Source organism: Ornithorhynchus anatinus, chromosome 8, assembly GCF_004115215.2.
Source record: "Ornithorhynchus anatinus isolate Pmale09 chromosome 8, mOrnAna1.pri.v4, whole genome shotgun sequence".
Taxonomy (NCBI): Eukaryota; Metazoa; Chordata; class Mammalia; order Monotremata; family Ornithorhynchidae; genus Ornithorhynchus; species Ornithorhynchus anatinus.
Genome location: NC_041735.1, coordinates 6,908,155 through 6,980,243, shown reverse-complemented (window position 1 = coordinate 6,980,243; position 72,089 = coordinate 6,908,155). Strand labels below are relative to the sequence as shown.

The window sequence follows — 72,089 nt, the reverse complement described above, 5'->3', positions numbered from 1 at the left end:
GTCAACCCGTCAGGAGGGAAAATAAGCTAAAAGTCACAGTGGAATAACACAGTGGTGAAATAAAAATATAGTACGGGACTGAGGCTTGTCTACCGTTCTTGGGGCAAGGCACCATTGTCATCATCATCCTCCTCATTAGAGAAGCAGCGTGGCCTAGTGGAAAGCACCAGACCTGGGAGTCAGAGGGCCTGGGTTCTGATCCCACCTCCGCCACGTACCCGCTGGGTGACCTTGGGTCAGCGACTTAACTTCTCTGTGCCGCTGCTTCATCTTCAGAATGGAAACTCAATCCCTGTTCGCCTTCCTATTTCGACTGTGAGTCCTGTGTGGGACCTAATTATCCTGTAATTACCCCAGCACTTAGTACAGTGCTTGGCACACAATAAGAGCTTAGCAAATACCACAATTATGATTATATTGGTATTACTATTTTCACCGTCATTACTAGTGGTAGGACTAGGATCATCATCACTGTAATCTTCATCACCATTCTTCCGTCCCTGAGCTTTTCATCAAGTCATTCTTTTTGGCTTCTTTTACGTGTTCACATTCGTTCATTCAATCGTATTTACTGAGTGCTCGCTGTTGCAAAGCACTGTACTAAGCGCTTAGGAGAGGGCAGTACAACAACAAACAGACACATTCCCTTCCCACAGTGTTGGAGGTGAACTCTGACCCAGGTCATGGCTGCCTTCTACCCCCTTCCACCTCCCCCAAAGGTTAACTTCCAACCCTCACCTCCAGGCGGGTTTTTTTTAATGTATTTCTTAAGTGCTTACTATGTGTTAATAATGTTGGTATTTGTTAAGCGCTTACTAGGTGCAGAGCACTGTTCTAAGCGCTAGGTGAGATACAGGATAATCAGGTGGTCCCACGTGAGGCTCACAGGCTTCATCCCCATTTTACTGATGAGGGAACTGAGGCCCAGAGAAGTGAAGCGACTTGCCCACAGTCACACAGCTGACAAGTGGCAGAGGCGGGATTCGAACTCGTGACCTCTGACTCCCAAGCCCGGGCTCTTTCCCCTGAGCCACGCTGCTTCTCTAAACACTGTTAAACGCTGTTCTAAACACTGAGGTAGATTCGAGTGAATTCCGTTGGATGCAGAGCAGGTAGAGAAGCAGCGTGGCCTAGTGGATAGGACAGGGGCCTGGGAGCCAGAAGGATTTGGGTTCCAATCCTTGCTCCACGACTTGTCTGCTGTGTGACCTTGGGTAAGTCACTTCACTTCTCTGTACCTCAGTTGCCTCATCTGTAAAATGGGGATTAAGACTGTGAGCCCCACGTGCTATAGGACTGTATTCCACCCGATTTTCTCGTATCCACCCCAGCAAATAGAACAGTGTCTGGCATATAGGAAGTGCTTAACAAATGCCACAGATCACTATTATTATTAAGCCCTAAACAGCCCTCAGAAAGCTAGGAATCCTGAGACCTTTCTCACAGAAGATCGTTTGCTTGGAACAACGAGCAACTGAAGAATTATCTTTGGCAGGTCTTGTTTAACTTACATGTTTTACTGTTGCTTTCTCTGATAGCTGAATTTTAGTCCGATTTTCTTGTTTGGATTGGATTCTCTTTCACTACGGGTCTGCCCCTGGGGGGCCGGAAATGGTGTCTTAATTGATTTCTGTGTAATTACTCCAGTGCTTTGCACACTGTAAGCATTTAAAATGATTCGAGTTACCACTGCATTTTTATGGGCTCAGCGTCGCTAGTCTTGACTCAGGAAAGGTGGCAGAGTGATCGGTCACTGTTCTCTTCAGGCTTCAGTCCCATGGTTGGCAGCAGCCGGAAAAGGCAAACAAATGCTGGCCATCATCAGAAAGAGAGAAGTCGAGGGCAATTTTGCCACTATAAACGTAGTTTCCCGATATCATTCATTCAGTCATATTTATTGAACACTTACTGCGTGCGGGGCACTGTACTAAGTGCTTGGGAGAGTACAATACAACAGACACATTCCCAGCTCGCAACAAATTTACAGTCTAGGGGGATAATAATAATTGTGATACTTGTTAAGTGTTTTGTGCTAGGGTAGATGCAAGCTAATCAGATAGGACACAGTCCCTGCCCCACATAGGTCTCACAGCCTTAATCCCCATTTTAAAGATGAGATAAATGAGGCCCAGAGCAGTTAAGTGACTTGCCCAAGGTCACACAGCAGACAAGATGTGGAGCCGTGTTTAGAATCCAGGTCCTCTCACTCCCTAATCCTTGCACTTTCCACTGGGCCATGCTGAATCTCAATATTGGATCATGTCTGCTATTTCTGTTGTACTGTATGCTCCCAAGTGCTTAGTACAGTGCTCAGCATATGATAAGCACTTAATAAATACCATCGATAGATTGACAGAGAACCTCTTGCCAGACTTTTGCAGTAGCAGCAGCATGAATGACCATACCCTTTATTTTAATGATATCTATTAAGAACTTACTTTGTAACAGGCACTGTACTTAATGCTGGAGTGGATACAGGCTAATAATAATGTTGGTATTTGTTAAGCGCTTACTATGTGCAGAGCACTGTTCTAAGCGCTGGGGTAGACACAGGGGAATCAGGTTGCCCCACGTGGGGCTCACAGTCTCAATCCCCATTTTACAGATGAGGTAACTGAGGCACAGAGAAGTGAAGTGACTTGCCCACAGTCACACAGCTGACAAATGGCAGAGCCGGGATTCGAACCCACGACAGGCTAATCACAGACCGTGTCCCATGTGGGGCTCACAGTCTTAATCCCCATTTTACAGATGAGGTTAATGAGGCACCGAGAAGTGAAGTGACTTGCCCAAGGCCATACAGCAGACAAGTGGTTGAGTTAGGATTAGAACCCAGGTCCTTTGAATCCCAGGCCTGTGCTCTATCCACTAAGCCATGCTGTTTCTCCCTTACACAGGCTATCAAGGATCCCTCATAGTTTACCCTTGTTTACTGGTGCTGATGATTGAAATGAGAGGGCTTTACTGTACTCTGCACTTGGGAAAGTATCGTAGGGTAAATAGATACAATCCCTGCTCTCGAGGAGTTGTTTGCAATCTATTTGGGGAGAAAAGACATTGAATTAAAGTTTGCTCCTGGGTGGACCCTCACAGGAGAAGGTTAGGATTCAGTATGGATTTAGTTTCTAGATTGCAAGCTCCTTGAAACCAGCACGGTCTAGTGGAAAGAACATGGGCCGGGGAGTCAGAGGACTTGGGTTCATTCATTCATTCACTTGTATTTACTGAGCACTCACTGTGCGCAGAGCATTGCACTAAGTGCTTGGAAGAGTACAACAAAACAATAAACAGACACATTTCCTGCCCACAAGTTACAGATGGGGAGACAGACATCAATACAAATAAATAAATTACAGATACGTACGAACAGAAGTGCTGTCTGGCTGGAGGAGGGAAGAGCAAAGGGAGCAAGTCAGGGCGACGCAGAAAGGAGTGGGAGATGAGGAAAAGGGAGCTTAGTCTGGGAAGGCCTCTTGGAGGAGATGTGGCTTCAATAAGGCTTAGAAGGGAGGGAGAGTAATCGCGTGTCGGGTTTGAGGAGGAAGGGCCTTCCAGGCCAGAGGCGGAACCCGGGTGAAGAGTTGCCATTGAGCTAGATGAGACTGAGGCCCAGTGAGAAGGTTAGTACTAGAGGAGCCAAGTGTGGGCTGCGTTGTAGAAGGAGAGTAGCCAGGTGAGGTAAGGGGGGGCAAGGTGGTAAAGTGCTTTAAAGCCAATGTGAGGAGTTTTTGTTTGAAGCGGAGGTGGATGAGCAGCCCCTGGAGTTTTTTTGAGGGGTGGAGTGACATGTCCTGAATGTTCTTGTAGAAGAATGATCTGAGCAGCAGAGTGAAATATGGAATGGAGTGGGGAGAGACAGGAGGCTGGGAGGTGAACAAGGAGGCTGATGCAGTAATCCAGTCAGGGTAGGAGGAGTGATTACCTTAACCTGGCAGCAGTTTGTAAGGAGAGGAAAGGGTGGGTTCTAACTATGGTATGAAGGTGGGACTGACAGGATTTAGTGATGGATTGAATATGTGGGTTGAATGAGAGAGAGATGAGTCAAGGATAGCCACGAAGTTATGGGCTTTTGAGACAGGAGGGATGGTGGTGCGGTCTACAGTGATGTGAAAGTCAGGGGGAGGACAGGGTTTGGTTGGGAAGATAAGGAGGTCTCTTTTAATAATAATAATAATGTCGGTATTTGTTAAGCGCTTACTATGTGCCGAACACTGTTCTAAGCGCTGGGGTAGACACAGGGGAATCAGGATGTCCCACGTGGGGCTCACGGTCTTAATCCCCATTTTACAGATGAGGTAACTGAGGCACAGAGAAGCTAAGTGACTTGCCCACAGTCACACAGCTGGCGAGTGGCAGAGCTGGGATTCGAACTCACGACCTCTGACTCCAAAGCCCGGGCTCTTTCCACTGAGCCACGCTGCTTCTCAAAAGCTTGAGCCGATGGGAGGACGTGACAGTAGAGACGTCTTGAAGGCAGGAGGAAATGCAAGACTGGAGGGAGGGAGAGAGCTCAGGGCTGGAGACGTAGATTCGGGTATCATCTGGATAGAGGAGGAAGTTGAAGCCATGGGAGCAGATGAGTTCTCCAAGGGAGTGGGAACAGATGAATAGAAGGGGACCTAGAACTGAGCCTTGGGGGACCCCCACAGATAAGGGGGTGGGAGGCAGAGGAGGATCTTGTGAAGGACAGTGAGAATGAATGGCCAGAGATGAAGAGGAGAACCGGTAGAGGATGGAGTCAGTGAAGCCAAGGTCGGGTTCTAATCACAGCTCTGTCAGGTGCTTGCTGCCTGACCTTGGTTAAGTCACTTTTCTTCTCTGTGCCTCAGTTCTCCTGTTCTCTCTCCTATTTAGACTGTGAGCTTCACGCAGGACCGAGACAGTGTCCAGCCTAATTAACTTTTATCTACCCCAGCACTGAGAACAGTGTTTGGCATACAGTAAGTGCTTAACAAATACCATTTTTAAAAAAGCCAGGGATCGTGTTAGCTATCTCTATTGCATTATACTCATTCAAGTGCTTAGTACAGTGCTCTTCACACAGTAAGTACTTAATAAATACCATTGATTATAGATCACATTTAGAAGGATTCTGTGGGAGAGAGCCACGTGAATCACTTGAGCTGAACTTCAATCAATCAATTAATCGTATTTATTGAGTCCTTACTATGTGCAGAGCACTGTACTAAGGGCTTGGGAGAGTACAGTGCAACAGAATTAGCAGACATGCCCCCTCCCCGTAACAAACTTACAATCTAGAGGGGGAGAAAGCCATTAATATAATACAAGAGCATACAAGAATATCCCTCTAAATACCAAACTATACCTGCAATTCATAAATGCTACAAGTAATTTATCTTTCAGTTCGTAAACAAATTACAAATTGCACAATTAAAAGTTTGGGCATAAGAGACTATACGTATCCCTAATTCTTTTTGAACTCTCCAGAACGACTCTCGTTCACTTGAGGAGTTCTCCTAATTTTCTCTTCCGAATACTGAATTTACTTCCCAGATAATTCAGTTATTAAGAGCAGGTGAACATGATGCAAATGGAGCTTCACAACAGCATCTTCAAACTGTTCTTAAAATTTTGGGATTGGGCATGTTGGCAATACACCGTCTGTTAATCCCCATCCTTTTAATTTTTTTTTATGGCATTTGTTAAGCGCTTACTACATGCCGAGCACTGTTGTAAGCACTGGGGTAGATGCATCCTAATCAGTTGGGACACACTGGGGCTCACAGTCTTAATCCATTTTACAGTTTAGGGTTTTCAGTCCAGTATCCTCTGGCTGCTCCAGAGACAACACCAGATGTCTCTCCGTCTGGATTTTTTATTTCTGGGGGCCTAGCCTCCTCCACCTTAACTCCTGCTTCCAGGTTTTTTGGCTTGGCAGCATTGGCTGGACTTCCAGAAGCCTGGGAGGAGAATGCAAAGACTCTAGAACCTGCTGGAGGGTGGTGGGATTCACGAGTCAGTCAATCGAATTTATTGAGTGCTTACTGTGTGCATAGCACTGTACTAAACGCTTGGGAGAGCACAATATCACAGACACATTCCCTGCCCACAGCGAGCGTTCAGTCTAGAATCTACACTCTATTGTCTAGAGTCCCCCAGCGCTTGAGAGGGGTCTGCCCTCATCTATATGATGTCATGCGCATCTGTGGGCCCAGTATCTGTCAGCGGCCAGGCGAGGTCAAATAATAATGTTGGTATTTGTTAAGCGCTTACTATGTGCAGAGCACTGTTCTAAGCGCTGGGGTAGACACAGGGGAAGCAGGTTGTCCCACATGGGACAGAATTTACATTTTACAGATGAGGTAACTGAAGCACAGAGAAGTGAAGTGACTTGCCCACAGTCACACAGCTGACAAGTGGCAGAGCCGGGATTCGAACTCATGACCTCTGACTCCAAAGCCCGTGCTCTTTCCACTGAGCCACGCTGTCAAATGGGAGGCTGTGCTGCCTAATGGGAAGCGCACGGGGCTAAGAGCCAAAGGACCCGGCTTCCAATCTTGATTCCTCCACTTGTCTATCGTGTTATCATTTAAGCTTTCTGGGCCTCAGGTTCTACATCAAGAAAATGGGGTTAAAATACCTTTTCTCCCTCCCTCTTAGGCCACGAGTCCACGACGGACAGGGACTATGCTTTCAATCTGATTATATTGTAACTACCCCAACACTTAGCAGAGTGCTTAACTATAATAATAATTTTTAAAAGCCCATTTATGGATGGCTTCAATTATGAATCCCTCAAGGACCCTAAGTATGAAGCCCAAGAATATTACAAGAAGTATTTCTTAGGACAAAGAGAAATAAGAAAGCCTAAGACGTTCATATCTTCCCGTTCAGGGGTTTTCATGGGCCAAAGATTACGAAAACCAGGATTGCAACATTCCAGTGGGAGACAGATATTATAGAACAGGGCCTTGGCAAGAGATGGTAAAATAACTACTTAATTGATGCTGGAATTTTGCTTATAGTGAATAATACCAGTCACTGTTTTGTGTAACTGCATATGAGTATTTAAAATAACAGTCAGATCAGTCTGCCTCAGTTTTAATTGTTTCTGGTCTGGGAAAAAGAAGAGAAAGGGAAACAAATGAACTTTGCCAAAACAGCCTGTTATTTGTGAAGGATTTTTTTTTTGAGTTTGTTAGGATCGAGTCTAAAGACAAGTTTAATGTTTTTGAACAGTAAAAGGAGAATGCTACTAAGGTTACTTCTGATAGTATAAGGCATTCTTCCTTAACACAATAGTCTACCAGCTCTGTTGTAATGCCCTCTCCCAAGCACTTAATACAGTGTTCTGCAAACAGTAAGCACTCAATAAATACTATTGATTATTATTATGGTATTTGTTAACCGCTTACTATGTGTCAGTCATTGTTCTAAGTGGTGAGGTTGATAAAAAAATTAATCGGGTCAGATACAGTCCTTGCTCCACATAGGACTCACAGTCTGAGGGAGAACAGGTTTTGAATCTCCATTTTACAGGTTTGGAAAGTGAGGCACAGAGAAGTTAAGTTAGTTGTCCAAGGTTGCTCAGGAAGCAAGTGGCAGCACAGGGATTAGAACCCTGGCCCTCTGACTCTCAGGTTCGGGTTCTTACCACTAGGCCCTGCTGCTATTTTCTGGAGGGGCGGTCGACTTGACCTAGTGGAGAGAGCAAAATAACTGAGGGTCAGATGACCTGGGTTCAAATACTAGATCTGCAGCAGGCTTGCTTGGTGACATCAGACAAGTCATTTAACCTCTCTGGGTCCCAGTTGCTTCACCTGTAAAATGAGGATAAAATATCTCCTTTCCCTTAGTTTTAAACTGTAAATCCCACGTGGGACACCATAATCTGGTAGCTACCACAGTGCATAGCACACAGTAAGCACTTAGTACATGCCACGGTCTTATTCAGGAATTAAATACTGTGGGGTTACAAAGATATCAAGAAACACAAGATATGACCCAGTATAGCGAGGCCCGGCAGAGTTTGGGAATTACAGCAGCAAGACATTACCATCAATAGCAGAACATCTGATGTTGATCAAATCTATCTGTTCCATTTTGTGGGCTGGGTGGGTTTTACCAGAACAAACCCTTGTTTGGAGGAAAACATTCCTTAAATCTCCCATAAGGTGCTATCCAGTGTAATAAAAACATTTTTTTAACTGGTATTCTGTTAAGTGTAAATCGGTTTGAGCAGTCCCTGTCCCACTTGGGGCTCACATTCTTCATCCCCATTTTACAGATGGGGTAACTGAGGCCAGAGAAGTGAGGTGAATTGCCCAAGGTCACTCACTAGACAAGTAGCAGAGCCAGGATTAGAACCCAGGCCCTTCTGATCCTCTCACCCACGATCTGTCCGCTAGGCCACGCTGCTTCTCCTAAAGTGATGCGATGTGCCGTGATGTGCTGACCTAAATGGCACAGATGCTATAGGAACTTGCAGGAAGCGTGAGAGTCTTGGGAAAGTTTTGCAGAAAAAGTGAGCTCTAGAGGAATCTGAAGGAGGCCTTACTGAACTAACAATGGGAAACTGGAGTAATGAGAATGCTCAGAAACAGAGTAAGGGCAATAGAGAGAATTTCAGGGAAGTTCTGAGAAGGATCACCGAAGGAGGCCCTGACTTTCAGCCACAGGGCTCTGATCTTGGACTTAGAAAGAAAACAAAACTCCAAAATGTTAAGGGCAAAGAGGTTTCCTGACTCACCGGTAAGTGCCCTCCTTTCCTTCCTGACCGTGTTCCAAGAGACAAAAAACGAACTCAGAAACAGTGATAATCAGCCACAATGAGCAGAAAACAGGCTCAGCGATAGTTTGAGAAAGGAACAGCCTGTGTAACCCAACCTTTTCCTGATTAGTTCAGTCTGAAATCTTGATGCTTTCTGGTTGAATTTATTGCCCAGTTTATAGCTTGGATCAGAGAGAAGACCGGGCCTGAGAAAGTTACGCTTTTCAAATCCAAACGGCAATACTGAAATATTCCATTTAAGAGTCATCGAACCGTACTTCATCTCGAAGCTTAATGGGTCAAGAAGGACTGTGACAAGCGGAATGATCTTTGAAAGATTGCATAATCCCTCCCAACTTTCCACTATAAATCTCGGGAATTCCATTCTAACAACCACTTCACCACATTTTAGACCTCTAGATTGTAAACTCGTTTTGGCCGTTGAACGTGTCTGCTAATTCTGTTGTCGTGCACTCTCCCAAGCGCTTAGTACATTGCTCTGCAAATAGTAAGTGCCCAATAAATACCAGTGATTGATTGATTGATGTGGGATGGAGTCCCAGATTCATCACTGGTCTGCTGTGTGACCTCAGTCAAGTTACTAAACCTCTCTGGGCCTCAGTGTTCCCATTGTAAAATGGTGTAAAATAGGTTGTGAATCCTAGGTGGGCCAGGGACTGTGTGGGGTCTGACAACTATCATTCATTCAATCATATTTACTGAACTCTCACTATGTGCAAAGCACTGTACTAAGAACTTGGGAGAGTACAATATAACAACAGACACGTTCCTGCCCACGACGAGCTCACAGTCTAGAGACTATCTATATACCTCATATCTTAACAAAGAGTAAGTGCTCAGTAAATGCTCTAACCGGGAAAATTAACACTTTTTCTAGAAGTCTCTTGGCTCTCTTGGTTTGCTCACTTTCTCCATTTTAGGGAGGGCTAAAGTCTTATTTTTAGGGTATCTGTGGGACAGGGATTGTGTCCAACCCAATTTCCCTGTACCCACTCCGGTGCTTAGCACAGTGCCTAGCGCATAGTAAGCTTTTAATAAATAACATTATCATTAGTATTATTATTATGTGCCAGGCACTGTACTAAGCCCTTAGGGTCAATACAACATAGGCTGCGAAGATGGTGGAAACATCTTGGCCTAATGGATAGAACACACGTCTGGGAGTCAGAAGGACCTGGGCTTCTATTCCCAGCTCTGCAACTTGGGCAAGTCACTTCACTTCTCTGTGCCTCAGTTACCTCATTTATAAAATGGGAATTTAAAACTGTGAGCTCCATGTGGGACAGGGACGGTGTCCAACCCGATTAACTTGTATCTACCCCAGCGCTTAGTACAGTGCCTGGTACATAGTGAGCACTTAAGAAAATACCATTTAAAAAACGACAACTTCTATCTACCCCTGCTCTCAAAACGGTGTTTGGCCCATAGAAACGCTTAACAAATGAAACAGAGAAGCAGCTTGGCCTAGTGGCAAGAGCACGGGCTTGGGTTCTAATCCCAGCTCTGCCACTTGTCTGCTGTGTGACGTTGAACAAGTCACTTAACTTCCCTGTGCCTCAGTTACCTCATCTGTAACATGGGAATTAAGTCTGTGAGCCCCACGTGGGATAACCTGATTACCTTGTAACTACCCCAGTGCGTAGAACGGTGCTTGGCATGTAGTAAGTGCTTAACACATACCGTAATTATTAAATACCACAAAAAAGCTCTCTACAGTAATTAATGCTTAAGCAATAGGGTATGTAAGCTATGAACTTGAGCGCTATGGGAGTTGGCCGATATAAAAGCGCTCAGATGGCATGGAAGTGTCGTAGTGGCAGTTGGGAAGATGAGAGGTTACTAGGAGACGGCCTCCTGAGGGAGATTTGATTTCAGGGGTCTTTGAAGATGCGAAGAGCTGTAATCTATAGGACTTGAAGGGGGAGGGGACTCCAGGCAGAGGCAGGCAGATCTGAGGGCTTGTTGGGGAAGTGGGAGGGGTACGGGAGCAAGGGAGGCTGTACTATCTGCAAGGCCCATTTACCAGCCTACTTGTTTCTAGGCAATCTCCTCCCCCACGGATGGCCAGTTGCCCCTGAGATGTCCTGAAAAGGAACTGGGAGGAATCTGGGCCCAACCTGTTATGCCCCATCCATCTTCGGAAGGGAGAGGCGGATCGCAGATTGGTGCCTCTTCTTGTCCTTTTTTAGGATTTGCTCCGCCACAAAACAGCTCAGTTGAGGCCACAGACCCATTTCCCGTGAACAATGAATGGCCATCGGATGACTTATTATTGAGCCGCTTGACCTCCAGTGGAGGAGATAATGAAGGAATGCGGTCTTGCTTGGTCTCCCTCCCCCTCACATCCTCACTCCAAGCCAACCAAAGTCCCCGTCCTCTGCTTTATTTATTTATTTTTTTTAATGGACATCTTACCCTGTGCAGCTGAGATAATATGGCAACATTTCAAGAGAAGTGGGCAGAAATGAATCCGATATCAATCCAAGCATATTCACAGCACTGTTTCCATCTTCTGTTACAAACTAATTTTAGTCATATGACTCTCCTACCGTGCCAGCGAAAAGCTAAATTGAAGCATGTCAGCTGGTATCAAAAGGATTCCCCAAAATAACGTTTCGGAGAATAGATCCTTTGTTGAAAAAAAAAATTCCTGAAGAGTTTCAAGCTTACAGAACGCTTTTTATCTGGCAACATTTCTCTAGGCAGCCTGCAACTTTCCAAATATGGTTTACATTCCAATGGGTGTCCTGTTGCAAAATGTGCTTACTGCTTACCTTTCCTCTCAGCTGAATTGTCTGTTTTGCATTTTGGAGTTAATTTTAAACCTCAGATTGATGACTTCCATAGTGCCGAGTCACTAGAAGGAGAATTGACCCAATTTTCTACGGACAGGGTGGCTACCAGGTCTGGAATTGTAAGCAAAAGATCCCCAGGCGACCTATTTCCCTCTTAGCCTGTGATCCCCGTAGGGGTCAGCGACTGTGTCCAACCTGATAAGACTTGTACCTACCACAGTGCTTAGACCAGTGCTTGACACGTCGTAAGAGCTTAACAAGTATTATTTATATATTTTAAAAGATTCAGAAATTAACACCTCAGCGAAATAAACCTTCCATCTACTGAAGGACGGCCTGAGCTCGTAAGACTAGTTTTTCTCTCCATCTATTTTCCCAACTATGGTGGGCCACTCTCCGACTGACTTTCTGACAACAGAATTATGTCACCTTCCTGTGAAAGCCACAGACCACTCACACACTCACGTCAGTCAAGGATGGGTTCCAGGGGCACCTACTTAGATGATGCTGGTGTCAAAAGCCGTTCGTCGACAAAGCCATAGGGAGATTTGGTCGAAAACAAAAATGTTACAACACATTCCTAAAAAAGCATCTGGGCCAAGCACCATATCTTTCACAAGAACGTTTAATGGGATGCCCCTGAAAAAGCCCTAACGGATAATAATAATAATAATAATGTTGGTATTTGTTAAGCACTTACTATGTGCAGAGCACTGTTCTAAGCGCTGGGGTAGTACAGGGTAATCAGGTTGTCCCACGTGAGGCTCACAGTTAATCCCCATTTTACAGATGAGGGAACTGAGGCCCAGAGAAGTGAAGTGACTTGCCCACAGTCACACAGCTGACAAGCGGCAGAGCCGGGATTCGAACCCATGACCTCTGACTCCCAAGCCCATGATCTTTCCACTGCGTCACGCTGCTTCTCTAGACTGTGAGCTCCTTGCAGGGAATGTGTCTGTTGGTTGTTACATGGTACTGGCCCTGTACAGTGCTTTACACACAGTAAATGCTCAATGAATATGATAATGAATAAATGAACTTAGAGGAAGAGGTGGGAGTTTTTCCACCTGCTACAATAGAGGCCAAGTTGGTCATACCTTGGCAGTCAGTTATTGAGTGCTATTTGTGTGCAGAGCACTACTAAGTGCTTGGGAGAGTACAATATGTCAAGTGCTCTGCATATAGTAAGCGCTCAATGAATTAAATGAATGAACAGGCACATTCCCTGGCCACAACAAGCCTACAGTCTAGCATTCTCCCAGGTAATTATTTTTCTTGTAAGAGCTTTGTGGTCAGGGATTGTGTCTACCAACTATATTCCACTCTCACGTTTATTTTTTTTAATGGAAGTTGTTAAGTGCTTACTATGTGCCAGAAACTAAGCACAGGTTGGACACAGTGCCTGTGCCACATAGGGCTCACAGTATTAATCCCCATTTTACAGGTGAGTAACTGAGGCACGGAGAAGTGAAGTGACTTACCTAAGGTCACAAAGCAGACAAATGGAGGAGCCGGGATTAGCCCCCAGGTCTTCCTACTCCCAGGCTTTTGCTCTACCCACTAGAGTATAAATAATATTTATTCCTATTAATGTCTATCTCCCCCTCTAGACTGTAAGATCATTAGGCGCAGGAAACATACCTGCTAATCCTAAACCCAAGCACTTAGTACAGTGCTCTGTGCCCAGTAAGCACTCGGTAAATACCATGGATTGATTCTGGCTCCTGAGACAAATAGAAAGCAGAGAGGTGGGGAATCTCAGAGTTGAATCACCCCAGGTTCCAGCAGGCATTGAACCAGGGTGTTCCAATCCACGGATTGGCTTCTTGGCTAATTCGAACTGTGGCTTCTCTTCAAAACCCGCTAATGATAGTGTCGTCTTTGATCTAGAAATCTGTCCCTTTGGGCTGGAACTGGGATTTTCCAGCTCATTTCACTGGCCGTCGACCAGCCAAGTGACTTGAGCAATACAAATCCATCCCTGAAGCCCGAGATTCCTCATTATTGGCTAGAGCTGGGGTCAGTCCCCTCCAAATCCCAGGCCCCTCCTCTGAGAAACTTGGCTGCCTGTGTCACCTTGGGCATCTCGACTCTGAGCAGTTGGACCTTGAGAAGAGCTGGACTACTCCTACCCTGACTGCTTAGCTCTTTTCATATTAATAAACCTTCATTCATTCAATTGTATTTATTGAGCACTTTGTGCAGAGCACTGTATTAAGTGCTTGGGAGAGTACAATACAACAATAAACAGTCACATTCCCTGCCCACACTGAGCTTACAGTCTAGAGAGGGGGAGACTGACGTCAATACAAATAAATAAAATTACATATATGTACTTAAGTGCTGTGAGGCTGTAAGGCCAGACTTGTCTGCCTCTTGCTGAATGTCCTGAAGCAAACACAAAACACAGAAACTGAGTGCGGATGAATGGAGCAGGTACTTCTATTTTTTTTTTATTGTATTCAAGGTCTTACTATGTTCTGTACTGAGCACTGAGCGGGGGATACAAGCTAATCCAGTTGGACACAGTCCCTCTCTCACTTGGAGCTCACAGTCTTTATCCTCTTTTTACAGATGAGGTAACTGAGGTACAGAGAAGTGAAGGGACTGGCCCAAGGTCACACATCAGACAAGTGGCAGAGGTGGGTTTAGAACCCAGGTCCTTCTGACTCCCAGGACTGTGCTCTACCCAAAGAGGTTTTCCCAACTTGAATATCAATGATATTTATTGAGCACTTACTATACAGAGCACTGTACTAAGTGCTTGAGACAATATAATACGACAGAGTTACCCGACAGCTCCCTCATTTCCCTTACTCCCTCTCCCTTCTGCGTCACCCTTGCACTTGGATTTGTACCCTTAAAGCACCTGATATTCACATCACCCTCAGCTCCACAGCACTTAATGCAGAAATGATTTAGATGTCTGTCTCCTCTCTTGACCGTAAGCTCCTTGTGGGCAGGAAACATGTCTACCAACTCTGTTATACTCTCCCAAGTGTTTAGTTCAGTCCTCTGCTCACAGTAGGCATTCAATAAATGTGATTGATGGATTGATTTTCACTTAGGATGGGATCATTTTCATCTGAAAGGTGATGGTGATACGTAGTTCAAGTAATATTTGTGGTATTTGAGGAAATGACAGGTGATCTGACAAACTAGAAGACATTTTTATCTGTAGTTATTTTTCTTGTTCAGGCAAGAAGCAAGTTATGCACAGACCTAGTCTATTAGGAGAGAGAGGAAAATTGTTTTATCCTTAATGGCATCAGCAGATTTGTTTAATAAGCGATGATTGTGTCCATGAGATTAATATGGAAAGATTTCTAAAAATCTGTAGACAGTATTTTATTGAAAAAGAAAGAAAATTATATCCGTTTTGGGAAACTTGACTGAATTTTTCCCCTTCTAGACTGTAAGCTCATTTTCAGGAGGGAACAGTATCTGATAATTCTGTTGTATTGGATGCTCCCAAGTGCCTAGAAGCAGCGTGGCTCAGTGGAAAGAGCCCGGGCTTGGGAGTCAGAGGTCATGGGTTCGAATCCCGGCTCTGTCACTTGTCAGCTGTGTGACTGTGGGCAAGTCATTTCACTTCTCTGGGCCTCAGTTCCCTCATCTGTAAAATCGGAATTAACTGTGAGCCTCACATGGGACAACTTGATTACCCTGTATCTCCCGCAGCGCTTAGAACAGTGCCCTGCACATAGTAAGCGCTTAACAAATACCAGCATTATTATTAGTAGTAGTAGTAGTAGTACAGTGCCTTGCACATAGTAAGCACATCAATTGACTGATTTCTCATTTAGTCCTTAAACAATAAATAATATTGACTGAGCTCTTTCTCGGGTGTCGAGGAGTGTACTAAGATATTGAGAGAGTACGATGGAGTTAATAGACATGACCCCTGCCCTCGAGGATTTTACAATCTAAGAGAGTGGGGGTTGGTGGTGGTTTCTTCAGTCACTTCAACATTCATTGTTAATAATAGTGAAATTTAAATGTGTATTCTCTGCTAAGTGCCGGAGGAGATACAACATTATCAGGTAGGACCCAAACCCCATCCCACATAGGGCTCACTGTCTAAGTAGGAGGTATTTCAATGCCTTCTCTGTATTTACACAATCATGAGCTTCCTAGCTCTTCAGTACATAATCAGTTTACATAATCAATCATTTAAGCACATACTAGTCGATACATCACCTTTCCATTTTCTTCTTCCTCCTACCTGTAATTTATTTTGTGTCTTGTCTCCCCATAGTAAATTGTAAGACTTCTGAGAGCCGGAGCAAGAGCAATGAATTTGGGGAATAGGGTGGCCAAGTGGATAGAATACAAGCCTGGGAGTCAGAAGGACCTGGATTCTAATCCCAGGTCTGCCACTTGTCTTACTATATGACCTCGGGTAAGTTACTTCACTTCTCCGGACCTCAGTTCCTTCATCTGTAAAATGGGGATTATGACTGTGAGCCCTGTGTGAGACAGGGCCTTTGTCCATACCAATTACCTTGTATCTACCCCAGTGCTTAGTACAGTGCTTGTCACATAGTACGCGCTTAAATCCACAGTTATTTTTATTATTATTATTTAAGTGTTTGGGAGAGTACATTGGAATAGGTAGGTCTGATTCCTGCCCTCAAGGAATTAATGGAGACTTCGACAAGATTTCAATTCGAGAGGCTCCCAAACTGTGACGGTTTGGATGTACCTTTCATTCATCCACAAAATCGGAACTGGAAAACTAGCACATTAGAGAAAGTCACATTTTAACTTCGCCCTTATTGTTCGGCGTTATCTTAGTGTTTGATAATAATGACATAATGAGTCCACGTTTCGAGGGTCAGGTCAATTTATATCTGTAGGATTTGGGGGGCCGAGGGGGCGTAGACGTATGCAATTCAGCCCTTCGACCGTATCACTCTCTCCTCGCCGAAGTCCGTGAGCCTGAGGTTAGACATCTTCGAAAACAGTGGAGTAGCCAATGAAACATGAACTTCCTCCAGTGGAGATTCTCTGGCCAGATGAAACTGGGATGAGTAGCACTTGGAAGAGGAATCCAGTGGAATTGTGGTGGTGTCCATTAAAAGATTAAGGAAGCTTAAACTGAGCGATCCAGGAGACAAGTCTGGAGAGCTGCATTTCTGAGTTCCAATCGCGGCTCTGATCTGACTCTCTGGGTGACCTGGGGGTAATCGCTAAATAACTCTGTGCACTTACGTTCCCCTCCTGGAAACCCGAAAAGTTGGCTCTGACCTGTCTCCTTGGGATTCTGTGTGGATAAACTGGGTGGCGAAAGGTAAATGCCGAATTTTTCTCATTACTCGGAGAGGAAAAGGCCCCACCTGGCAACAATTACTCAAACAGGTTTGCCAAGATTGGTCATAGAAAGTAATTTTAGGGAGTAGGCATTCAGAGAACTAAACACTGTTCCAGATGCAATAGTCTTAGCAAAAGTATTTGGCCTTTCGTAAAACTTGAACTCGCTGATGGCCGGGGCTTGAAATTAAATGCATTCCTCTAAGACTCACTCTTTTCTCTAGATAGCCTTCAAGGTTCAAGTTGACCTGTTGAGGATATCCTTTAAAATGTAGTCACCAACTAAGAACTACGATGCATAGCTTTCTACTGTAGTATGGTGCTCTGCACACAGTAAGCGCCCAGTAAATACGATTGAATGAATACAGTAACAACTGGGTTCCTTAGGTAATAGAAAAATAATTGAAACCTGTGTTTCTCTCTGCTTTTACCTCTTCTAAATGCCGAGGAGGAAGAGTAGCTCAAGATCATCTTGCACTGTATATGTATCACTGGTAACATCACCTTTGAATATATATGGAGAGAGAGACTCTAAATATTTATGCATATATATATTCAATTTTATATCAGCCCTTTCTAGCCATAGGTGACAAAAAGAGATGATTCGTTTTCATCTTTGGGCGTATGATCAGAAAGATTTTTCCACACAACTTCACTGTTTTCCCTTTAATTAATGGCATTTATTGAGTGCTTACTATGTTGGTATTTGTTAAGCGCTTACTATGTGCCGAGCACTGCTCTAAGCGCTGGGGTAGACATAGGGGAATCAGGTTGTCCCACGTGGGGCTCACAGTCTTAATCCCCATTTTACAGATGAGGGAACTGAGGCACAGAGAAGTTAAGTGACTTGCCCACAGTCACACAGCTGACAAGTGGCAGAGCTGGGATTCGAACTCATGAGCCCTGACTCCAAAGCCCGTGCTCTTTCCACTGAGCCACACTGCTTCCCATGTGCTTACTGCTTATTATGTGCAGAGCACAGTACCAAGCACTTGGGAAAAAACTGCTATATTGTTGGTAAATGCAATCCACCCCTTAAAGATCATGCCACTTTGCTGCGTGATCTTGGGCAAGTCACTTTACTTTTCTGTGCCTGTGTTAGTTACCTCATCTGTAAAATGGGGATTAAGACTGGGAGTCCCATATTGGACATGGGCTGTATCAAACTTGATCAGCCTCTATCTACCCCAGTGGTACAGTGTCTGGCATATAGTAAGCGCTTAATGAATACCATCATAAAAATGAGCTAATAGTCTTCAGCAGCCAAGCTGTTTGCCTCCATGGACTTTATTTTCAGCCTGTGGGGCAGGGGAGTTGGGGCAAGGGTTATCTTACTGTCAGCAGGCCATGAACTCGATTTGTCTGGTCCTGTATTTTTACCCCAGTAGTGGTGATGACACCGAATCATCCACAGTCCCTCCTCATCCCCACGTTCTCAGTGACGTGAACTATGTATTGGCCGGGGGGAAGCAGGAGAAGTCTGCGGCTGTGGAATCTTTGGGGTCTCCTTAGCAGTAAACCCTGCTGGGTCCACTACCACTATTTAAGTTGCTGGAAAGAGTGGCACGTGCCTAGGCTGTCTTGACGGTTGGGGCCTTGTCTTCTTGCTAAAACAATAGACAAGGAGCCCGGAAACAAACCAGGCAGATTTGTCATGTCAGGGCAAGTTGTATAAGTGTGATCGAAATGAACAATATATTGCACCAAGAGGCTCACCCCAAAAAGGCAAAATGGGGTTCTGTGCATGGTTATATAATTGTAATATATGTTAGGTGCTTCCTATGTACCGAGCAATGGGATAGATACAAGATGTAGGTGAGGAACGGTCCCTGTCCCACATGGGGCTCATTCATTCATTCAATTGCATTTATTGAGCACTTAATCTGTGCAGAGCACTGTACTAAACACTTGGGAGAGTACAATATAACAATAAACAGACACATTCCCTGCTCACAGTGAGCTTACAGTCCGGGGGGGGGGGGTGGGCAGACGTCAATATAAATAAATAAATTACCTTCTGAGTCACCTATGCACTTGGATCTGTACCTCTTAAGCATTTGATATTCACCCCTCCCACAGTACTTGTATAGGTATTCTTATACTCCACCATTTCCTCTGTCTATAATTTCTTTTCTTCTCTTTGCTGTGGAGAGGAAACGTGTCTGTTAACTCTATCATATTGTACTCTCTGAAGCACTTAGTTCGGTGGTCCGAATTCAGTAAGCACTCAATAAATACCATTGATTGATTGATTGCTGAGGCCTGAGAGTCAGAGGATCTGATTTCTAATCCCACTCGACCACTTGCCTGCTGTGTGACCATGGGCAAGTCACTGAACTTCTCTGGGCCTCAGTTTTCTCATCTGTAAAATGGGGATTAAATCCTGCACCCTCTTACTTAGACTGATTCCACCATGTGGGAAAGAGACTGGATCCAACCTGATATCTACCCCACCGCTTACTACATTCGTTCATTCAGTCCATATTTATTGAGCTCTTACTGTGTGCAGAGCACTATGCTAAGCACTTGGAAAGTACAATTCAGAAATAAAGAGAGACAATCCCTGTCCACACTGGGCTTACAGTGGTTGGCATAGTAAGTGCTTAACAAATACCATAGTTATTATTATTACCCAAATAATCTGATTCAATTATCAACTGGCTAAATGATCTGGTGCCCTTGATATTTTACAGCTAGGTGTTTTTGAAAATGAGATTTTTTTTTCTTTTTCACTTAAAAATGGATTCAAATGGGAGTAGGGTATATCCAAAGCTCTGGCATGAAAGCTGGAGAAACTGGCCTGTTGAGGGCTGGAGAAATTGGCCTGTTGAGGACCACCAAGCAGATATGCATGCAGATTCACTGTCATTGTAATGAAAGTATTTCCTTCTGGCTCCAGATTCCACTCTACTTGTTGCATCCAAGTCCCTTTGTTTAGTCAGTCAGTCGTATTTATTGAGCGCTTACTCTGTGCAGAGAATTGTACCAAGCACTTGGGGAGAACAAGAGAACAATATAAAAGACATCTTTCTTCCCTGCCCACAACAAGCACTAATAAATCAGTGGTATTTAATAATAATAATAATAATGTTGGTATTTGTTAAGCGCTTACTATGTGCTGAGCACTGTTCTAAGCGCTGGGGTAGACATAGGGGAATCAGGTTGTCCCATGTGGGGCTCACAGTCTTAATCCCCATTTTACAGATGAGGGAACTGAGGCACAGAGAAGTTAAGTGACTTGCCCACAGTCACACAGCCGACAAGTGGCAGAGCTGGGATTCGAACTCATGAGCCCTGACTCCAAAGCCCATGCTCTTTCCACTGAGCCACGCTGCACTTACATTTACTTACTTACAGTGCATTTACTGAGCACTTACTGTGCGCAGAGCACTGTACCATGTGCTTGAAGAAGTACAATCTAACAGACACCTTCCCTTACCACAACGAGCACTAATTAATGGTGTTTACTGAGCATTTACTGTGTGCAGAGCACCGTACTAAGCAGCTGGGAGAGTACAATATAACAATATAATCAACACATTCCCCGCCCACAACGAACTTAGGCCAAGGACGGAAAGAGCGCAGTTTCCTCCACACAAGAGGTGATCTGAAAAGCCCCGGGGCACAGAGTACTCGATGGGCGCTTTCCAAATACGCCACAGTGATATTCACGCTAGCAACGGTAACGGTGAAAACAGCGATAACGTCAACAGTGCCCCGTAAATCGCAGGATGCAATGCTAGAAAGGTAGAGATCCGCACTATGAGAATAAAAACAAATTTATGGCTTTTTTGACTTGTGCTCCGTGTAGTCACGCGTGTTCCAGGCACTCCATGTGCACGCCATATGTGTCTGCCACAAAGGACCATCTCCGCCTAGCCCATATTTCAGGCACATGGGTTTAAAGCTACCCTTTGGTTGAATGACGACCGTGCGGCACTGATGAAATTAGAAAGCGCCATTAGAAAGAAGAAGACAGAGGGCACTGGCAGGTTTTTAGGCCTCTAGAGGGTCATGGAAGCTGTAATAAATTCCACCTTGCCATCTTTAAGGGAGAATCTAAACACTGTAATACAGTAATATTGAAGTCTTGGCTTGGCTTCCTCTTCCCCCTGGCTGGAAAGTCAACGAGGGAGTGTTTTTCTGGCGGGCGGTCAGCCAGCAATTTCCCAGTAAATAAGACGAACCCTGTTCTGACCGGAACGTGGCCGTTCATCCCTGCTGAAAAGGCTCAGGCCCCCTCCTGATGCTGAAGGAACCCTCTTGCTTAGCAAATGTGTCTGGAGAGGCTTCCGTGTCAACTGCCTTGGCTGAGGTTTCTAAACCACATAAAGTTCTCCTTTTTCTCCAGGTGACTACCTAAGCTATTCCATCTTTGCTTAGTCTCTTTGGATGTTTTTCCCCTCTCTATTTACCCTGAACCAAACGAAGAGGAGAATGTCTATTGCAACTCAGTGGGAGAGAGAGGTTTCCTAACAGGCCTCTATCAGCCCAGGTTTCCAAACCTGAGAACCATGAGTGTCATGAGTGCCAGCTCTATGGAGTGATATTCCCCCTACCGACGTGTGACCTGGATTCCCAATCCTTATTAGTAATAATAATAATAACGGTGATAATAATCATTGTATCTGTTAAACACTATGTGCCAGGCACTGTACCAAGCACTGGGGTAGGTACAAGGTAATCAGTTTGGACACAGTCCCTGTCCCACATAGGGCTCACCATCTTTATCCCCATTTTACAGAAGAGGTAACAGGCACAGAGAAGTGAAGACACTTGCCCAAAGTTACACAGCAGACACGTGACAGGGCCGGGATTAGAACCCAAGTCCTTCTGACTCCCAGGTCCGTGCTCTATCTGCTAGGCCATGATGCTTCTTAATGCCCATCTCTCTGATACGACATAACAATAGTAATAATAACTCTGGTATTTGTTAAGTGCATACTAGTGCCAAGCGTAGAGGTAGTTATGTGATAATCTGGTCGGTCACACTCCCTGTCCCATGTGGAGCTCACAGTCTAAGGGGGAGGGCGAAGAGTTACCGAATCCCCTTTTTACAGATGAGAAAACTGAGGGCCAGAGAAGTGGCAGAGACTGGATTAGGCCCAGGTCCGCTGAATCCCAACCCTGTGCTCTTTCCACTAAGCTACACTGCTTCTTGACCTCAGGGTTTCCAGTCAGGGATGAAAAATTTCAAAATGGCGGCCTTCCGGCCTATTGGCTCTTTGAAGCTGGTCCCTCTTCCCACCCCTTTCTGTCTCCACCCTCAGAGCGCGAAAAGCGGGGAATCTATGTTGGAACCCCGAGCTTTGGTGAGAGGCTGTAGCATTCTGGTGGGGACCCTAAGGAGTAGAATAACTGAATCCACTTTCAATTAGTAGCATTTCTCAAAGCTGAGGGTCACCATTATCTGGTCAATTTGGTGCAGTCTGGGTAACAAATCTGAATAATTTAGGTAAACTCCCTTGGAACCCCATAGCACTTAAAGAAAGGCCAAGCAAGCAGAAGGTCCCTAATACCTGCTTTTAAGACTGATGACAAGCTTTTTTTTTCCCTCCCTGAGACAATCCAGATACAGTAGATTAAGCAAAAGCGCCAGGCTTTCAAAGCCCAGCGTGTCTCCGATTCCCTGGTTAATTGAGAAGCCCCCTCGGCTTCTTTACCTGAAGAAACCTCACAGAGCCTGGTTTTCCATTTCGGATTTTCCATTTCCATAGCGCTCTTATTCCCCCGAAGTGATTTACAGTGGTACCACTGGGCAACTCGCTCTCTTGCTGAGAGCTGCTACTAGTAATAATAATAATAATGACGATGGCGTTTGTTAAGCACTACTATGTGCAAAGCACTGTTCTAAGCGCTGGGGAGGATACAAGGTGATCAGGTTGTACCACGTGGGGCTCACAGTCTTTATCCTCATTTTACGGATGGGGTGACTGAGGCACAGAGACGTTAAGTGACTTGTCCAAAGCCACACAGCTGACAAGTGGCTGAGCCGGAATTTGAACCCATGACCGCTGACTCCCAAGCCCGTGCTCTTTCCACTGAGCCACGCTACATGTTACCAGCAGGAAAAGGAACTCCCATATGTTGAAGATCACAACTACGGCGGCTAAAAGGAGTAATAATTTAGAAACCCACCCAGTCTGCCGTGAGAACTTAAGTGTTGGCTAGGAGGAGGAGCAATGGCCAGCAGCCCTAAATCCTTGCTAGGTTAGGAAGGTCTCCTCCAAAAGGCCTACTCTGATTAAGCCCTCATTTCCCTTTTTCCCATTCCCTTCTGCATCGCTCTGATTTGCTGCCTTCACTCACACCTCCCTCAGCCTCACAGCACTTATGTACATATACACATTTACTTATAAAGAAGTGGTTATTTTGTTAATGAAATGTACATTGACTTAATTCTATTTATTTGCTATTGTTTTAATGAGATGTTCATCCCCTTGATTCGATTTATTGCTATTGTTCTCGTCCGTCCGTCTCCCCCCATTAGACCGTAAGCCCGTCAGAGGGCAGGGACTGTCTCTATCTGTTACCGATTTGTACATTCCAAGCCCTTAGTACAGTGCTCTGCACATAGTAAGCGCTCAATACGTACTATTGAATGAATGAAAGTGGTACGATGTGGTGGATAGAGCACGGGCCTGGGAGTCAGAAGGTTATGGGTTCTAATCCCGGCTCCGCCGCTTGTCTACTATGTGACTCTGGGCAAGTCACTTCACTTCTCTGGGCCTCAGTTACCTCATCTGTAAAATGGGGATTGAGACTGTGAGCCTCCCATGGGACAGGGACTACGTCCAACCCAATTTGCTTTTATCCACCCCAGTGCTTAGTACAGTGCCTGGCACAAAGTAAGTGCTTAACAAATACCATAATCATTATTATTTATATTAATGTCTTCCCCCCCTCTAGAGCTCATTGTGGGCAGGGAATATGTCAACCAACTCTGTTATTTTGTACACTCCTAAGCGCTTAGTACAGTGCTCTGCACACAGTAAGCCCTCAGTGAATACGATCAATTGATTGACTGAGTGAGGATTTCATGAGCAGCTCCGCAGAATAGGACTGGAGTCAATTATGGCAAACACGATTACATTAGAGAGTCCCGCGTATTTCACAACTGATTTAATTGGGAAGGTTCCCTACCAGCTCCCGATACCTTGAGGGGATTATCTTGAAGTCTAGAATAATGATAATTGTGGTATTTAAGTGTTTAAAATGTGGCAAGCACCATAGTGAGCGCTGGGGTAGATAGAAGATAATCAGGTCCCACATGGGGCTCACAGTAGAGGGGAGAACAGGTATTGAATCCCTATTTTTCAGTAAAGGGAACTGAGGCACAGAAACATGAAGTCACTTGCCCAAGGTCACACGGCAGGTATGTGGCAGAGGTGGAATTAGAACCCAAGTCCTCTGACTGTCAGGCCCTCTTCACTAGACTGTGCTGCCCCAGACGGCAGCCATCTTCTCTCCTCAGGCCAGAGGACCACCCGATCCTCTTTGTCTTCTGACACATTTGCTGTCAACGGAGAGAGTGGTCCATTGTCAGAAAAATAGGAACTCAGCTCCTTGCTTATCGCTTGGCATTTCTCAGCGGTCGGCACCATTTATCAAGAAGATTCTTACTCGTCTCATGGTCCTTGGCTTCTCAAGCTGCTCTTTTCCCTGAAGCCAATTTGACTTGTCCCTACTACATCAACCAAATCCCACTTTGGCCACCCATTCGAAGGGCCGTGGATGTCCTTAGCTGGTTCTTAGACATATGATCAAGGTTACACTTCTCCAGCATCTTCATTTCAAGAGACGTCATGGGATTACAAATCTGTGAACATCTTGCTTCTTGGATCTACAGACACTTATGGGGAGCAATCAATCGATGGTATTTATTGAGTGCTTTCTGTGTGCAGAGCACTGTTCTGGGGAAACAGCATGGCCTAGTGGATGGAACACGAGCCTGGAACTCAGAAAGACCTGGGAAATTATGTGCCAGGCGTTGTTCTAGGCGCTAATGTAGATATAAGTTAATTATGTTGGACATGATCCCTGTCCCACATAGGGCTCACAGTCTTAATCCCCATTTTACCGATGTGGGTAACTGAGGCCCAGAAAAGTGAAGTGACTTGCCCAAGGTCACAGAGCGGACAAGTGGCAGAGCTGGGATTAGAATCCAGGTCCTTATGACTCCCAGGCCCGGGATCTATCCATTAGGCCACACTGAAGCATAAAACCACATCACTGGAAAGCTGTGTGGCCTAGTTGAAAGAGCACAGGCCTGGAAAGAGCACAGGCCTGAAAATCAGGGCACCTGAGTTCTAATCTAGGTTCCACCACATGACTGATGTGTGACCTTGGGCAAGTCACTTCATTTCTATGTGCCTCTGTTTCCTCATCTGAAAAACTGGGATTCAATACCTTTTCTTCCTCCCCCTTAGATGCGTACACCTCATGGGACAGGGACCATGTCTGATCCGATAATCTTTGTATCTGCCCCACATCCTCAGAACATAGAAAACATTTAACAAACAGCAGAATTATGATAGCAAAACATCCCAACTTTCAAGATTTCCAGCAATGGCACTTCCACAGTCTCTTTAACGATCCGTTCAAATGTTCAACAACTCTCAATCTCAGGAAGTTCTTATAACCAAATATTTTAAAATGCAATTTAACTCTTCTCCCTATTCTCCTTCACCTTCTCTCCTTTATTATCTCCCGCTGTCTCCTTCCTTCCTTACCTCTCCTTCTCTACCTTGAGATCATGGTAGTGGTATTTACTGAGTGTTACTGAATCCAACAGACTGTACTAAGCACTTGGAAAAGAACAAGAGAACCAAAAGATACCTTCTCTGCCTGTAATAATCACGATAATAGTTGTGGTACTTGGAAAATACCATGTACCAAGCACTGACCTAAGTGTGGAGGTAGATACGATGAAATCAAACAGAATATAGCCTCTGCCCCACGCAAAGCTCCCAGCCTGAGGAGGGAGAACAAGTATTTTATTGCCCATTTTTCTGGATATCCACCAATATCTCCACCTCCCTCCTAAAATGGGGAAGGGGGAGGTGAAATATGGACACGATAAGCACGGCTCATCAGGGAACTGCTATTTCAACCGAGTCCTGACAGAATTACTTCTCCATTCATGGGCCAGTGAAGGTGTCTCACTTCATGGTGTTAGAGGCTTTTATTTGACATTGCAAAAGCCACTCATTTTAACCTAAAGCTCCCTAAACTTATCAGGAAAAGGAACCGAGTTATTTGTCTTAGCGCATCTCCCCCCAAGATCAAGACTCCTTTGCCCCGTAAACTCCTTTGAAAGGTGAAACCTACTAAGGCACATTTAAAGAAATGGCTGAAAAAGAAGCAAGGACATGGGTCTAAGTGAAAATCTTCTTATAGGCTTAGTTCTTTGCTCCTCTGAATTATTTATCAGGTCCTAACATTGCAAATGGCGCCACAGAAAGACCTGGTCCCTATCCTACCCTAGGGGCTGTCAGGGGAAGGGAGATGAACGATTCAGATTGAATAGTAGCTTGGAGTTTCCTGAGCTTGAGTTTGATTTTTAATTCATGAAGGTGGAGGGGGAAAGTGACCTCCTGTAGGGAACAAAAATGGGAATTTTCCCTGCAGCTGTGTCCTTGGCGTTGATTGAAGATGATTTCCAAGGAGAGGGTGGGACAGGCCCCCCGATAAGACTGCCCAAAGATTCGAATGGCTGCAACTTTAAGTTGGTTTGCCTTTGTGTTTCCCCTCAGTGTTACTCTTCGAGTAGGGTTTGACTGTTTTGGTGGGGGGGGAGGGAGGAGGATGGGTGGTCGAAAAAAAGCTAATTTCTAGGGTTGACTTTTTCAGCACATTTAGACTTTGCTAGTCATTTGCTAGCCATTATTTATATTAATTTCTGTCTCCCCCCTCTAGATTGTAAGATTGTTGTGAGCAGGTAATGTGTCTGTTATATTGTACCCTCCCAAGTGAAGCAACGCGGTGTAGGGGATAGAGCACAGGCCTGGGAATCAGAAGGTCATGGGCTCTAATCCCAGCTCCATTGTTTGTCTGCTGCGTGACCATGAGCAAGTCACTTCACTTCTCTGGGTCTAAGTTACCTCATCTGTAAAATGGGAATTGAGCCCGTGAGCCCCACCTGGGACAGGGATTGTGTCCAACTTGATTAGCTTGTATCCACCTCAGTGCTTAGTACAGTGCCTGGAACATAGTAAGCACTTAACAAATACCATCATCATCATTATTATCATTACAGTGCCCTGTGCTCAGTAAACTGTCAATGAAAACAATTGACTGACTGCTCTGCACAGAGTAAACACTCATTAAATATGATTGACTGACAAGTAGAAAGCAGCATGGCCTAGTGGAAAGAACATAGCCCTGGGAGTCAGAGGACTTGGGTTCTAGTCCCAGCTCCGCCACTTGTCTGCTGTGTGACCTTAGGCAAGTCACTTCACTTCTCTAACATTATTATTCTCTGTGCCTCAGTTTTCTTAACTGTAAAATGGGGATTGAAGATTCTGAGTCCAATGTGGGACAGGGACTGTCCAACCTGATAATCTTTAACTAATTACAGCACTTAGTATTCATTCATTCATTCAATAGTATTTATTGAGCACTTACTATGTGCAGAGCACTGTACTAAGCGCTTGGAATGGACAAATCGGTAACAGATAGAGACAGTCCCTGCCCTTTGACGGGCTTACTGTCTAACTGGGGGAGATGGACAGACAAGAACAATAGCAATAAATGCCTGGCACCTAGTAAGCACTTTACAGATTTCATTTTTTTAAAAAGGTAATCAATTGATCAATCAATCATATTTATTGAGTGCTTGCTGTGTAAAGAGCACTGAACTAAGCACTTGGGAGAGTAAAGTATAATAGAGTTGTTAGACACGTTCCTCTCCCACAACGAGCTTACAGTCTAGAGGGGGAGGCAGATATTAATACAAATAAATAAATTATGGATATGAACATAAGAATGGTGGGGCTGAGAAAGGGATGAATAAAGGGTGGAAATCCAAGTGAAAGGAGATGCAGAAGGGAGTGGAAGAAGAAATGAGGGCTTAGTCAATGGAGGCTTCTTGGAGGAGATGTGCTTTTAATAAGATTTTGAAGGTGGGTAGAGTGTTTCAAGTGACTACAGCAGATTTGCTTTGCTCTGCGATACGTCGTCCGCCTTTGGTTTTTCTAGTTCAGTGGGAGCAAATGCTGATGAGTAACTTTCATAGAGCAACCCTCTGGCTTTCAGGAATACAGAGGTGACTGAGAGAGGTCTCTCAAGGGGGCTGCTTTCCTCCCTCCTTCCTTCATTCTTCTTGAGAGGAGGTAATGGGGGCCTGAGAAATAGAAAAGAAGAACCTTCTCTCATAAATTGTGGTTTCTGCTAAAAAATTCCATCCTCCGTCAAGGGCTTTGGGAAAAGAATTCTGTCCTGGGAAGTTTGAGAACGGGCCCACTCCATCCAAGGGAAGGTCCCATTGGAAAAAGAGCAGCAGCTCGTTCTAATGAGAAGTGGATTCTCCTCTTTATTGTGGCCGCCCACACTGGTTTTCTCTGTGGTGAGCTCCTCCAACCATAATGCTATATTGAAATAGTCAAATATAATTAAATAGCTAAAGCAACGAAGACAATCTCGTCAAAGGAGGGAGGGCCCATCCCCGCTCGCTTTGGGTGCTTTAACATGCATTCCCGTTCTAGCCCGGAGAGCCGACATTAATCTCTCTTTTCCCGAGCCAGCCGACTCGAATTTGTAATTAAAGCGTCTCAACCAAGCCCATTCCACAGGGCCGGATTAAGGGCTGCTAGGGGCCCGGAGCAGGACCTGGGGGGTTGGTCAGAGGAGTAGGGTGGAGGCTGGTTCAAAGAGCAGAATTTCCTTTGTTTCCACCATGCCAACTGGCTCCGAAGCAAAGCTGCTCTCTGAGCTGGTGGGCTTGAGGCCAGGTAGAGCGGCATCGCTTTGGCACGGAGTCAGGTTAGGAGAGCAGCGGCAAGTTGGAGGCCCAGGGAATACTGGGAGCCGCTGGGTCTGGCCCACATCTGTATTATCAAGGAACTGCCCCTAGAGCGATAGGTCCCTGGGTAGTTACCACCAGTTATGCGGCCCTGAGGACACAAGGCACGATATGGAAGGGGAATGTGTCTGGTTTATTGTTATACTGTACTCTCCCAAGCGCTTAGTACAGTCTCTGCACACAGTAAGTGCTCAGTAAATATGACTGACTGACCGAAAAGGCCCCCAGGACAAAGAAACTTGCCTTGGGCAGTTTTTCCACCACCCTGGAGCGTAAAAGATTCATCACTTTCAGTGAGAATCCAGGTGGTATCCCTGAAAGACCCGAAAGGGATAATCATAGCCTGGGAGAGGGAGGACAGAAGGAGGAAAGGGAAGACAAAAAGGAGAGGGAAGAGGAGATGATGTGCTGCTAAGTGGAAGAAAGAAGTGAGAAGCAACATGGCCTAATGGGAAGAGTATGGGTCTGGGAGGCAGAGAACTACTACTACTAATAATAATGATAATAAAGTGTGGCATTTGTTAGGCAATATGTGACAAGCACTGTACTAAGCGCAGGGGGGTAGATACAGTCTCTGAAGAGAGTGCAACGGAACAGAGTGGGGAGACATGTTCCCCGTCCACAGTGAGCTTACAGTGGAAAGGACTACAATTCCAAGCCGAATAGCAAACATTACTTATGAGGGTAAGAAGGATGATGAGAAGATATTACTGAGAAAGAAGCATGGCCTAGTGGATAGTTCACAGGCCTGGGATTCAGAAGGCCAGTCCTTGACCCTCGTGGGGTTCACAGTCTCAATCCCCATTTTACAGATGAGGTAACTGAACTCGATTCTATTTATTTGCTCTTGATTCTATTTATTTGCTCTTGATTCTATTTGTTATTGTTTTAATGAGATGTTCATCCCCTTGATTCTATTTATTGCTATTGTTCTTGTCTGTCCATCTCCCCCGATTAGACTGTAAGCCCGTCCGAGGGCAGGGACTGTCTCTATCTGTTACCCATCTGTCCATTCCAAGCGCTTAGTACAGTGCTTGCACATAGTAAGCGCTCAATAAATATTATTGAATGAATGAATGAATGAGAAGCGAAGTGACTTGCTCAAGGTCACACAGCCGACAAGTGGTAGAGCCGGGATTAGAACCCACGTCCATCCGACTCCCACTATCCACTAGGCCGTGCTGCTTCTCTGCTGCTGCTAAACTACATTATCACTCCACTGTGGATTTGGTGAAACAGTCACTTATTTTGGACAGATCAAAACTGTGCTTATTGGTTGGTATTTTTGATTAGTTATCAGCATGTCTGGATTTTGCCCTTCAGTTAATAATAATAATAATGTTGGTATTTGTTAAGCGCTTACTATGTGCAGAGCACTGTTCTAAGCGCTGGGGTAGACATAGGGGAATCAGGTTGTCCCACATGGGGCTCACAGTCTTAATCCCCATTTTATAGATGAGGTAACTGAGGCCCAGAGAAGTGAAGTGACTTGCCTACAGTCACACAGCTGACAAGTGGCAGAGCTGGGATTCGAACTCATGACCTCTGACTCCAAAGCCTGTGCTCTTTCCACTGAGCCACGCTGCTTCTCTGACTAGAGGACTGGGGCTGTGGGGCAGACCTGTAGAGAAGCAGCATGGCCTAGTGTATAGACCGTGGGCCTGCGAGTCAGGAAGTCAAAGGGCTCTAATCCCGGCTCTGCCGCTGGTCTGCTGTGTGACCTTGGGCAAGTCACTTCACTTCTCTGGGCCTCAGTTACCTCATCTATAAAATGGGGATTGAGACTGTGAGCCCCACATGAGACAGAGACTGTGTCCAACCTGATTTCCTTGTATCCACCCCTGTGCTTAGTACGGTGCCTGGCACATAGTAAATGCTTAATAAATACCATTATTATTATCATTATTAAGAAAAAATTTTAGAGGTCTCCTTTCATAGAGTGAATAAGACATTTCTGGGTGGGGAAAGGAGAGATTTAAAGAACAATCTATAAGCCAGTTTTTACTTTAAAAAAAATTTGACTTTCTTGGAAGGTAATGCAGAATAAACTTTAGTCCTGAAGTTGTGACTCTTATTTCTACACGCTGATATATCTTGGTTAATTTAAAATGCTCAACTATGCCTCTCATCACCATTTTCTACCAACAACGTCTGCAGATATCGATGCCGAAATAGCAACACTGATTTCCCTTTGCCTGGCAATAAAAGCTTCCTTTTCATAATAGTTTCACATACTAGGGATTTTCATTATCATTTGCTAAGTGCTAAGGAGAAGACTGGGAGGAGACGCCATTTCATAAATGAATATTTCAAAGATTCCTAGAAACCTTGGTGTTAACTTTGAATCTTTATTATAGTATGATTAATAATAATAATAATTATTCTTATTATGGTATTTGTTAAGCACTTACTATGTGCCAGGCACTGTATTAAGAGCTGGATCCCAGGTCTGGCTTCTCATTTTGCAAATTCTGCTTTCTAATCCCCAAGTTTCAGAAACTCAGGACTGGAGGTGCAAACTACCTGGGGTTAGCTGGGGGCACAGGTGACCCACGGGGGATACACAACCAGTCTGACACTGTACAGCAAATAATGGCACTCAGTTCTTCACACTCACATCCTAATTCTCTCCTTCAAGCTAGAACTTCAACATGAGAAAAAAATCTCTCCCTCTCTCTTTATCTCTTCCACGCTCCTTCTCTTTTCCTCTCCCTTTCTCTCCCTCTGTCTCTCTCTCTCTCTCTGTCTCTCTCCCTCCTACTCCCTTCCCCTTCTCCCCCCCCCATCTCCCTACCTCCCTCCCTCTCCTACCTCTCAACCTCCTTTCCCCCTTCTCTTTCTCTCTCTCCTCTCTCTTCTTTCACTCCCCCTCCCCCTTCTCTCCCCATCTCCCTTTCCATCTCTCTCCTCTCTATTCCCCTGTCTCATCTCTCCCCATCTCTCTGCTTTTTTCCCCCTTCTCCCCTTCCTCTCTCTCCCCCTCTCCCATCTCTCCCCATCTCTCTGCTTTCTCCCCCCTTCTCCCCTTCCTCTCTCCACCCTCTCTCCATCTCTCTCCTCCACTTTCTCCCCCTCTCTCTACCTCTCTCTTCCCCTTTCTCTCCCCTCCCATCTCTCTCTTCTTCCTCTCTCCCCCTCCTCTTTCTTCCTCTTTCTCCCCCTCTTTCCCCCTTCTTCTCCCCTCCTCTTTCTCCCCCACCCCTCTCTTTCTCTTTCTTCTCCCATTCCCCCCTCCCCATCTCCCCCCTCTCTTCTTGCCCCCTCTCTCTTTCCCTCGCTCCCTCCCTTCCCTCTCTCACCATATCTCTCTCTACCTCTCTCCCCATACCTCCCCAACTCTCTTTCCATCTTCCCCGCACACACCCTCTCTCCTTCCAGATCTTCTGATGTAACTACTCTTCGGCCTAGACACCCCAGAAAAATGGCACTGTCCAATCGGAACTGAAAGAAAAAGGTAAAATCTGCCTGTGGATTAAATTACCTGGATAATGAATCCATTATGCAGCTGAAATTATAAGGGTACTTGGTGTGTGTGGTCAGAACAAATAGCAGATAGCAAATATAAATTTTCCAGATAATTGTCTCTTCTCCACTTTAAGGAGAAATGGCCTCAGGCTAGAGTCTACATTGAATTTGTTGTCTTAAAATGTTGTATTGCAGTTGCCATTATGGTTCTCCGCTTTTCTGTCTTCTGTGGTGCTTGGCACAAATGTCTTTATCTTTGCATTTATTAGAGGGAAAAATGTTTCAGAAATTTATCCTGTGAAGTGTTCATAACTTCAGTTCACAACTTTGAATATTATAAATCTGTTACCTTAATGCTAGTTGGCCTTCCATCTTTGATATCTTCCCAGCTAGATCAACCTGGCAAAAATTCAGGACAGACCCATATTTTTCCTGGTTACACTGGTGGCGAGAGTTAAATAGGGAAGGGTGGGAGGGGTGGAAGGGTCACAGTTATTGGGTAAGAGAAAAGGAGAATACAACAGGTAAGTTTATCAAAATGCAGATGGACCTGATGACCATTCTATCAGCAAAATGTTCATGGGGACTGGAATTTTAAATCTTCTTACTGCTATAGAGGATAATAATAATAATAGTATTTGTTAAGTGCTTACTTTGTTCCAGGCACTGTACTAAGCACTGGGTTGTATACAAACAAATCAGGTTGGACACAGTCCCTGTCCCACGTGGGGCTCACAGTATCAATCTCCATTTTACAGATAAGGTAACGGAGGCCCAGAGAAGTTAAGTGACTTGCCTAAGGTCACACAGCAGACAAGTGGCAGAGCCAGGATTTGAACCCATTACCTTCCGACTCCCAGGCCGGTGCTCTATCCACTAGGCCACACTGCTTCTCTTCAGATGAGTAGTTTTGAGAGTTCATTTTTCACTGGGAGAGAAATGAACTGATTTCTAGAGACTAACATAGGAGGAATTAGATTCTACATTTCAGCTGGAAGAAAGGAGAGGAAAAGACAAAGACTAAGTTGAATTGATTACCCAGAGGGGCCTGTATTTCCTCTGACTATATCTACGCTGACAGGCAGAGCAAAATTCTAAACTAACAAAATTCCTGATTAGTAGTCCTAGCAGCCGAAGAATAGATTTTAAAGTAAAAGTTTATTGTGTGGACAAATGTTTTCCAACAGAATTGTTTGTGTGAAATGCTAAGGCAAAGCAAATGTTTATGGATTTTTTCATTAGTTAAAAATGCAAAAAACTCTTGTCACATTTTCACCCCCAGGGGCCCCTCTAGTTTCCTCACCCCTTCTACTTTACTACTCTCCAAGAAAAGCACAAAAATATGTCCAGAGGCTAATTTGGTCATAGCCACTCTTCAAAATAATCTCAATTCATTTTTCAGATCCAAACGTAAATCCGCTTTAAAGATCCATACTTTGATGGCTCTGAGCTTGCATTTAAAAAAAAAAGCCCCCAAATCCCAAATACTTCTGAATTAGCCAGTGCGTCAGGGTATTTAAAGTAATTTGGAGCATTTATAAATAATCTGAATTGTTTGTGTGGTTAGATCATGTTGTCTGGATTATTTTCTGTGGTTTAGAAAGTGTGGTCCAGATTATCTGTGTGGCTTTAGGTAGTTTGGTCTGGATTATTTGTGTAGGTTAGATAGTTTGGTCGGGAGTGTTTGTGTGGTTCTATCGTACAGTCTGGATTATTTTTTGGGGTTTAAATAGTTTGATCTGGATTATTTGTGTGGTTTAGACTAGAGTAGGCAAGGTTTCACAGCTCTTTTTGAAGAAGTTCCGACCCTGGGACTAAAGTGAAAACCACGGAGTCCCAAAGTGTGGAGTGAAAAGGCGACTGTAACCCTCTGTGATTTTATTTTAATGAAGTTAAATTTTCTTTTTAGCCATTTCCCCATAGAAACAACATTAACTTTGACAAGAACATAGTTTAAAGGGCCCACTCTCTTTTCCTCTTCTTGCTCTCCTGGGACAGTGGAGTAGATGTGGCTGCCTCCCAGAGATCTTCAGGATGGGAACAGCTGATAAACCAAAGTCTGAAGAGAGAAAGAAAACGACTTTTACCGGGGCACTTTAAAAAGAAAACAAGAGCTGTAACTGTAAAAGTTACCTAACCTTAGCAAGAGCAAATTGATTATCCGGAGGATCTCCGATTGAGGAATCCCGGCTGGGCTGTGAAGTGTCACTGAAAGTCACTAGTCTGGGATGTTCAACAGTTGCATTGAGAGGGTGGGAGGGGGTGCCCCACCCCCACTCAGCCCAAAGGGAACAGGAGAAGGGACAGCTGTCTGATGTGGAAACAGACTTGGTGGCCAGCCAATCTGGATCTTTCAACCCCCAAAGTGGATCATTTTTTTCTAGCATTCACTGAGCCTCCCCTCACTCAGAACTGGGAGAGGCTGGATTGGAAAAGAGCAGACAGCAATAGTAGATGAAGAAGTTCTCCTTTTCCTCAAACTCTTCTACCACCTCTTTTCCTCCTCGTCCTTCTCCTCTTGCTCTTCTTCCTCCTCCTCCTTTCCTTCTTCCCTTCCTCGCCTTCCTCCTCCTCATCCTTCTCCCCTCTCTTCATCCTTCTCCTCCTCTTCCTCTTCCTCCTCTTCCTTCTCCTATTCCTCCTCCTCCTTCCCTTCCTCCTCCCTATCTTTTACACCTTCTCTGCATCCTTCTCTTCCTCCTCTTCCTTCTCCTGCTTCACCATCTCTCTTCCTCCTCTTCCCCCTTCCTTCTCCTACTCTTCCTTATCCTCTTCCTCTTCCTCCTCTTTCTCTTCTTCCCTCCTCCTCCCCTTCTTCCTCCTCCTCCTCTTCTTTCTCCTTCTTCTCCTCTTCCTCCTCCTTCTCCTCCTCCTTCTCCTCCCTTATCTTCCAGGGATGGAAGAGGATGTGGAAATGGAAGTAACAGCAGCAGCAAGGAGGCCCATTGCATCAAAGCTGTAAAAAAAAAAGTAAATAATTCACTGAATAGTTTAAATTGAACATTTACCATCTGTATAGTTTTCTCAGTAAAAACATGGAAGTGGTTTACCATTGCCTCCTTCTGTATAGTAAACACGAGTCTCTGCCCTCTACTCTCTCCCATGTCGCTGCTGCCCAGCACAAGTGAGTTTTGACTTGTAGTAGATTGCCTTCCATGCGCTAGCCACTGCCAAGCTAGGAATGGAATGGGTAGGCCTCTTTTTGACTCTCCCTCCCGTAGTCGAGACTGGTAGAGTACTGGAAACTCTGCAGGTGTGATTCTGAGAGTGGGATAAGGCACTTTATATATAAATTTTAATGAAATTTGTTAAGGACTTACTATGTGCCGGGCACTGTACTAAGCACTGGTGTAGACAAAAGACAGTGAGGTTGGAGACACCGGGTTCACAGTCTTAATCCCCATTTTACAGTTAAAGTAACTGAAGCACAGCAAAGTTAAATGACTTCCCCAAGGTCACACAAAACACAAGTGGCAGAGCTGGGATTAGAACCCAGGTTCTCTGACGCCCAGGCCTGTGCTCTTTGTTCAAAATAGATTGAGGCTATTTCAGTAAGTACACAATATGCAGCTTAAATCTCAGCTGTGACTAATTATCGATTCATATTGTTGCAAGAGTTTTTTTCTCTTTCTCTTTTTATAGTTCCTGTTTTCAATAACCGACAAATAGAGCTGAACTCCTATGACATTAAAAAAATGCATTCTCTATATGCAGTTCATTTTTTTAAAAAATTAGCCTGACCCAAAGAATTTTAATTTTATTTTCAGCTAGTTTTGTTCACTAAATAATGAATCCTTTCACTCAGACCCCAGCCTGGGTAGCATTAGAACGTGGGGGTGGTACGGATTCTTAGTTTTTCCACAAGTCCTTTTGTTTCAGGAAAGAAACAGGGCAAGAATTCACGAGCTTTTAGAGACCTTAATTGTGGTAGCTCCTTGCATCGCCTCGATTCCAATGCTACCCTGAAATTGCTGGTGGTTTAATCATCAGAACAGTGACTGTTTTGTGACAGGGTGAGGGATTAGAAAGTATGAGTTCAATCAACCAATCAATCAAATTTATTGAACACTTACTGTGTGCAGAGCACTGAACTTAGCGCTTGGGAGAATACAACAGACATATCCCTGCCCACAATGAGCTTACAGTCTAGAGGGACAGAAGAACAAATTGGAAATTGAAAGTGAATTGTCCAGATTTCTTTCTGCCAACAGATATCCCGTAAGTCTCCATAAAGTGCTTTGTAAACTTTAAATCTCCTACGTTGGGTCAGAGACATTCAGTGGGAGAGTCCTAATAAGAGATTCCTAGAAAATAAGATGTGCCAAGAGATGATAACAACATTGATTATGTTCAATACCAGGATTAAGCCACTAACAATTGGATTTCATTTTAATTGATTACCTTAATTGTCATCTTGAGGTGACAGACCAGATCTGAAATCCAACGCCCCTTCTCATCTTCTTTAAAACTCATTTGCAAGAGATCATCTTGGTGATTTTATATTTGGGTAGTCCTTTTCTGGGAAATAAATCGACAAATTCCACAGATCTGTTATGATATGGGAAACTGTGAGGTCTTTGTGTGAGGATGTTGGCAGGGTGACATTAATGGTACTAAATTAGCAGCCTCAACAATATTAACTAATTTCCTTGTTGAGACTGTGACATTTGTTTGGTAAAAAGGATCATTAAACATATGCAAACATTCCATGTGCTGTGTAAGTTCTTTGGGCCCTGACACATGAAAAATGAGAAAATTACAGGTTGTAGGAAAATGTAAATATCATTCTTTATAAATCTGTCCCTGGGTAAGAGAGAAATGTTCCCTTCCAAGCAATGAGACATTCATTATATTCTTTTCACCTAAGTGCAGAATGTCTGGGCTATTTTACATACTTATACATATCTTGATTTGTCTTTCACTCTGTTTTCGGTCCTTGTTGTACGGGGATTTTCTTGGTTGCGTTAAGCCAGGAGCCTCAGCAGTGCCTGACCGCCAATGAATTCCTTTCTCTCATCTGTCGGACAATCCCAAATCCGGATCCTCACATTTCTCCGATTAGCAGGCCTGGGCTGTTTGTCCGCACTTAAGTTTTTTAATTGCCCCTTCACAGTGCCTGAGATGGTAAGCTTGCATTCTGGCTAATGATGTCTCCGCTGACTGTTCGACATCTTCGGTTTCCAAGCCAACGGGTTTCTGTCAGGAAAGTCTTACTGTACCGATGGTCTTGAGGCAAAGGACTCTGGATGCACTGAGTAAAATTTAGCTCCACTGAACCCTGGGGAAAAGGAGGTAATGAGAGCCTGAACGCTTTCTCCTCGTAGCCAATGACCCTGCTCTCTTATCCCAGCAACATTTTCCCATAGGTAGAGAGGCTTCAGCTGGCAGATAAATATCTATTTTTGAATTGTAATATCTCAGCAGTTTGAAAATAGCTGGGTCGGAAATTTTTCCTACAGATTCTTATTCCAACGAGCATTTATAATGAAATAGATTCATTTAGAGAGAAGGAAGAAGAACAATTTTAGATGATTTCAATTTTTTTTCTCTCCTCTAGGAAAATTATGTTTTGTGGTCTCCTAAGGATATTTTGCAGACAGTAAAAATACAAGTAGGAATATTTTTAGAAACTTAATTGAAACTGATATTTTAAAATGGCCATTATTAATTAAAGTTTTCAGAGTAGGTGTTTTTTTACCCCATAAAATGCAGTGAGCAGTTGAACGCTGAACCAAGTTAACAGGTGCAAGGAATATACAGCAGTTCTTTGAAACTTTTATTTTATGCCCAGAAGCTTCCGTTACAGTGGTAATTAAGGACTGGACCAACCACAGAGAAAAAAATGTACAAATGACAATTAAATACAGTAGTTCCTGGTCCCCAAGGGGCTTACAATATAAAAATACAAGAGGGAAGGGAGGACTGGTGACAGACATATGAGGAAAGATAAAACAATAAAAACTTTTGAAATGTTTTCTTATTTTATGTTGTACTGCATAAAAGACAAGGAAAAGATGGATATAGAAAAATAAAAATCCAAATAGGGCTAAGGGACTGAAGCTAGAGGAGCACAGTTTCTGGCTCTTTGTGGCTCAGAGTCCAGAAGTCACAAGAGCCTGGGATCCAACCAGCCACGCTCACCTCCCCGACATTCGACAATGTGTGGATCCATCCCCAAGTTCTAAACTTTAGTAAAATCACATCTCTTCCAAGAGGCCTTCCCTGACTAAGCCCTCATTTCCTCTCATCTCACTCCTTTCGGCATCACCCTCGCATTTGGATCTGCACCCTTTGTTCAGCCCTCTCCCAGTCCCACAGCACTCATGTCCATATCCAAATTTGATTTATTCATATTATTTTCTATCTCCCACCAGGCCGTAAGCTCACTGTGGACAGGGAACGTGTCTTTCAACTCTGTTACACTGACTTCTCCCAAGCTCTTAGTTCAATGTTCTGCACACAGTAAATAAATCAGTCAATAAATACAAGTGACTGATTGACTGAAAGAAGACTTCTTTTGAATTAAGTCGTGTTCACAGACCAGTATTATTTATTTTCTGGCCTCCTTAACTTAAAAGGGCCACAACATGAAAAAATAGCCACATATGTTTTTGAGGCTCCTGAGAAAAAAGCAGTTCACCTTTCTTTTTCCCCTCTAGTTCTGCCAGGTGGTTCAACGGCTCTTGTGGCCTAAAACATTCCACCAGACCAAGGAAAAGTACATGCATATCAGAGTGAAAAGATGGCTAACAACCAAAAGAAGAAGAATAGTATTTAAGTGTTTACTATGCATCCAGCGTTATACTAAGCACTGGGGTAGATCCAAAATAATCAAGTTAGACACAGTCCCTGTTCCATATAGGGCTCACAGTTTAAAGGGGAAAGAGAACAGGTATTTAATTCCCATAAAACATTGCCTTCCCTATGTCTTCAAATCCGCCTTTCTTGCCAATGGCCAAATAGACTTCCAAAGTTTAACAGAGATGACGTTTGTACACCGACCCAAAAATGATGAAAGTTTTTAACCTCAAAATCTCCCGTGGCCTTCACTTAAAAAAATAGGATATGAGGTCAGTCCACAGCCATTAACACAAGAACAATTGAAGCAAAACACCCAAAGTCGAAATGGCCCGGGAACAGAACCAAGACAGAAGGAGAAACAAGATAAATGCCAGAAGCCGGGACTGAGGGTAAAGACCCAGAGGGAGACTAACACGGCACTCAAATATCGGGCAGAAAGTTTCGGGAAGGAAGAGAAGAAAGAGTAATCAAGAGGGGTGAGTGATTTTCCAAAGATACGAAAAATCGGAGGGGTTGGTTTGAGGGGTCATGTCAGTTGGATTGTCCTCTCCCCGGAGCATAATGCAGTGCTCTGCCACACTGGACACTCACGTCCAGTTTTGACACTGCTTAAAAAGTTCGCCAAATGCCTGAAACCACAAAAGCAATGACCAAACTAGATGTAAGAGATGAGAGCGGTTTTAACCACACCTTTAAGAGAACCGCTGCATCATCACTCCCACGGAAAATCTATTTAACGGGGTTTTTTGGGTATTTTTTTAAGCACTTACTATCTGCCAGGCACTGGACTAAGAGCTAGGGTAGATACAAGCTAGTCAGGCTGAGCACAGTTCATGTCTCACATGGGGCTCAGAGTCTTCATCCACATTTTAGAGGTGAGGAAACAGAGACACAGAGAAGTGAAGGGACTTGTCTATTTATGAACTGTCTATTTATGCTCTGTAAATGTTGTGAATTCATGTGTGTCTTTCCAAAGACACCTTTCAGGTACCTTGTGCTAAATAATTGCCAAACGCATTTTAGGAGTTCAAAGCTACTTTAACCGAGATCAATGAATTCTGTTTTGCAACACCCTTTTTTAAAAAGGTATTTGTTCAGCATTTACTATGTGCCAGTCACTGTTCTAAGTGCTGGGGTAAATACGAAGTTATCAGGTTCGACACAGTCCAGGTCCCATTTGGGGCTCACAGTCTCAATCCCCTATTTTACAGATGAGGTAACTGAGCCACGGAGACGTTAAGTGACTTGCTCAAGGTCACACAGCAGATAAGTGCGGGAGCTGGGATTAGAACTCGTCTTTGAATTTATCCCTAACCCTCTTGAACCTATTGAATCATATCAACCCTTCAGCCAACTCTAGCACTGACTAACTTCTACCCTCCTCGGCTGTCATGGGTTAGATCTGTGAACTCAGTTATTTATGTTGTGAATATTTTTCTGTCTATGCCCTCCATTAAATGGGATTTGAATCAATGGTATTTATTGAGTGCTCACTATGTGAAGAGCATTAGGCCACACTTCTTCCTCTGAGTCTATAACGGTAAATTAAGGTGCCGTTTTGAGACTGTGGTGAAAACGGTCCTAGGTCCAACTCCAACTCACTAGTGAAGGGTACATTTTCCAGGCTCTTCCTCCCTCTCCCTATTTTGATATCAAAATTTCCAATCTGAATTCTTGAGAGACCTCATCTTATCAAAATCCAGCTTCTCCTCTTCGTAGCTTTCTTCCCGTGGAAGGAATTAGTATTCTGCTTCGTGGCGTTTAATCAATTGCCTTTTCAGGCAGGGCTCAGGAAAATTGCCGATGGAATGAGAATCCAACGTGCAGCCGCCGGAGGTAATGACGTGCTCTGGAGCCAGTCTGCCCAACCCAACAGGTAATATAGCCACACTCGGCTTCCTTCCGGACAACTCGGTCAATGACCCAAGCCACCCTATCTCCCTTTTTCCTCTCTGATGAAATGAAAAGCCCGACTGTGGTCTTCAGGAGCTCCTCCACTTGACTTCCCCTTAAGAACGCATGGCCATAAGCAGTGCTGTTCCTGGATGAGATGGATGGTGATGATAATGATTACTAATAATAATTCTGATATTTGTTAAGCACTTACTATGTGCCAGATACTGTACTAAACGCTGGAGTGGATACAAGCAAATCGGGTTGGACACCGTCCCTGTCTCATGTGGGGTTCACAGTCTTTATTCCCATTTTACAGATGAGGGAATTGAGGCCCAAAGAAGTGAAATCACTTCCCCAAGGTCACACAGCAGACAGGTTTGGGGTTTTTTTGGGTTTTGCATGATATCTGTTAAGCGCTTACTAGGTGCCAGACAGTGTTCTAAGCACTAGGGTAGATACGAGAGATACCGTCCCTGTCCCATGTGGGTTTTTACAATCTTAATCCCCATTTTACAGATGAGGTAACTGAGACACAGAGAAATGAAGTGACTTGCCCAAAGTCACACAAAAGACAAGTAGTGGAGCCAGGATTAGAACGCAGGTCCTCCTGACTCCCAGGCTCGTGCTCTGTCTACCAGACCACCTTAGTTTGTAGAAAGAATATAGGCCTCAGTTTCCTCCTCTGTAAAATGGGGATTTAATACCTGATCTTCCTCCTACTTAGAATGTGAACCTCATGTGATGTGACAGAGCCAGGATAAGATTCTAACAAACTTGCCTTTACTCCCGATGTCGTGGCTGGGTTGTCGGTTCTTCATCCAACTTTTTCGTTACAGTAGCGAGCACCAGTAGGATTTCACCGCCAACCAAGTCATTGTCGAAAACGAAGGTTGCCGCTCAGGCTGTTGATCTTTCTGTCTCTCACTGTCTCTGTGTCTCTGCCGCTGTTGCTCTTTGATTGTCTCTGTCTCTGTGTCTCTGTCTCTGCATGGCTCTGTCTCTGTCTCTCTCTGCTCTGTCTCTCTCTATTTCTGTCGTTCTGTATCTCTGCCTTTGCCTCTGCTTATCTGCCTCTGTCTCTCTGTGTCTCTGTCTTTCTGTGTCTCTGTCTCTCCGTATTTTTGTCTCTGTGTCTCCACCTCTGCCTCTATCTCTCTGCTTGTCCGCAGGGTAAGAAGTGGCAAAAGCCTGGGCTTCGGAGTCGGCGGTCATGGGTTCGACTCCCGGCTCTGCCACTTGTCAGCTGTGTGACTGTGGGCGAGTCACTTCACTTCTCTGTGCCTCGGTTACCTCATCTGTAAAATGGGGATTAACTGTGAGCCTCACGTGGGACGACCTGATTACGCTGTATCTACCCCAGCGCTTAGAACAGTGCTCTGCACATAGTAAGCGCTTAACGAATACCAACATTATTATCATTACTATTATCTCTGCCCACAAGGAGCTTACAGTGTCCCGGGCGAGACCGATGTTAAAATAAGGCTAGGGGAAAACTGGTCAACTGAGATTAATGTTGAAGAGTCAAGCCCTAATCTGGACAAAACCATAGGAGAATAATCCTATCAGATGCTACCAGAGAAGCAGTGTGGTCTAGTGAATACAGCCCAGACCCGAGAGTCAGAAGGACCTGGGTTCTAATCCCTGCTACGCCTCTTGTCTGCTCTGTGACCTCAGGCAAGTCACTTCACTTCTCTGTGCCTCAGTCACCTCATCTATAAAATGGGGATTAAGACTGTGAGCCCATGTAGGACAGGGACTGTGTCCAACCTGATTATCTTGTATCTACCCCATTGCCTAGAATGGTGACTGACACATAATAATAATAATAATAATAATAATAATATTGTTGGTATTTGTTAAGCGCTTACTATGTGCAGAGCACTGTTCTAAGCGCTGGGGTAGACACAGGGGAATCAGGTTGTCCCACGTGGGGCTCACAGTCTTCATCCCCATTTTACAGTTGAGGTAACTGAGGCCCAGAGAATAATAATAATAATAATGTTGGCATTTGTTAAGCGCTTACTATGTGCCGAGCACTGTTCTAAGCGCTGGGGTAGACACAGGAATCAGGTTGTCCCACTGGGGGCTCACAATCTTAATCCCCATTTTACAGATGAGGTAACTGAGGCACCGAGAAGTTAAGTGACTTGCCCAAAGTCACACAGCTGACAGGTGGCCGAGCAGGGATTCGAACCCATGACCTCTGACTCCAAAGGAGAAGTGAAGTGACTCGCCCACAGTCACACAGCTGACAAGTGGCAGAGCCGGGATTCGAACTCATGACCTCTAACTCCAAAGCCCAGGCTCTTTCCACTGAACCACGCCGCTCCTCATAATAATAAGCGCTTAACAAATACCATTATTCTCGTCATCATTATTATTATTCAGTGTTAGCAGGGGCAGAACTAGGGATTTTTGGAGTTGGGACAGGGGTGTTAAGGGGGTCCGGCTCCCCACTGAGTGAGGAGCGAGAGCCTTTGATTCCAGGGCAGAAGGAACCATTGGGTGGATCCCAGCCGGTTCTCAGACAAAGCCCCCCAACTGATCATTTATTGTGCACCGGGCCCCCTGCTCCAGCTGGGGCTCATCCAGCCAGCCGCTTGAGTTAAGATCCCGAAGTGTTTTCCGACAGGAAAGAACGGGTCGTTCTGGTATTAAAGGACTTCTGATTTATCTTCGGGCCTGGATCTGGGCTGTAGCCGTGAAAGAAGAATGACAGATCTCTGAGCAGAAAGAATGTCTCTAATCCCTCTGCAGGTCTTCGGCCTTACGAGGGAGGACGGCCCTGTCTCTGAAGTTAGAGCTATCTCTGGAATGCAGAGGAAAACAGGGCAGAGCGAGTGTTCTGAAGCTCCAGCCGTGGGTTTGGTCCTTTGCCAGCTTTCGGAATAGACGAGTCCAGGGTTTACAAGGTCCAAACGCCTTCATTTCTTGACCGGACCCTTGTTTGGGGAGCATGTCCGGATGAGAGGCCACATTCAGAAGCAGCGTGGCGTAGTGGATAGGGCACGGGCCTGGGAGTTAGATGGACCTGGGTTCTAATCCCGCCTCTGCCACTTGTCTGCTCTGTGACCTTGGGCAAGTCATTTAACTTCTCTGGGATCTCATCTGTAAAATGAGGATTCAGCGTGTGAGCCCCATGTGGGACAGAGACCATATCCAACCTGCTTAACTTGTCTCTGCCTCAACTCTTAGAACACTGCTTGGCTTATGGTAAGTGCTTAACAAATACCAGAATTATTTATTATTCATTTAATCATTTTTATTGAGTGCTTACTATGTGCAAAGCACTATACTAAGTGCTTGATTCAGGAAGAAAATATCAATAGCGGTACTAGTCGCATTTACTGAATGCCCCTAGTGCAATGAACTGTACTAGACATTTGGGAAGGATGGAACGAAGCGACATTTTCCTTGCCCACGAGGACCTTACTCTCTACTGCGGGAGACAGACATGGGGAGTAGAACCCATATGCCAGGAAGAGACGTTAGGATATTCAACGTAGAATTGGATCTGCAAATATACACAAGTGCTGACTGTAAGCTCATTGTGGGCAGGGAATGTTAGATTATACTCTCCCCAGGGCATAGTACGGTGCTCTGCCCATAGTAAATGCTCAATAAATACGATTGACTGACTGTTGAGGATGGGTAGGATCTATGGGTAAGCGCTAGGAGTGTTTCTTGGGTTGACACCACTTTAGTTGTTGGGAGTTCATCAGGGAAGGTTTGCTGGAGGAGAGCAGATTTTAGGAGGGCTTTAAAGGTGGGGCTCTGGCTGGTTGACCCATCGAAAGGGCAGGGAGTTTTGAAAGAAAATTACATTACATCCCCAACCCAAAAAAATCAAGACTCATGGAGAACTGCAGAGCAGTGTGGTGAGTCAGACAAGCCAGGTGGTCAGTCCTATCCGGGAAGAAGATATTGGCTTAAATTTCCTTTGCTGCGAAACTAACAGTGTTTTTGTTTCCTGAAAAGGAGAGAAAATTGGTTCTTAACTCTCCTTTCAATACGTCTCCTGTCTACTTATGGTTTGTGTTCCTCAAAGGCAGTCTGCCATTTTTCCTTCTCGTCTGGACCGGATATTTGGACTTTGATATCGTCGTCTTGTAGCGCATTCTCCCCAGTGATCGGCTTTTTAAAACGTATCATCTATATAATCTCATTTCTGGCCTGCTATTCTAGGCTGTCTAGAGACATTATTTTTGCCAAACCTAAACTCTGCTGTCATCTAAATTTCAGGTTTGGCGCATTACGTGTTCATTGTCCTTCGCTAATGGTCGGGCAATATTTCCAATTATGAATGCATTTTTAATGCAGTTACTGCTAGGGAGGACAACCGCTTGCTTTGGGAGAAATTATAATAAGCCAGATTCTCCCCCCTTGAAGAGGGGGAGAGGAGCTGTCAAAAATCTGTGGAGAGATGGGAGACAATCAACCTATCAATAGTATTTCCTGAGTGTTTACTCTGTGCCAAGCACTGCACTAAGTGCTTGGAAAAATGCAATAGGGTTAGTAGACATGATCCTTGCTTTCAAAGAACATACAGTCTTGTATGGGAGACAAACACTAAAATAAATTACAGGTAGAGGAAAAAAATAGAATAAAAAGTATGTATATATATATATATGCTACTTAATGGAGGCAGTGACCCATTCAAAGAGCACAGATCAGTTAGAGGCCCTGGGTTCTAATCCCTGCTTCTCCACTTGTCTGCTGTGTGACCAAAGGCAATTTGCTTAACTTCCCTCTGCCTCAGTTACCTTATCTGTAGACTGGGGATTAAATCCTCCTCCCTCTGATTTAGACTGTGAGCTTGTTGTGAAACAGGGACTATATCCAAACTGATTATCCTTTTGGTATCTACCCCAGGGTTTAGAACAGTGCTTGATGCAAAGTAACTCAGTCAATCAATCTATTGTATGTATTGAGGGCTTACCGGGTGCAGAGCACTGTACTAAGCACTTGGGATAGTACAGTGTAACAAGTAAGTGCTTAACAAATACAAAAAGAGCAGGGGATTGGGAATCGAGAGACCTCGGTTCTAATTCCAGCTCCACCACTTGCTTGTTGTGTGATCTGGGCCAATTTACTTCACTTCACTGGACCTTAGTTTATTCATCTTCATCTTCTTCAGAGAAGCAGCATGGCCTAGTGGCAAAAGCCTGTGCTTGGGAGTCAGAGGACATGGGTTCTAATCCCAGCTCCATCATTTGTCTGCTGTGTGACCTTGGGCAAGCCACTTCTTTGTGCTTCAGTTCCCTCATCTGTAAAATGGGGATTGAGACTGTGAGTCCAACATGGGACAACGTGATTACCGTGTTTCTACCCCAGCACTTAGAACAGTGCTTGGCACATAGTAAGCACTTAACCAATACCAAAGTTATTTTTATTATTATAAAGGCCCTTCCCACACTCCCACTTGATACTCTGCCAGATCTGGTCAATTTATCTCGGCCAAATGACAGCGCAGACTCTTCCCTCTTTCCTATGGTCCCAGCCCAGGTTCTCTGCAGCGGTTCAAACACTTCTGCTAGTCAATCAGTCAGTCAATCATATCGTGCTTGCATGGCACGATACTAAGCTCTTGGGAGAGTGAAATATAACAATAGACAGACACATTCCCTGCCCACCGTAAGCTTACAGTCTAGAGAGGAAGGCAGACATCTATATAAATAAATAAATGACAGATATGTACCTAAGTGCTGTGGGGATGGGAGGGGGGATGAATAAAGGGAGCAAGTCAGGACGACAAAGAAGGGAGCGGGAGAGGGCCAGAATCCAGTTCCCCTCCCTGCCAAACTAAAGCACAACCTACGAGGACCACTGAATGTCCTGCAGGAACTTTAAAACCTTTCCATTTTAAAAATAATCCTTATAATAATCAAGGTACTTGTGGAGAGCCTACTATGTGCCAATAACTGTTCTAATACCTGGGGTAGATACAAGCTAATCAGGTTAAGCATAGCCCCCGTCCTGCAAGGGGCTAACAGTTTAAGTAAACCACAAAGGCTCAAAAATCAATCAGTGGTATATATTGAGCGCTCACTATGCGCAGAGCACTTACTAAGTGCTAGGGAGAGTACCAGAGTTAGTAGTCAAGTTCCCTACTATAATAAGATTACTATCCTTCAAATGATCGTGCCTTTACTTCATAATAATAAGTCATAAACTGGGACCACCCTTGGGAAACTCAGAGGCAGCGTGAAGATATTTGACCTTGGATGTTAGGTCCTTGTCTGGATTTTGGCAATCAACAGATTCATACATGAGCCCATCAAAGGGAGATTAGTTGAAGCCCATCTGCTTATTTTCCAATCCTCTGACCAATTTCTTCTTCTGCAAAAAAGTGTTTCCCCATGGATTTGAGCTTTGTTTCCGAGTCAGGCAGGCTGGAGAATATGGACAGGTGCACATCGCCAGAATCTGGATAATTCAGGCAAAAGCATATTTTTTTTTTCTTAAATGATCAGCTTTAACCCCTATCAGCATTTCTGGAAATTGGGCTCCAACAATGGCTAATGATTCCATTTTTTTATTGTTTCCAATTTAGAGTCCAACAAGAGTATTTCCTGTCCTTTATTTAAGAAAAGGAGAGGGAGTTTTCATGATCCTAATCAGTATGCATTCAGCAACTCTTGGGGGCGGGGACTTCACTAGAGACTAGGGAACGTTCAGTAAAAGTAGAAGACATGGGTCCTGTCCTCCAGGAGCTCACCACCTAATCTCAAAAAAATCACCTTTCTGCAGGGAATTAAGTGTTTGATCTCATTTTTTTCCAATGCAATTATTCAGTGAATAATAATAACTGTGGTATTTGTTAAGCACTTACTATGTACTAAGAACTGGGGTAGGTAGAAGATAATAAGGTGGGACAGAAATCCTGTTCCACAAGGAGTTTACAGTCTAAGTAGGAGAAAGAACAGGCATTTTATTTCTATTTTACAGATGTAGAAGCAGAGGCATGGACACTTGCCCAGGGTCACACATAAGGTGAGTGATGGAGTCAGGATTAGAACCCAGGTCCACTATCTCCTAGGCCATTCCAATAAACTGTCTTCTGCAGCTAGCTTTGCCTAGGAAAGAGCTACTCACTTTTCTATTTATATTAGACCATCAGTGTTTTGTTGTGCTGTTTGGAATTTTAAAATAATCTACCTGGGGGGCGTATAGCAAATACAGTACAAGGGGTTTCAGTCTGATACTTATATTCATTCATTCTTTCAATGGTATTTATTCAGCGCTTACTATGTACAGAGCACTGAACTAAGTGCGTGGAATGTACAATTCGGCAACAGATGGAGACAATCCCTGCCCAATAACGGGCTCACAGTCTAAATGGGGGAGACAGTGAGAGTATGGAATCGCTCATAAATGCAATTTTTTTATGAGGTAAGTGGCAGAGCCAGGATTAGAACCTAGATCCTCTGACTCCCAGGCCCATGCTCTTTTCATTAGGTCCTCTTCATATCCGACAGGCAATAATGATGGCATTCGTTAAGCGCTTACTATGTGCAAAGCACCGTTCTAAGCACTGGAGAAGATACAAGGTGATCAGGTTGTCCCACGTGGGGCTCACAGTCTTTTACAGATGGGGTAACTGAGGCACAGAGAGGTTAAGTGACTTGCCCGAAGTCACACAGCTGACAAGTGACAATGACTCTTCCCACCTGCAAAGCCACACTGAAGGCACATCTCCTCCAAGAGGCCTTCCCTGACAAAACCCTCCTTTTCTCTTCTCCCTTCTGTGTCACCCAGATTTGCTCTTTATTCACCCCTCCCTCAGCCCCTCAGCACTTATTTAATTTATTTCCATTAATGTCTCTCTCCCCCTCTAGACTGTAAGCTCGTCGTGAACAGGGAATGTGTCCTCCACACAGTAAGTACTAAATAAATATGGTTGATCGATAAGCCATGCTGCTACTCTGTTCGACTTGCTGTTTGAACTTCGGCCAGCCACCTCACCTTTGTGCCTCGATTTCCTCCTCTGTAAAATGGGGGCGTTGCCCACCCCCTTTTTATTCTGTGAGGTTGTTATGCAAAGGAATGAATTAGTATCTGAGCGTCACCATGCGATCCCTAGGGAAGAGCCCTGCACCAATGCAGCGCGTTATTAATAGCGCTGTAATGTCCGCCTGTCCAGACAAGGACATCACATTAGTCCAGACTGGTTCCTTTCTCAGTTCACTTCATGAATTTGGCAGCTGCTTCCTGAGAATCTATAATCTAAAGTACTCAGTTTGCCATAACACTGGCATTTTTCTCTCCAACCATCGAGAAGAAAAGAAAGCAAGAACGAGAACACGCGGGAGGGAATTAGGGATTTCTCTCTGCTCCGACCCAAAATTGGTTTTCTTCTTGTGTAGGAGCTAAATCATACTCATGAGCCACCAGGATGTTTCACGGTCTGAAGTTTTCATTTATTGTTTGCTCCTGGCCAGCCTAAATCTGCCATTAAGTTGGCCTGCTGCCGGTCTCAGGGAAAATCCACTGTGAATCCAGAGTCTGTATGTGGGCTGAAGGAACAGATGGGTAGCATTTTATAGAGCAGACGGGGAAATCTTCAGTTGGTCTCTCAGGATTATATTCACCCCTGTCATCGCTTCCAGAGTCTCTTTAGCTCAGCCTAGGAGGGAAGGGAAAAAATGCTTTCTAACTACGAGCTCGCCGCTCTCCTTCAGTTTTCTTAAAAGGCGCAGAAGAGATCTAGAGGAAATTGTGCTTTAACAAGTACGAAGACCCTCATTAGATCCTCATTTTTTCTAAGTTCAGTTTTTTTCCCCACTCCTCGAGCACCTGTAATGGTTGCCTGTCCACCTCCACATCAAACAGAAACACCTTACTTACTTACTGCTTTAAAGCAGTCAATTAACTCACCCCCTCCTACCTTACCATGCTGATTTCCTACTACAGCCCAGCCCACACACTTCGCTCCTCTACTGCCAGCCTACTGAATGTACCGCCATCTCATCTATCTCGCCACCGGCACCTCAATCCACATCCTGCCTCTGGCCTGGAACTCCTTCCTAAACTGAACAAAGTGTGTCTGCTTCAGTGCCCTAAAGCAAATTAATAGGCTGATTAGCACACCGACTTTCCCCTGCACCACACACTTTGATCCACCTAATGACAAAATTACAAAGTTTCCCAACCGATCGATGAAGACATAGTGCAGAGTTCTCCTCCAAGACTGTAAGCTCACTGTGGGCAGAGGATATGTCTCTGATATTGTTGTGTAATACTCTACCAAACACACAGTACAGTGCCCTCCACACGGAAGGCGTTCAATTAATATGACTGATTGATGGATTGATTGGCCCAAAGCTGAGCAAAGTGCTGGAAACACAAATCCAACTGTAAATATGAAATATTTTAGGTGATTTGCAGTGAATTAATCAAACAGCACTCTGTAATAGACCCCAACTTTGTGCAGAGCACTATAGTAAGCACTTGGAAGAGTCCAATACAATAGACACAATCCCCGCTTTTAAGAGATTTACAGTCTAGTAGGGTTTGTGTGTGTGTGTGTGTGTGTGTCTGTGTGTACACAAGTAAAATAGCTCACGTTCCTAAAATTGCAACTTCTACAAATCTAACAGGCTTAGATGTGTTTTTTTGTTTCTCTTTTGTTCTATGCAGAGCATAATCCTAGAAACAGTATGGGAAGATCTCAAATCAATGATGATGTTGATGGTAATTAAGGGCTTACTATGTGCCAAGCACCGTTGGTCCCTGAGAACTCCATCTAAAGTGGAAACGGTCTAAGTCGGAGCCAAGAGAAGCAGCCTGGCTTAGTGGAAAGAGTACGGGCTTGGGAGTCAGAAGACATGTGTTCTAATCCTGGCTCTGCCACTTGTCTGCTCTGTGATCTGGGGCAAGTCACTTCACTTCTCTATGCCTCATTTTCCTCATCTATAAATTGGGGATTAAGACTGTGAGCCCCACGTGGAACAACCTGCTTACCTTGTGTCTACCCCAGCATTTAGAACGGTGCTTGGCACATAGTAGGTGCTTCACAAATACCATGATAATTATTATTATAAAGTGTGCTCCAAAGAACAAGGCTATCCAAGGAGGATTGGCCTCCTGAGCCAAAGTCTGGTATCCCATTTTTACCTAAATGACTCCAGAAATGTATCTTCAATCAACTACAGATGAGTACTATTGCACCATTAATGCATTCATATTGAGTCAGAGAACAACTCTCATGCATTTCAAGCTAGCCTACTCACTCTCCTACTCGTTTCTCCACCACTGACCCCCTAGCTCGCACCCTCCCTCCTTCCCGGATCTCCCACCCCCTTCACATCCGGCAGTCCACCACTCTCCCCATCCGAAAAGCTCTTTTGAAAAGGCATCTCCTCCAGGAAGCTTTCCTTGATTTCTCTCTCACCTCCCCCAGCGATGTTCCCCTCCATGGCCACTTCAGGACTTCCGTGTGACCTTACCACTTGGGTACTCAAACTTCTGCCAGTAACATTTACTTACAGATTTTGCCACTCTGTGCCCTTCTGGAATTGCAACTCATTTTAGTGTCTCTCCCCACTGTAAGCTACCTCGAGGGGAGAAATGTACTGTGCTAGCCTTGGCACTTAGCACAGTGTCCTGCACAGAGTAAATGCTCAGTACATACTACTGATTGAAAGGCGAGTAGGTTTTCATGTCACCAGAAGTACAACGGACACCCGGTGGTAATCTTCCTGCCCGCAACCCACCACCCCATCCCAAACACGCTTCACCTCTTTAATCGGTTTTCCTCCTCTTCTCTTCCAAAACCCAACAAGTCTTTTTGCAATCTTTTTCCCATTCCCCACTGACTTCCATTTTCTCTTCCCACTCCCACTGGCTACATCCTCGGAGCTAATGCCATAGAGGAGGCTTGGGTCGCAGAGTTGAAATCAATGCGTCCTCAAAGCGAAACAGGGTGAAAATTTATAAACAGGGTGCGGCTTAACCCCAGCCGTCGTAGGTTGAGAACTTCCTGGGCCGTATCCTGAGGAATATATGCCCTTTCCAGACTTTTGTAACTCTGAAGGAGTGTGGACTAGTCGATAGAGTTTGGGCCTAGGACCTGGGGACCCGGGTTCTAATCCCGGCTCCACCAACTGTCTGCTGTGTCCCCCTGGGCAAGTCACTTAATTTCTCTGATCGTCCGTGACTTCACTTGGAAAATGGGAATTAAGACTGTGAGCCCCATGTGGGACAAAGACTCTGTCCGACCTGATTAGCTTGCATCTACTCCAGCACTTAGCACAGTGTCCGGCACATAGTAAGGACTAAACAAATGCGGTCCATATTTCCCCACTCCTCAAAAACCTCCAGGGGTTGCCCATCCACTTTCACAACAGACAGAAACTCCTTACCATCGGCTTTAACACACTCAATCATCTTGCCCCATCCTATAATAAAAATAATAATAATGTTGGTATTCGTTAAGCTCTTACTATGTGCCAAGCACTGTTCTCAGCGCTGGGGAAGATACAAGGTAATCACATTGTCCCACGTGGGGCTCACAGTCATAATCCCCATTGTACAGATGAGGTCACTGAGGCCCAGAGAAGTGAAGTGACTTGCCCAAGGGCACATAGCTGACAAGTGGCAGAGTTGGGATTCTTATCTTACCTTGGTGCTCTCCTACAGCAACCCAGTCAGTACACTTTGCTCCTCTAATGCCGATCTACACACTATACCTCGATCTTTTCTATCTCGCCTCCAACCTCTCACCCACATAATAATGTTGGTATTTGTTAAGCGCTTACTATGTGCAGAGCACTGTTCTAAGCGCTGGGGCAGATATAGGGTAATCAGGTCGTCCCACGTGAGGCTCACAGTTAATCCCCATTTTACAGATGAGGCAACTGAGGCTCAGAGAAGTTAAATGGCTCGCCCACAGTCACACAGCTGACAAGTGGCGGAGCCGGGAGTCGGACCCATGACCTCTGACTCCGAAGCCCAGGCTCTTTCCGCCGAGCCACGCTGCTTCACATCCCACCTCTGTCCTGGAACACCTTCCCTCTCCATACCTGACAATCACCCTCCCCACCTTCAAAGCCTTACTGAAGGCACGTCTCCTCCAAGAGGTCTTCCCTGGCAAAGCCCTCCTTTCCCATTCCCTTCTGTGTCACCCTTGCAGTGGAATTTGCTCCCTTTATTCACCCCTCCCTCCGCCCCAAAGTACGTACATACACGTAATTTATCTATTTTTATTAATGCAAGTGTCCCCCTCTAAAATGTAAATTCACTGTGGGCAGGAAAAGTATCTACCAACCCTGTTACGTTGTACTGTCCCAAGCACTTAGTAGAATGTTCTGCACAAATAAGCACGTGATAAATATGATGGATTGATTGAAATGCCATTTAAAAAGAAAATAAAAAGTCAGTTGTGGAGTGAAAAAGGGATCCAGTTGCCTGGGTCCCCAGTCTGGTATAATCTATTCTAACTCAGATTGCCTCTAAACTGGAAGCAGTATACCAAGGCAGGGTCGGCTTTAGAGGGGTGAGCCGAAGCAGCGTGGCTTAGTGGAAAGAGCCTGGGCTTCGGAGTCAGAGGTCATGGGTTCGACTCCCGGCTCTGCCACTTGTCAGCTGTGTGACTGTGGGCGAGTCACTTACCTTCTCTGTGCCTCAGTTCCCTCATCTGTAAAATGGGGATTAACTGTGAGCCTCACGTGGGACCACCTGATGACCCTGTATCTCCCCCAGCGCTTAGGACAGTGCTCGGCACATAGTAAGCGCTTAACAAATACCAACATTATCATTATTACACAGCTAAGACACCCGAAGAAGTGTGGGGAAGCAGCGGGGCCCAGTAGAAGGAGCACAGCCCTGGGATTCAGAGAACCGATTTTATTCCTGACTCTGGTACTTGCCTGCTGTATGATCTCGAGCAAGTCATTTAACTTCTCAGTGCTTCTGTTTCCTCAACTGTAAAATGGGGAGTCAACACCCGTGCTCCTTCCTACGTGTGGGGCAAGGACTGTGCCCATCCTAATTATCTTGAACCTACCCCAGCACTTACAACAGAGTTCGACACAAAAAAAGTGCTTCACGAATACTGTAGGTGAAGTGACTTGCTCCTCGAGACTGTAAGCTCCTCTAGACCGTGAGCTTGCTGGGGGCAGGGAATGTGTTTGTTATAGTTTAATAATAATAATAATAATAACGTTGGTATTTGTTAAGCGCTTACTATGTGCCGAGCACTGTTCTAAGCACTGGGGTAGATACAGGGTAATCCGGTTGGCCCACGTGAGGCGCACAGTCTTCATCCCCATTTTACAGATGAGGTAACCGAGGCCCGGAGAAGTGAAGTGACTTGCCCGCAGTCACACAGCTGACAGGCGGCAGAGACGGAATTCGAACCCATGACCTCGGACTCTCAAGCCCGTGCTCTTTCCACTGAGCCACGCTGCTTCTTCTGCTTGGGAAACCTTCCCAAGCGCTTAGTACAGTGCTCTGCATATAGTAAGCACTCAATAAGCGTGATTGACTGACTCGCCCCAGGTCCAACAAGGGGTGGTGCCAGGATTAGAACCCAGGTCCTCCGACACCCAGGTCCATTCTCTTTCCACTTAGGCCACGCTGGCAAGGGTGCCAACGAATTTCCCTCAGAAGTCACACTCTTGGTTGCAGCTTCTTGGTCAACAGCGGCAGCTTTGAAGAGAAGGACAGGTCTGCTTAGCTGAAGGCATGGCATAGAGGATAGAGCACGGGCCTGGGAGGCAGAAGGTCTTGGGTTCTAGTCACGTCTCTGCCGCGTGTCTGCTGTGTGACACTGGACAAGTCACTTCACTTCTCTGGGCCTCAGTTACCTCATCTGTAAAATGGGGATTGAGACTGAGCCCCACACGGGACAGGGACTGCATCCAACACGTATTTGCTTGAATCCACCCCAGCGCTTAAGAGCGTGCCCGGCACACAGTAAGCACTTGTCATCTTTTTTATGATTATTATTACTATTGTTAAGATCAGTGTTGTCGGCTCCTGGACATTCTCTCCTCTAAAAGTCCCTGCGTTGAGCAATGAGGATGGCTTTTGCGGGGACAAGGCAACTATCAAACCTGTTGATGAAAGCTCTTGATTGTTCACCCCCTCTACCTCGTGGCTCTGTGGAAAGAGTATGGGCTTGGGAGTCAGAGGTCATGGGTTCGAATCCCAGATCTGCCACTTAGCTGTGTGACTGTGGGCAAGCCACTTAACTTCTCTATGCCTCAGTTGCCTCATCTGTAAAATGGGGATGAAGACCGTGAGCCCCACGTGGGACAACCTGATTACCTGCATCTCCCCCAGCGCTTAGAACAGTGGTCTGCACATAGTAAGCGCTTACCTACTAACATCATTATTACCTTCCTCAGCCCAAAGTCCTCATACTCCTTAGTTTCTGGGCTTTGCAAAGTCCCTTTCTTTGCCCCGGTACGTCACAGAGAGTTCGGTCTTCTTGCAGGGTCGGGTGCCTTATTCTTGGGAAGCCCCCGGCGACGGACAAGGGGGGTGGGCTCGCTTGCGATCTTTTTCGGGGGCTAACTAACCGTTCAACCTCTTTTCTCCCCACGTGTGTGGCTTAGCGTCCTATTCATGCTCCCGGAATGGTTTTAAATAGAACCAGGCTCATTTGTCTCCCTCATGAATCATGGATCCCCAGGGGGGAACAAGAGGGGAGAGCGGTGGGCTGTGTGTGTGTGTCTGTGTGTGTGTGTGTTACCCACAGTGCATTATTAATGCCACTCTAATTGCAGGATTGAAAATGCCGTCCCCGGCATCGTGTATCCAAGAGGCCAGAGCTCTTCGCAAGATGCTCCTGGATCCTCAATTACCTTTCCCACTTCCTCAGCCTGAAAGAAGGGGGTTGGGGCAGGAATTAAATTCATCCATTCTTCCATCTCAAGATGTTTTTGATCTGGGGCCGACCAACCTGAGGGTTGGCTGGGGGGGAAGTGAATTAGAAGGGATCTGCTGGGCACCATCTCGGTGCTGGAGGCTGAAACCTAACACCGTAATAATAATAATTTGGAATTTTTCAGTGCTTACTGTGTGCCAGGCATTGTACTAAGCACTGGGGCGGATACAAACAAATAAAACTGGACACGTTCCCTGTCCCGTGTGGGGCTCACGGTCTCAATCCCATTTTACGGATGAGGTCAGTGAGGCACAGAAATGAAGTGACTTGCCCAAGGTCACACTGCAGACAAATGGCAGAGTCAGGATTAGAACCCAGAACCTTCTGACTCCCAGGGCAATGCTCTATCCACTACACCATGATGCGTACTGTGTTCCCTTCCTACTCCCTTCATTCGGCAGTATTTATTGCGTACTTACTATGTGCAGAGCACTGTACTAAGCGCTTAGAGGGTACAGTTCGGCAACAGATAGAGACGATCCCTGCCCAATAACGGGCTCACAGTCTGAGCATCCGGCATCAGACCGATGGGAAACTAGTGAGCTTGAAAACAGGACAGAGGGCATGTTTAAGGCCTCATTAAAGGCACACCTCCTCCAACAAGCCTTCTTTGATTAAGCCTTCATTTCCTCTTTTCCCACTCCCTTCGCATCATCCCGATTTGCTCCCTCTATTCACTCCTCCATCCAGCCCTACAGTGCTTACGCACATATCTGTAATTTATTCGTCTATATTAATGTCTATTTCCCCTTCTAGACTGTAAGCTCATTTTGGGCAGGGAATGTGTCCGTTATGTCACTGTGTTGTCCTCTTAGTCCAGTGACCTACACACAGTAAACACTCAATAAATACAGTCGATTGGTTGATTAAGGGGTAGGGGACTCATATTGAGGCTTGCCAAGGAAGGCCTCAGATAGACAGATCTGGTCTTCCTAACTTCTCTTTTGCTCTGACTGTTGGGTTCTGCCTCCGGCCGGGAATTTCCTCCCTCTCCATATCTGACAGATCATCACTCTCCCCACCTTCAAAGCATGATAATGATAATGTTGGTATTTGTTCAGCGCTTACTATGTGCCGAGCACTGTTCTAAGCGCTGGGGTAGACACGGGGGAATCAGGTTGTCCCACTCGGGGCTCACAATCTTAATCCCCATTTTACAGATGAGGTAACCGAGGCACCGAGAAGTGAAGTGACTTGCCCAAAGTCATACAGCTGACAAGCGGCCGAGCCGGGATTCGAACTCATGACCTCTGACTCCAAAGCCCGTGCTCTTTCCACGGAGCCACGCTGCTTCTCTACTGCGCCTCGCTGCATCTCTACTGAGCCACACTCCTTCTCTTATAAAAATCACATCCCCTCCAAGAGGTCTTCCCCGACTAAACCCTCATTTCCTCGACTCCCATTCCCTTCTGCATCAGTCTTGCACTTGGATTCATACCCACCCTCAGCCCCAAAGCACTTATGTCCATATCCATAATTTATTTTAACGTCCGTCTCCCCATCTAGACTGTGAGCTCCTGTGGGCAGGGAATGTGTCTATCAACTCTGTGACATTGTACTCCCCCGAGTGCTTAGTACAGTGCTCAATAAACGCAGTTGGATAACCTGATCGACGGAAGGTGGAGGGAAAGGAACATTAAAATCCTTTAACCCTCAGGGACTTAGCGCACAATCACCCATCCAGTTACCATTCTCACACAGCTGTGCTTGAATTTAGATTGCTATTCTACACTTTTCCTCCCCCACCACCTCCCACCCCCATCTGCTCTGGGGCTATCAGTTCATTATTTCCACCTCTATTCTTCCCACCCAAATGAAATTGGATGGGAAGGTGAAAATCATGTTCATTAGAATAACTGCATATGGATAGGATTAGAATTATTCCATATGGATGGGATTAAAATATTTTATAGGGAGGTGAAAGGAATGGAGCAGGAGGGAGAAAGACAGAAAGAGAGCAAGAAAACGTGCACGAGTTCTGGATTTGGGGCGCTGATTCGGTCTGGCTCCTATTCTTCTGGTATTTGGGTAAGATGGTATAAACGTATCTTTTGTAATTACTATGCGCAAGAATTTCATTCATGGTTTAGAGAGAAAACTCACAAAGTCATGCGTCTGGGTGGAAGAACATCTGAGTTACTTTGTGGTTGGCAAGATAATCGGTCAATCTATGGTATTTATTGAGTGCTTACTGGGGGCAGAGCACTGTGTTAAGCGCTTGGGAAAGTCAGTAGACACAATCTTGGCTTACAAGGAGCTTACTTCATCCCACATTCAGTCCTAAGGTTTAATGGGCTTCGTGGCATTCCTCCGCACAAAGCCTATATTACGAGTGAAGTGTAGTGGAAAGAGGAAAGGACGACATCAGGGATTTTGCTGTTGGCTAAGCCCTGCCCCTTTGGGGTGTCTAGAGCAGTTGAAGAGCAGCTACTATTTGGGGTTATCCTTCCTCTGCCCATCGTGAGTGATTGTAGATTCCTCTGTCCAAATGGGCTGGGCAACGAGGTGGGAGTTTTGAAGCCTGCATGGATCTCCCCAGGTGGTTTTTTTAGGGCTGGTGCAGGTGGTCAGGAGGGAGTTAACTGACTCAGAGAATACCACCGGCTGTGGGGGTCAGAGGGGCGGCAGAGGGTCACACGTGGGCCGCTCCCAACCTCTTCGTGAACTGGAACCTGGAAGGAGAAGGTTGCGCCCTCGGGAGCAAGGGAAGGGAGGGAAGTCCAAGGTTCAGGCGGATTTACACGTGACACCATTATAATTCGCCACATGTGCCCGCAGTGTAACATGCAAAGCAACGTAGTCTAGTGGATAGAGCACGGGCCTGGGATTCAGAAGGACCTGGGTTCTAGTCCCGGCTCTGCCACGTAGCTGCTGTGTGACCTTGGGTAAGTCACTTCACTGCTCTGGGCCTCAGGTATCTCATCTGTAAAATGGAGAGTAAGGCTGTGAGCCCCATGTGGGCCAGGGGCTGTGCCCAACCCAATGGGTTTATCCACCCCAGTGCTTAGTACAATGCCTAGCGCATAGTAAGCACTTAACAAATACCAAGGTATTATTTTTATTATTATTATAAGGATGTCATGTGGGATAGGGGTGGCTGGCACATTCCTCTTCCCTCCCTAGGATTGGTAAAGTCCAAAGTAATAATTATTGTGGGGTTTTTTTAAATTTTTTATGGTATTCGTTAAGCGCTTGCTATATGCCTGGCACTGTACTAAGCACCTGGGTAGATTCAAACTAATCAGGTTGGACACAGTCCAGGTCCCACAGGGGCTCACAGTCTTCTTCCCCATTTACCGTTGAGATGACTGAAGCACAGAGAAGTGAAGTGATTTGCCCAAGATCATGCACCAGGGAAGTGGCGGAGCTCGGATTAGAACTCAAGTGCTTCTGACTCCCAGGCTGGTGCTCTATCTGCTAGGCAGCACTGTTTCTTCTTCTGGTGTTTAGAGAGTGCTCATTGTGTGCTCAACATTCATTCAATTGTATTTAATAATAATGTTGGTATTTGTTAAGCGCTTACTACGTGCAGAGCGCTGTTCTAAGCGCTGGGGTAGACACAGCGGAATCAGGTTGTCCCACGTGAGGCTCACGGTCTTAATCCCCATTTTACAGATGAGGTAACTGAGGCACAGAGAAGTGAAGTGACTTGCCCACAGTCACACAGCTGACAAGCGGCAGAGCCGGGGTTCGAACCCATGACCTCTGACTCCAGAGCCCGTGCTCTTTCCACGGAGCCACGCTGCTTCTCTATTTATTGTTTGCTATGCGCAGAGCACTGTACTAAGCATTTGGAATGCACAATTTGGCAACAGATAGAGACAATCTCTGCCCAACAATGGGCTCACATTGGGGTAAAGCAATCCAATCTAATCCCGTCTCACCTGTAACAGTCTAAGAACAGGCACGGAAGCCCTATTTTAGAGAAGGATACTGAGGCAAATGAATGACTTGTCCAGGGTCACACAGCAAGCAGATGGCAGAGCCAGGATTAGAACCCCGCTGTCCTGACCCTTGGACCCATGGTCTTTCTACCACGCCATACTGCTCGATTCTATTTATTTGCTCTTGATTCTATTTATCTGCTACTGTTTTAATGAGATGTTCATCCCCTTGATTCTATTTTTGGCTATTGTTCTTGTCCGTCCGTCTCCCCCGATTAGACCGTAAGCCCGTCAGAGGGCAGGGACCGTCTCTATCTGTTACCGATTTGTACATTCCAAGCGCTTAGTCCAGTGCTCTGCACATAGTAAGCGCTCAATAAATACTACTGAATGAATACTGCTGCTGGCCCTTAGCATGCATGAAAGCCATGGTGGTTTCTACTTAGAAGTAACATGGCTAAGTGGATATAGACCAAGGGCTTGGAAATCAGAAGATCACGGGTTCTAATCCTGTCCCAGCCGCTGCCTGCTGTGTGCCGTTGGACGAGCCCCTTCACTTCTCTGTGCCTCAGTTATCTCATCTATAAAATGGGGATTGAGACTGTGAGCCCCACACGGGACAGGGACTGTGTCCAATTCGATTTGCTTGTATCCACCCAGTGCTTAGTACAGTGCTTGACACATAGTAAGAGCTTAACAAATACCATCATTATTGTCATTATTACTGATGCAATAGTTCAGCTAGCGAAGTCCTCAGTACTAATAGCTGTTCCTCATATAGAACTGCAAACACAATTTCTGGATTTTCACAAGATATACACCGGGCCCTAATCGACAATCCAGCTGAGATGTCAAACAAAACTGAATCCTGTCAGACGGCACTGAGTTCTGATAGTGATGAGAGGCCTTCAAACTATCCCCTGTGGTTGAGTTTCCCAGATTTCAGTGAATGTTTAACAACAATATTTAACCAGATGTAATGACTGTGTTACTTTATTGCTATCAAAGGCACCACTTTGTCTGTTTCCTTTGTCCATAGGTACCTCGGTGGGGTGCATCTCTCAGTTGTGAGTGGAAAATATCTGCCTTCGGGATTGTATGGCTGGAATACAATCATTCGCTGATTCTCGGTACAAGTCAGATCATGTGCTGTGATATCATGAAGATGTCTGGTCATACTTCATGCTTTGATACTTGGCCATTCATTCAGTCACTATAATTAAGCGCTTACTGTGTGTGGAGCGCCGTACTAAGCCCTTGGGAAAGTACAGTACCACAGTGAACATGGTATTCAATGACAATCACTGCCCTCAAGGAGCTCACAGTCTAGAGGGGGGAGGATAGACATCAAAACAATAAATAAAATTACAGATATATACGTAAGTGCTGAGGGCTGGGCTGGGGTGGGTAAGAGCAAAGGGAGAAAGTCAGGGTGACGCAGAATGGAGTGGGAGATGAGGGAAAGTGATGCTTATTCTGGGAAGGCCTCTTGGAGGAGATGTGCCTTCAATAAGGCTTTGAAGGGGAGGGGGAGTAATTGTCGGATTTGAGGAAGGAGGGCTCTCCAGGCCAGAAGCGGGATGTAGGCCCGCGTTCAGCGGTGGGAGAGGCGAGATGGAGGCGCGGTGAGAAGGTTAGCGCCAGGAGAGCGAAGTATGTGGGTTGGGTTGTAGAAGGAGAGAAGTGAGGGGAGGTAGGAGGGGGCAAGGTGATGGACTGCTTTAAAGCCAATGGTGAGGGGTTTTCGTTTGATACCGAGGTGGACAGGCCAAACGTGGGCATATTTCTAAACAGCAAGAGAAGCAGAGCAGCCTAATGGAAAGAGCACGGGCCTGGGAGTCAGAGGAACTGGCTTCTAATCTACCACCTACCCTCTGTGTGACCTTGGGCAAAACATTTAACTTGTCCGTGCCTCAGTTCCCTCGTCTGCAAAATGGAGAGTCAATGCCTGTACTCCATCTTACTTTGACTGTGAACACCATGTGGGGCTTGAATATCTTGGATCTACCTCAGTGCTCAGTAGAGTGTTTAACACTAGAAAGGACTTCACCAACACCACTATTATTATTACTTATAATAATAATACATTAAACGGTACCACTAATAATCGGAACTGTGCCGTCCCCACTAAACTGTAAGTTCGCTCTGGGCAGGGAATGTGTCTTCCAATTCTGTTGTAATATACTCTGCCAAGTGTCAGATACGGTGCTCGGCACACAGTAATCAATTAATTCCATCAATTGATTGATTGGGGAATCTTATAATGCTGAGTAAGAGCATTTTGCTGTGATTCCCCATGACTAACCCATGTGGGAGAGGGACTGTGTTTGACCTGACTGTCTTATACCTACCTAAGCTCTTAGTGTCTGGCACAAAGTAAGTGCTTATCAAATACCATCATTATTAATACAGTGCTTGGCACATACTAAACATGTGTTAAATCCCACAGTTATCATTATTTATTAAATTACTATATATGGCCATTATATTTTAATCATTTAATCACTATTCATCAGTAGAAATACTACCTGCTTGCACATTTCACACACACAGTAACCGCGCTCCAGCAAGTCTTCCCTTTCTTTTCACCAGGGCCGGCCTCCTCCTCTTTTCTGTCGGTAATCCTGCTACTTTGCTGCCTCATTTCCTCTCCCTGTTCTGTTTCTCCCTGCAAACGGGATGCAGTAGAAACCTATGCATAATGCATAGTTATTACGGTTCGGTTTGTTTAAGTTTATCCCTACAATTTTGAAAGTATCCATGCGGGTAAAGAGCAGAGTCATATAATAAGGCTGGCTTCGGGGCAGAGGCGGGGGAAGAGTAATATTAAACCGCCGCTTCCCTGAAGAGAATGCATTCGTTCCACTGCATGCTTTGAGTTCTCGTGTGTGTATGTGTGTGTGTGTGTTTGTGAATATGCAGATGTATCCAGGGAGTCTCTGCATTTATTTACTGGCCGTATCCCAGTTACTAGACACACGTGTGTTTGTATAGCCTATAACTCCTCACCGCCACAATGCCAGGGGATTTAAAAGGTGGTATGAATCACGACGACAGACTCGGTGCCCGGTATCCAAGATACGTTAACATGCTCATAAGTCGCTTGTTTCCTTGCTGTGAGAACTGGTTGCTGTATTCGCTTCTTCAGTCGAACGCGAACTAAATTAAATCTGCGGTGACCTCTATTGTACTCCAGCTAATGACCCAGTTAACCTCTGGTTAATTTTCTGTCTCTCCGTGTCCTGGGAACAGGGGCCTGTTTACTTCGGCGGCAACCAACCTTTAGAAATGTGCCACTGGCATTTATTATTCCGGAGCTGTGTGTTTTAATAGAAATTAGCTAATGGGCCATGGGGTGCTGTAGAAGTTACAGAATGTGAATGAGGTCCTTTCTTTCTGTTTTCCTCTGCCCTGATTTACATGACTAAGCTTTGTGCTGTTTTGTCTCTTGATTATTGATCTGTCTCCTGTGGAGGAAACAAATTATTTCGCTTAGAGAACAGCACCCTCTCATTGGCTCCAGCTCACGCCTCCCACACCGAAAACATCCCCCACCGCCCCCCGCAACACCGTACCACATTGGCAGGGAGATTCCCGAGCCTATTGTGGCCAGGCAATGTCAGGGTAAAAATAACACTTATCTAAGGCCCAACGAGTCATTTTGGACTTTGGCGTAAACTAGACTGAACAGCAGTGGAATTAAAGAAGCCGTCCATCGTAGTAGAAACCCGTCGAGGCTCATGAGTTCCTCTTTATGGGCCTGGTACTTCGGGTAGTTCCCCTAAAGAGGATTGGTGGGGAATGCACATCCTAAAATCCTGCAAATCACCTCTTCCTGTAGCTCAAATAATAATAATGATAATTACAGGATTTGTTAAGTGCTAAGTGCCAGGCATTATATAACAATAATAATAATAAAAGCAAATGGGAGTGTTGAGGTTTTTGTCAATCACCTGAACACCCCCACAAATCCATTTTCAAACAGATAATTTGGGAGACGGTGGGTTCTAGACTGTAAGTTTGCTAAGGGTAGGGAATGTGCCTGCTAATTCTGTTGTTTTGTAGTCTCCCAGGCACTTAGTACAGTGCTCTGCACATAGTAAATGTTCTATAAATATTATCGATCAATTGATTCCACCTAACTCCCTGGATAATCCACGCTCTTTAGGTAGGCAGTAGAGTCACTGAATGCTTCCCATCCTTGCTTACACCCTAACCTTTCCCTGACCCGGTTTTCCCAGAGCAAGCACTTAGTACAGTGCTCTGCACACGCTCAATAAATATGATTGAATGAATGGGGAGATGGATCGTGTTGGACTTCAGCAAGGATCTATATCCTACTTCTTTACAATACTGGGAATTGAAGAAGGGTCTTGATGGGGGAGACTGTAAGAGGAAGAGAAGCTCATTGTGGGAAGGGAATGTGTCAGTTACCTTGTGCTATTGTACTCTCCCAAGCGCTTAGTACAGTGTTCTGCACACAGTAAGCACTCAACAAAAACGACTGACTGGATGAGGTAACTTGACGCACAGGGCTCTGCTCAAAACTAGAGCGAGAGGACATGAGAGAAGGCAAGATGCCTTTCACATTGACAGTGCTAAGTGCTTAGTACAGTGCTCTGCCCACAGTAAGTGCACAATAAATACGATTGTATTGAATGAAATATGATTGAAAGACCTGTATATGACTGAATTTTCCATCATGAACAGAGCGTTCTGTTAATAGACCTGTCCAAGCCCAGTGGTAGTTTCTGGGGAGTCCAGCTGAAAATAATGTTGCTTTTATGTAATGCTTCCATGTAATGCTTTTAAGTCTAGGCAACACCGCACAGTTATAGATTCTAAATTACTTATTTATTCATAGTAACGTCTGTCTTCCCCTCTAGACTATAAGCTTGTTATGAGCAGGGAATGTACTAATTCCGTTGTATTATACTCTCCTGTACAAATTGCACACAGGCCTTGGAGACAGGAAACTCAGTTCCCTCATCTGTAAAACGGGATTAAGAAAGTGAGCCCCAGGTGGGTCAGGGACTGTATTCATTCATTCGTATTTGTTGAGCACTTACTGTGTGCAGAGCACTGTACTAAGAGTTTGGAAAGTACAATTCAGCAACAGAGACAATCCCTGCCCACAAAGGGCTCAAGGTCTAGAAGAGAGAGACAGTCACTATCTAGTATCTGCTCAAGTACAAAGAACAGTATCTGGCACATAGTGAGCGCTTAACCAATGTCATAATTATTACTATTATTATTTTTATACCTTCTGAGCTTTTCTGACGTTTAAAGAAAATCAAGCCCAAATACCTAACTAGTTGGAGTTGCCCAGGATGAAAATAATAGTAATAACAATCATGGTATTTGCTAAATGCTTACTCTGTGCCAAATTCTGTACTAAGCACTGGGGTAGATCTACTCTACAGGGATTCATTCCTTCATTCAATAGTATTTATTGAGCGCTTACTATGTGCAGAGCACTATACTAAGCGCTTGGAATGTATAAATCAGCAACAGATAGAGACAGTTCCTGCCCTTTGACGGGCTTACGGTCTAATCGGGGGAGACGGACAGACAAAAACAATAGCAATGAACAGAATCAAGGGGATGGATGAACATCTCAATAGGAAATAAATAGAATCAACGTGATGTACATCTCATTACAAAATAAATAGGGTAATTAAAATATATACAGTTGAGCGCAGGGATCAGCCCCAGTCCCTGTCTTACAGTCTAAGAGAGAGGGAGAACAGATATTTAATTTCCATTTTTACTGCTGAGGATACTGAAGCACAGAGAAATCAAGTGACTCTCCCAAGGTGTCGCAGCAAGCAAACGGTGGAGCTGGGATTAGAAATCGCTTTTTCATTTATTTAAGAACCGTGAGTCTCTTCTTCGACTGGGGATGTGGTCTAGTTCATTAAACAAGACCAAGCTTATGGAATTGACCTCCTGACCAAGATGAAAATGACTTCTCTCTGAATTTGAATTTAAAAACAATCACCCAATCTGGAAATCCAAGCCCTGCATTACCCTGCGGAATTAAATAAATTCTTATGCCACATCCTGGCAAGGGCACGTGGCGATGTGGATAATAAGCGCTGAGGCATGGTTCCTAATTTGATTGCTTCACTTGGGAAAAATGTGTTTTCCATTAGGGTTCGTGGGATCCATCCTTAAGATCCAGACCAACGGTGGCCGAAATAATGATGAAGGTTTCGTTTGAAAGCCAAACAGAAAAATTGGAACGGGAGTTCCACTTGTGAAGAAAAGAAGCATTTTTCATTTTCCAACCTGAACTCACCAGAGTCTTCAACGCCAATCAGTATGATAAACTACCTTCTCAAAGCATCTGTAATTTATGTAAAATAGCGGCATTCACTTCCCCGGATTCTTTTTTTTTAGTTCATTTTGGGGAATTGGGTGAGCATCTGTCAAGTCCGTTGGTGCCCCTTGAATCACTCTGATTAATGAAGATACCCTCTTCCACAGTCCGGCTGGGATTTTTTTTTTGCTTGGTTGATTGAGGGACCTTAGTTCTCTCGGTCTTTCCTTGTATGAACTCTCTACTGACTTGGTCAGAGTGCCTAGTGATGGTGATGGAATTGATTTTGATTCTGATACCATTTTGATGGTATTGATGCCTGTCTACTTGTTTTGTTGTCTGTCTCTCCCTTGTAGACTGTGAATCCGTTGTCGGGCAGAGATTGTTTCTATCCGTTGCCGAACTGTACACTCCGAGCACTTAGTAATAAGAATAATGTTGGTATTTGCTAAGCGCTTACTATGTGCAGAGCACTGTTCTAAGCGCTGGGGTAAATACAGGGTCCCACTTGGGGCTCACAGCCTTAATCCCCATTTTACAGAGGAGGGAACTGAGGCACAGAGAAGTTCTCGCCCACAGTCACCCAGCTGACAAGTGGCAGAGCCGGGAGTCGAACCCATGACCTCTGACTCCCAAGCCCGGGCTCTTTCCACTGAGCCACGCTGCTTCTGGGCACCCCCCCCCAGCTGCCTGGTACAATATTTATCTCTTTAACAAATACAATAAAAAATCACACATCCAAAAAAAAAAAAAGTCCATTCCAGATTCAAGATCATCCCATATGATGTCATCACATGCCCCGGCGTGATGCATGCAAAATAAGGGTGATTCATTCTGGGTGCCGCCTTCTATTTCCAGATCAGATCTGTCACCTACAGCACATTGTAGAGGTTTTGAAACAGCCCCCTTGGCAATAATTAAATCCCCATCTCCTAATATGGACACGGCCCTGCTAGAGCCCTGTACATCTTCCCTCATGGACGCAAGGTACTTCTTTTTAAACACTTGCCATCGTTTTATCTGCGGATGTTTAAAGGCAATTAGCATTCTGTGTTCTGCCGTAATTTACATAATAATGCGATGACCTCCGACAGTACGGTAATCACCGTCTCTACTCCAGCTTTCCAAGCTTTTTCCACCTCAGTATGAGCTGTCTTTAGATCCAATTACCCAGGTCCTTCAACCTCATCAGCAGGATTTATTGAGCGCAGATCACCGGACTTGGCGCTTGGGTTAATGCAGTGGAAGTAAAAGGTGAGTTGCCCGTCCTCGAGGCACTTACATTTGACTAGAGTTTAATCATCCAAAGCAGCAGATGGTTCTGATAGTCGAGTCAGGATTGCAGTAGGGATGACGCTGATCCAAGCATTTATCTCATCCCACTTTGACTACTCTGTCAGCCTCCTCACCCATCTTCCTCCTGTCTCTCCCCACTCCGATCCATATTTCACGCTGTTCCCCTGATCGTTTCTCTAAAATAATTCAGTCCACATCTCCTCAACTCCTCAAAAAACTCCAGTGGTTGTCCATCCACCGACAGGAACTCCTCACCATTCACTTTAAAGCACCCGATCCGCTCACCCCTTCCTATCTCACCTCACCGATCTTTTATTCCAGCCCAACCCACGCACTTCGTTCCTCTAGCTCCGGCTTGCTCCCTGTGCCCCGATCTCATCTGTCTCACCACCGACTCCATTCCCACATCCTCCTACTGGCCTGGAACTCCCTCCCCATCCATAAAGACCAGACCACCACTCTCCTCCACTTCAAAACCTTATTGAGGTCACGTCTACTCCAAGAGGCCTTCCGGATTAAGCCCTCTTTTCCACAACTCCCTTTCCTTTCTGTGTCGTCTATGCGTTTGAATCAGTACCCTCTGGAAACTTGATATTCACTCCATCCTCAGCCCCACAACCAGGGGAAGCAGCGTGGCTCAGTGGAAAAGAGCCCGGGCTTCGGAGTCAGAGGTCATGAGTTCGACTCCCGGCTGTGTGACCGTGGGCAAGTCACTTCACTTCTCTGGGCCTCAGTTACCTCATCTGTAAAATGGGGATGAAGATTGGGAGCCTCACGTGGGACAACCTGATTACCCTGTATCTACCCCAGCGCTTAGAACAGTGCTCTGCACATAGTAAGCGCTTAACAAAGACCAACGTTATTATTATTATTACTTATGTACATATCCATAACACTTATTCATTCATTCAATCGTATTTATCGAACATTTACTGTGCGCAGAACACTGTAATAATAATAACGTTGGTATTTGTTAAGCGCTTACTATGTGCAGAGCACTGTTCTAAGCGCTGGGGTAGACACAGGGAAATCAGGTTGTCTCACGTGGGGCTCACAGTCTTCATCCCCATTTTCCAGATGAGGTAACTGAGGCCCAGAGAAGTTAAGTGACTTGCCCACAGTCACACAGCTGACAAGTGGCAGAGCTGGGATTCGAACTCGTGACCTCTGACTCCAAAGCCCAGGCTCTTTCCACTGAGCCACGCTGCTCCTGTATTAAGCACTTGGAAAGTACAGTTCAGCAATTAATTTATAAGAAGTCTGTCTCCCCCTCAATCAATCAGTCACTCGAGCTATCACATTTATGGAGCGCTTACTGTGTGCAGGGAACCGTACTAAGCGCTAGAGAGAGGACAATGTAACAGGGTTCACAGACCGGTCCTTGCCCACAGCGAGCTTACGGTCTAAAAGAGGACACAGACATTGATATAAATTAATTATGGACGTGAATAAGTGTCGTGGAGGTAGGGTGTGGTGAATTAAGGACGCAAATAAAAGTGCAAAGGGTAGTAGGGAGAAGGGAGTAGGAGAAGAAATATGGGCTTAGTCATTGAGCTCCTCTTGGAGGAGATGTACTCTAGACTGCAAGTTCACTATAGGAAGGGAGAATGTAATAATAATAATAATAATGTTGGTATTTGTTAAGCGCTTACTATGTGCCAAGCACTCTTCTAAGCGCTGGGGTAGACACAGGGGAATCAGGTTGTCCCACGTGGGGTTCACAGTCTTAATCCCCATTTTACAGATGAGGTCACCGAGGCACAGAGAAGTTAAGTGACTTGGCCAAAGTCACACAGCTGACAAGTGGCCTAGCCGGGATTCGAACCCATGACCTCTCACTCCAAAGCCCCTGCTCTTTCCACTGAGCCACGCTGCTTCTCTATCTAGTGGAATGTCTATCAACTCTGTTGTATTACACTCTCAAATGCTTAGTACAGTGCTCTCCACATAGTAATAATAATAATAATAACAGTAGTGATGATGGCATTTTTAAGCACTTATTATGTGCCAAGCACTGTTCTAAATGCCGGGATAGATACAGAGAAATCAGTTTGTCCCACATGAGGTTCACAGTCTTGATCCCCATTTTACAGATGAGGTAACTGAGGGACAGAGAAGGGAAGTGACTTCCCCAAAGTCACACAGCTGACAAATGGCAGAACTGGGATTAGAACCCACGACCTCTGACTCCCATGCCCCTGCTCTTTCCACTAAGCCATGCTGCTTCTCGATAAATACCACCGACTGATTAAATGGGGTTTAAGATTTACTTGAAACTGTGAGCCTTCTAGGGGACAGAGACTATGACATTCTCACCTGTGTAACCCTTTCCCCAATGCTTTTCGCATAGTAAGCTCTATCATCATCGTTATCATCGTAGATAGCATTTGTTGAGTGCCAAATGCATGAGAGGACTGTACTAAATGATTAGGTGAGTACAAAGGAAGTAAGAGTCACAATCTCTGCCCTTGAAACTGTCTTTATAGCTACTTGAGCAAGAAAAGTTCACCGCTGAAGCGAATAGAAATTCCTTAATTTAGGCTTTAAAGCGGTCAATCCCCTTGCCCCCTCCTACCTCACCTCACTACTCTCTTCCTACGATCCAGTCCGCACCCTTCACTTCTCTAACGCCAACCTACTCCCTGTACTTCAATCTCATCTATCTCAGCGCCGACCTCTCCCCCCACAACCTGCCTCTGACCTGCAACTCCCTCCCTTTTCATACCTGACAGAGGATCACTCCCCCGACTTTCAAAGCCTCATTAAAATCACAGTTCCACCCACAGCACTTATGGCCATATTCATAAATGTATTGATTTCTATTAGTCTATCTCCCCCTCTAGACTGTTAGCTCTATGTGGACGGGGAACCTGTCTATTAAATTTGTAATATGGTACTCTCCCAAGCGCTTAGTACAGGGCTCAGGATCGGGAGTCGAAAGTCCTGGGTTCAAGGCCTGCTGGGTGACCTCTTATAACAATAATAATAATAATGTTGGTCTTTGTTAAGTGCTTACTATGTGCTGAGCACTGTTCTAAGCGCTGGGGGAGATACAGGGTGATCAGGTTGTCCCACTTGGGGCTCATAGTCCCCATTTTACAGATGAGGTAACTGAGGCACCAAGAAGTCCAGTGACTTACCCAAAGTCACACAGCTGTCAGGTGGTGGATCCGGGATTAGAACGCACGACCTTAACCTCTCAGTGCCTCAGTTTACTCACAGAGGAGACACAGTCCCTATTCCAGTTTGGGTTCACAGTCTGAGCCCCTTGAATCTAGCCCGATATTTAGCCCAGAAGAGGTCCATCATAAAAGCCATCATAATAAGAATGGTGATTATCTGTTAGACATGAGATTTCCAGGCGAAAAGTTCAAGTAGCCTCTCCGGCCTCATGGGGAGACTACTGACAGAGCTGGAATTAGAATCTGCTTCTCATTCCAGTCGGTCACTTGGCTAAAGATCGGAGAGGCATTTGGGACAAGAGGAAACAGAGGCCGGGCAGACGTCGAATCCAACAAGCTCAAGTCCCTACTTTGAGAACCTCAAGCAATAAATTAATGTTGGGATTAATCTGAATGTTGTTTTTTCATTTTAGTATACAGAATTAAGAGGTGTGTCAAGGCAAATGCAACCTTACTTATCTTCTTTCTTGTCTTCCTATGTAAATGCCAAGGCTCCTGGCATAGAAAGTGACAAGATGAGAATTGCGATTGTGATCCAAAGTGATGTAGGAAAGGGAAATGAAGTACTGAAATTGAATTTAACACTCCTCTTCCAATTTCTTGACACTATGCAGGGGATGGTATCTTCCTAGACAATCTCTCTGCATTTTGTTTAATAAGCCTCTAGACTCTAAGTCCTTACAGACAGCGAACATGTCTACCAACTCTGTCGTGCTCTCCCAAGCGCTTAGTACAGTGCTCTGCACACAGCAGCACTCAGTAAATACCACCGATTGATTAACTGATCGGATTAACCGTAGAAACTGTTGTTATTTTCCAAATGCGCTGCCCTGCAGTTATCCTGTAGTTTATCTAACACCAGGAGGGACTCTTGGAAAGCCCTCCGCGATGAAGAATTGTGCAGTATGGGTCATTGGATCCATGGGAATTTAGAAGATTCCGTTCTCCAGATTTCAGACATCTTTTAATACTTTAAGAAGAAAATAGCATTTTTCTCAAGTGCCTGCCCGGAAGAAGGGTCACAGGACGGGGAGTCGGGCAACTCCAGTTCATCCGGTGTTCTTTCCTCATTCACGTTCATTTCTACATGTGTCTCCCACATGTCTCAGTGAGAACCCCAGAAGGACAAAGAGACTGTATCTACGACATAGAAGAGCATGAAGCAATTCTCAATTCCTGGCACCTCAGCCGGAGGTAGCATGGTTTAGTGGCAAGAGCACGGCCTTGGGAGTCAGAGGTGGTGGATTCTAATCCTGGCTCCGCCACTTATCAGCTGTGTGAATATGGGTAAGTCACTTAACTTCTCTGTGCCTCAGTTACCTCATCTGTAAAATGGGGATGAAGACTGTGAGCCCCACATGGGACAACCCGATTACCTTGTATCTACCCCAGTGCTTAAAACAGTGCTTGGCACATAGCAGCCACTTTACAAATACTATTATTATTATTATTATTATTCACTCAGAGG

At 45.1% G+C, this 72,089-nt stretch overlaps 1 long non-coding RNA gene across 2 annotated transcripts; it reads left to right on the top strand.

Annotated features, from left to right (window-relative positions):
- Positions 1-39,465: 39,465 nt before the first annotated feature.
- LOC114813714 lies at positions 39,466-66,309 on the top strand. Of its 2 annotated transcripts, XR_003761441.2 has the most exons (4): positions 39,466-39,624; positions 40,930-41,024; positions 60,861-60,951; positions 65,977-66,309. It is a non-coding gene; the product is annotated as an uncharacterized LOC114813714 (long non-coding RNA). The 2 variants fall into 2 exon arrangements; XR_005660275.1 differs by lacking the exons at positions 60,861-60,951; positions 65,977-66,309 and adding an exon at positions 48,883-48,920.
- The last annotated feature ends 5,780 nt before the right edge of the window (positions 66,310-72,089 follow it).